This window comes from Astatotilapia calliptera, chromosome 7 (assembly GCF_964374335.1).
Source record: "Astatotilapia calliptera chromosome 7, fAstCal68.1, whole genome shotgun sequence".
NCBI classification, from domain to species: Eukaryota; Metazoa; Chordata; class Actinopteri; order Cichliformes; family Cichlidae; genus Astatotilapia; species Astatotilapia calliptera.
Window position 1 is genome coordinate 20,874,681 of NC_137428.1, and position 72,089 is coordinate 20,946,769.

Here is a 72,089-nt window from a genome sequence, read left to right on the forward strand (position 1 = left end):
CCCTCCAGAATTCCTAGGTAACAACCTAATATACATATGAATGACTAGCCAATTTAGCTTCCACTTCCAGCATTTGACTGCTCTCCGGCTTTTAAAGGTGGAAACGCAAAATGATGGCTCCGCGGGGGTTTAAGTGCTAGGCAAATGCTACTGACTTGTTTGACTATCCATCCATCCATCCATTCACTTCCGCTTATCCTTTTCAGGGTCGTGGAGGGCGCTGGAGCCTATCCCAGCTGTCATAGGGTGAGCGGCGGGGTACACCCTGGACAGGTCGCCAGTCTGTCGCAGGGCCAACACACAGAGACAGACAACCAGTCGCACTCACATTCACTCCCACATTCACACCTATGGGCAATTTAGATTGTTCAATTAACCTATCCCCCCATTGTGGGGATTGTTCGACTACTTAATGCATAATACAAACCTATATACGCTCAGTGGCCACTATATTAGTTACACATCTGTAAAACTGCCTGTTAATGTAAATATTTAATTAGCCAATCACATGGCATCAACTCAAAAGATTTAGACATGTACACATGGCCAGACCATGGATAGATAGGAAAGCATCAGTAACTCAAGAGTTGCAGAAGAGCATCTCTCCACAAAAAACATACTGAAGCTTGAAGCAGATGTGTTACTGTATGGCAGCAGAAGACCACACTGGTTCCCACTTCTGTCATTAAAGGACAGGAAACTGAGGCTACAGTTCACTCAGGCTCACCAAAATGGGAAGTTCAAGACAGGAAAAATGTTACGTGGCCTGGTGAGTTTTCATTTTTGCTGTGACATTCAGATGGTGGGGTCAGGATTTGGCATAAGCAACATAAAAACATTTCTGAAATTCATATTTATAGTGTTTACGACAAAAAGTCAGGGCTTGCATTTGTGGTCCAGGGGGCCCACCGTGATCCCCAAAATAAATAAATAAATACAAATCTTGAAATTCCTATGCATGATACATGCGATGAAAGGGGATTTTTTAAAAATAGCTGTCTGATTTCAGTTATAAGTCACCATCTACATTGTTGCCTACATTGTAGATGGTCACTTTACCTTCACACCTAAGCAATAAAACGAGTACAGTCAGGGGTTACAGTGGGATTCTGTGTAGCGGCTCAGCGTAGGGAAAAGAATCACAGCTCACAATAATTTCTAACATGAGCATCAATAGATTTTCTTAGTGTACAGGCTATGATCAGCTGACCTGCGGCTCTTTCTGGATTTACACAACTGAATTTAGCAAGATGTATACAGTTTCACAGCTATCTTGGCTGAAGTCCATCCTCTACACTGACAGTATACTGTTTATCCTGTCTTATACCTGACAGTATGCAGTTGGTATAAAGTTGGAATTCAGTTAATTAATCTAATCATCATCAGCTTAAATGGAGATTCATCTCTGCAACACTTCCTATAACCTAAACACAGCCACTGTATTATCAGTCCAACACAGTGCTTTACTGTGAATTCACCACAGTACTGTAAGCTAACCTGTTTATCCAGGACAAAGCTACCCAGGATTTTAAAGCAACATTTCAAAAACACAAAGTTAGTGTAGCTTTGTTTGTTTTGCAGCATTTTTCACAAAATGCCATTTCCAACAGGATAACACGGCATGTCACAACGCTCAAATCATCTCAAACTGGTTTCTTGAACGTGACAGCCAATAGTCTCGGTCCAACTCATCTATTTTTGAGATGTGGTGCAATGGGAAATTTGCATCACGGACACGCACTTTTCTTCAGATATTGAAGCTCATCTTCTGATAGACAGGACATTATTTACAGTTGGACCACCTTTTAGGCACACTAGGAGGTTGCTCAGGACAGGCTGCCCTGGGTTTCTTCCTGCTAAAAGGGAGTTTTTCCTTCACAATGTTGCCAATTCTTTCCTCAAAAAGGGTCGTTCAACAGTCGAGGTTTTCTCTGTGTTATTTTAAGGTCTCTACCTTACAATAATGAAGCACCTTGAGGTGATTGTTGTTGTGATTTGGTGCTATATAAATAAAATGTAATTGATTATTCACTAAAAACATCTGCTGCAACTGTATGATGCTATCATTTCAACATGGATTACAATTTCTAGATTCTCAAGTAATTAAGACAAGTCTGAAGGCAAAATGGGGTGAAATAAAAGTTAAAAGAAAAACAATATCACGAAGGTTTACAGTTAAAACTTTATAACATTAGGAGAACAGAGACATACTACATTAGGTGCACCTACCTAAAGTGACTGAACTGATGAACACTAATTAGGTGTTATTTTATTTACAGCCGCGTGGTGGCAGCAAAGCTCAAAACGCTCAGTAGCTCCGGAGCGCGTGTTTGCGCACGTGCATTTGCCTGCGCGCTCTAAAGTGTTGAATGAGTTTAGGGTTTTGCCAGTCAATGTTCAACATTTAACCGAGGAGACACTATTTACAAGAGGTTTACCTCGGTGCACAAACTACTTCTACTTTAATTAAAACACATTTTGGTGAATTAAAAGACTTTAAATTAGTCTTAAAACGTAACTTCTTTAATTATAGAAGCAGCGGAAGTTAAAGTGAGTTCAGGTCCTGCAGTGGCACATCAAGAATGAGCAGCGGTTATACACCGACAAGCGCTGGGTGAGTGGGTGGGTTTCTCTGCGCTCCACTGTGTGTTTGTGTGTTGGTGTGTGTGTGTGTGTGTGGCGTGTGTGTGTGTGTGAAGTTGCGGCAGTGAGGAGATTACCCCTAAAAGTGCGGACTGTCAACAGACGCCAGGTGACCGGACCGAGGAGATGCTGCTAAAACACAACGGGAGTCTTCTTCTGCTCACCGTCACCTGCATGTGCTTCTCAGGAGGTTTGCTTTGGTCCTACCAAGAAGAGGATGCCACTGACGGGTAAAATTGTGTGTGTATGTGAACCCAAAATAACTTGAAAGGTCCTTGCAGTTTATGTGCAATGAAATTATGACTTTACTTTCGAAATGTTTCATCCGCAGTGAGAAATGCTCGGAAAATAATATTTCTACCACAAAGTACCCCTGCGTGAAGTCAACGGGAGAGGTTACGACGTGTTACAGGTACAGCAGAGACTGTCAGCGGAGTGATTTATACTTCTATGCAGTTGTGATTGTGGGAATGTTTGAGTGAAAGGGTTATAATTATAATCTGCGCCAATGCACGTAGCTCAGCATGATGTCAGATTCGGATTTGTTAATGTGACATATAAAAAGGTTTTGATTTGGTAGACAGTGGGTGCAGTTCTCTTTTTATGAAGTACTGAATGGTATGTGTAAATGAAGACTGCGTAAGCTGTCACTGCCTGGGGCTAATAATAATTAAACGTCTTCTTCATTTTATCTACTGTTTATAAAAGTTATCATATCTGCGCTTGTAGGCATGTATTTATGCTCTGAAGAGTTTTCCTGTGACAGATGTGGATTCTCCACCTTATCATCCTTTGTGAATTAAAGGGATCATAGGCATACACAAGCCTTTAGACTGGCCTTGTCTGTGCTCAGAGACTGCCTCTAATTATGACAGTTCACAGGCATAGTGGACACAGCTATGCCCCGCAGCAAAACTTCTGTCAGAGGCTTTGGATTAAGTTAATCTGTCTTCACTGCGAGGGGTGCCTCACAGGCATAATAAAAAAATACTCGTCACTACATACTTTAAAGAGATGGTCATATTAAAAATGTGTAAGAGACAGGGCAGATTTCATGTAAGCAGCCGAGTGTAATAAATGCCGTTAGTGTTCATCATGGGTGTGAGTAAGTTTTCCACAAAGCTGAATCATTTAATTAGCGGCAACTACAGACGTGCTACTGCACCGCCACCCACACAAACCTCCTTAGGGTGTTCCTTTAAGATATATGCTTGAGAATTTATTTAATTTTGGCTTGGACAGATACTAAATGCTCAAACACCACTTTGCTTGGTAATGCTCTATGTTTTGATTCGAGCTCACAATGTGGGTGTGCTGCAGCTTTGGAAGCAAAATCATACGACCTATTTAGGGAAGTAATTTCAAACATTTTGTCAGTGAGCTTGAGTTATAGAAGCCTCTATCGCTGTATGTGCTTTTGGGAAAGAACATTGAGAAGTAAAGAAATGGCAGCCTTTTGGATGTCTCCTCCACATTTCACAGACTTTAGAGAGGTCCATTTTTGCATCACTTGACAAACTGCTGGCCGCGGTTCAAGCACACAGTAACATCCTGTTTGATCTCCAAATCTCAAACACACTCTTAACATAACGATGTTGGTTTACGGTTATTGGCTGCAGCCACAGTTGTTTCCCACAATGTTTACTTAAAGAAGAAAAGTTGTTTTAGCTAAGAGCCAAGATAATGCGTCCTGGGTGCATTTCAGGTCGCATGCACAGTGTGAGCTGATAACTGTCTGTCAGCCAAAAATGGTCAGATAGCAAAGTTCATTGTAGTCATCATAGGAAAGAGGATAGAATAGCTGAATGGGGATGTATAAACACAATCTCATGTTCAGTACATCCACACGAAGGAATTACTAACCACTCGCATCTCATTTGCTGAATAAGATGAGTTGCACTGTCCAAGGTTCTTGTTTAACATCATTAACAGACTACTTAATCCTGCTCAGTCTGCTTTCCCTGTCATGTCTGCTGATGACTGTGAAGAATTTATAAGTTTTCTTAGCTGGCAAGATTAGGGGCATCGGGTTTTAGCTCAAGTCTGGATTCTTTCAACCTGTCCCGTTGCCCAAGTTTAATCTGATTTCCACGACAGCTCACTGATATATTCTCACACATGTACAATTCGTCCTGCCCAGCTGACGTTATCATTTACATATTTATTCAAGAAGTCCAGTCTGCAGTAGCATGGTGGTGTGGTCGTTAGCAAGCAAGAAGGTCCTGGGTTTGAATTTAGCCTTGGGTCTTTCTTTGTGGAGTCTGCATGTTTGACACAGGTCTGTGTGGGTTCCTCTGGGTACTCAAGGTTCCTCTCAAAGACATGCATAGGGTTGGGTTAATTGTTCAATCTAAATTGACTGGAGGCGTGACGGGTTGTCTGTCTTTGCGTGTTAGCCCTGTGACAGATTGATGACCTGTCCAGAGCGTACCCTGCCTCTTGTCAGCTGGGATATGCTCCAGCCCCTTCTGACCTTGAATTCGATAAGCGGAAGGAAATGGATGGATGGTTCTGCCTGTCATTTACTGCTGCCTTCTCTTTATTATAAATCAGACCCTTTCATCTCGCTGCACACCAGATTAGTTTAAAACACTCAGCATCTTCCCTCTGCTTAAAGAAACCTCCCTAGATCTCAGTGTTTTAGATAACATTTTACAGGCCCATTTATTAACTGCTAATCGTTTCTAGAAGGCTTGAGAATACTGTCGCTCATCAGCACCTTCAGCTGGTTAAAGGAAATGGTATCGTTGACAAATTCCAATCAAAACCACACTACTGAAACAGCTTTACTGGAAGTTGCTAATGATATTCTGATGCACTTGGATAAAGGTGGTGTCAGTTTTTGACACCACTGATCATCTCACTCCCAATAACATTACAAAGCTGGGTTGGCATCTCTGGCACTACTCTCAAACGGTTTTTATCATACTTACACAGACACTTCAGAGTTCATATTAATAACTGAAACTGTAGCTGCTGTCATCACTGCTCATAATATTAGGGTTATATGTGTTACCCCTAGATCATCTGCTTAACAGCTTCAGAAACATATCTAGCTATTTCTATGCTGATGATGCACAGCTGTACATTTCTGTTAAACCCAACAGCCTCAACAGATGCTCCTACCTCTGTGAATCACTGTCAGCTGAGGTTGTCAGGTTTGGCCCTGACAGCTTCTCTAAGGAGATCGGCCATTCCTTCTAAGCCCATCTTTAGCTGGTTGTGAATGCAGCAAGCTCGAGTGCTTATGAAAACAAACTGGCACTCACACATCGCCGCTTTTCTTGCTGCCCTTCACTGGTTTTCAGTGAAATTCAGAAATAAATTTAAAAAAAAAGTATTAATAACATATAAAGCCCTACATGGCTTGGCCCCTGTGTGTATATGAGCGCTACTGAGACCTTATTCCAGTAATTGGCCTCTCCAATCGCCTGATCAGTCTCTTAACTGTTCCACACTCTTATTTTAAAACCAGAGGTGGTCATGCTTTTCAGGTTGTAGCTCCTGAACTTTGGAACAGCCTTCCTCAGCCTATCAGGTCGGCTAAATCAGTCGTGTGTTTGAAATGACTGCTGAAAACTAATTTGTATAGGTTAGCCTATCCTTACACTTTCTCCCATTACTTTAAACATGGTATACACCTAAGGAATATGGATGGAAGTATTTATGTTAAATGAATGTGTGACTGTAGCTGGAATATGTATGCTTATCTTTAATGTGTGGTTTTATTCAAACTGTGGAGCACTTTGTCACTGCGTCTTTTAAAAAATGCTAGAATATAATGCTAGAGAGTTATTATTATTAGGAAAAAAGACTAGAGTGATTGGCATTTGATAGCATGAACCTGCATGCTGCATTTTTCTCAAAATACAGTCGCAGAGTGCTATTATGCCTTGGCATGAATGAGACATTCTTCAAAGGGAACCAAGCACCATTTAAGTTGGCAGGATTCAGCTGCCAAAGGAAAATAAAGGCTTATGGCATTCATTACGCACTCTGTAGAGTATCAGTGTGTCTGCACATCTCGGAACATTTTGTTGGTTTGCTAAACACTGTTGAAAGAGCTGTTTATGTAAAAGGTGTTGCTAGATGGGCATCAGTACCACAGAAATTTACAGTCCACAAGGCTGTGAGCAGAGGTGTTGCAGAAGTTACAAAGAAGTAGTGTGTATGACTAGCTTTTAGTCAACGTGATATGCTTTCAATGAAGATTTTTTTCAGGGCAGTCATCACAATATATTTTTTGAAGCTATTGTATTACTTTAATTTGCATTTTACAGTGAATTTTTTACCAGAAAGAAAAATAGACCTATTTTTCCTCATGCAGTGGCACTGTATGCACAACACTGATGCACCACTGATCATACTGAGAAAACAGGACCAGAGGAGAATTGGTACCAGGGCTCATTTGTCTCTGCACATATATCTCTCAGTTTCGCTTCTGGTCTGATCTTCTCTCACTTTCTGTTTGAGTTGTTTCACATTAAGATTTCAATATTATGGGTTGTACTGAATTAGGATTCTGCATTTCTAGTCATAGCGTTTGATATGCTTGGCTCATACTAAAGCTAAGGCAGGAAAAGCTGTGTAGAGTTGCATTTGAATAAAAAATACATAGGATTGCAACATAAAAGCCTTACAAAATAACAGACAAGGGTTTGATTAACATGATACATTGAGCTTTGTGTTTGTTTGGCAGCATCTTCTGCCTGTTGTGTTGTTACATTGTAACACCCAGAATTTATGTCATAATTGTTGCCAGTAGCAGGGTTTATGTTGACAAAGTTTTTTGTTTCTTTTAGCAGTGCTGTTTTCTGTTATACTGTATTTTTTATGAAACCACAGTTGTTGACGCTCAAACATCAATTCTCCTAAATTAGGTCATTTTTCTTTTTGTGGCTTAGCTTGAGCTGAGCTTGATTTCTGATTTATTGGAACACTGCATGGAGTATTATCAAGCAACGTGCTTTATTTGAATCAGTGTTACAAATTTAAAGGCCTTCCAGTTCTTGCTGAGCAGTTGAAAATAATGTCTTGTGAGACATAGTCATTGGAAAAATACACTCGATGGTCACGTTATTGTGTGCATCTGCTCAACTGCTTGTTAATGCATATATCTAATCAGCCAATCACATGGAAGCAACTCAGTGCATTTAGACCTGTAGTCACAGTTAAGACAACGTACTGTTTTCTCTAGAGTTTACAGAGAATGGTCTGAAATTATCCAAGGAGCAGCAGATCTGTGCAAAATACCTTAATGATGCCAGAGGTCAAAGGAGAATAGCCAGACTGCTTCGAGCTAACAGGAAGGCAACAATACCTCCAATAATCATGTCACAACACAGATATGCAGAAAAGCATCTCTGAAGCAGCAGCAGAAGACCACACTCCCATCAGTGTATGTCTTCTCTCAGAAAACTGAGGTCACAGTTCACACAGCCTCTCCAGAATTCAACAACAATTTCTGCAGCAACATTCAGATGGTAAGACCAGAATTTGGTATAAACAACATGAATGGATGGATCAATCCTACCTTGTGTCACCTGTTCAGGAACCTAGTTGTGTTGTTATAGTGCCGGGGATATTTTCTTGAGCATCATTTAAAGACCACAACATACTTGATAATTTCCTGATGACCATGTCCATCGCTTTATGACCACAGCATAACAATCTTCTGATGGCTGCTTGCCAACAGGATAACACACTATGTCACAAAGTGCAGATCATCTCAAACTGGTTTCTTGAACATGGCACTGAGTTTACTGTACTCAAATGCCCTACACAGTCACCAGATCTCAGTTTAACAGAGCAGCTTTGGAATGTTGCAAAATGGGAGAGTTGCATCATGGATGTGCAGCAACTATGAGGCTGGATCAATATTTCTGAGGGATGTTTTCAAAACTTATTGAATATGGACGATGAAGAATTAAAGCAGTTCTGAAGGCAAGTATCGGCAACACGTACTTAATAAGTGCCCAGTAGATGTATACTTTACAGAAGCTCTTAGTGAGTATAACTTTTGAGCTTGCACTATTTTAGGCCAATTCACAAACTACAAAGGCAGGTTGTTTGATTGTTTTTGTACCGTGTATTCATACGTTTATTCAGGTTGTAGATGTTTTTCCATACTGAAGTGTGAGTTCTCTGACAATCCAAGAAGAGAGCCAGGTCCAGTATGTAAAACATCATAGGATTGAGACACATTAATAATCTTTGTTTATAACTTTTCTTAGGGTGACAAGAAGGTACAAGAAACAGTTATAACATTGGCTTGATTTATTGTCTATATGATGTCAACCCTGCCTAGCCTGCAAAGGAAATGCTTCTCTGGAGAAGAAGCAGAACACAGGCAGTGCGATTTTAGTTCCACTATACAGCTGTAACAGTTACATATAATTGATGTGGGGCATGTGTAATTGTTGCTTTGTTATTTTTCCAAACAATTCTGGTGGTACTTAGCAGTTTGTGTTCCCTCTACCTTTTCTTCCTTTTTGTAGTCGTTAACTTTGGAAGTCCGGGGAAACTCTGCCTTACACAGCAATAAAACTGAGTCTAACCCCCCCCCCCCCCCCCCCCACCCCCAAGTGGGACATCATAGTCATGACATATGCACTTGGCTGATCCAAACAGCGCTGTTTGTGTCCTATAAATGTCCAGTCATTTATTTCCAGTTAACTTCTCTGGATTCTTTTGGTTGCATTTCCTGTAAGTATCAATTACTCCTTGTATTTTAGTGAATCACGAAATGCACAAATGTGCCAACAGGAATGAGAAGCATTGTCTACTCACTACACCATAAATCAGTTCCTGATTTATGCTGTAATTCCAAGTCATATTCGGGCACAGCTGGGGGTGCTGCTCAGCTCCAGTGAAGTGATCACTTCAGCCTGATTATTCAGCTTGGCCAAAAGACCTTAAGTCTCCCTTGTTTCCTTTGGTTTTAAATCTGTTTTTCACATCATATTTAAATCTATTCTGCACCTTGGAATAATCTTCTCACTTGGACTTCTGTTCCGTCTCCCAATTCAAATAGCTTTCAACACAAGAAATACATTTTGCAGGGCATTGTTTCCATACTGTTGTCCCTCCAATGATCCATGAAGGATATATTGCAGCACAGTTTAGCAGACCCTAGTAAAATGATGTTTTGTTCTTCTGGGCTACTATGGTTCTTATGATGTTGTAAATGTTTTGGACTGAAAAACAGAATGAACCTAGATTTATAGACAACATATGTGTAGTGTCATTCAGGAAATTTCCATGATGGAAAAAAATGTGACTCAGAAAAGCCCCCGTGTTAGGATATTACTAAATGAAAGTCAACTGAGCCGCAGGCAAACATTCACTATTGTAAACTATTTGATTGGGTAGAGCCCTTTGGATATATGTCTTTACTTCAATTTTCCAACAGTTGAATGTCTTTGCATACCGGTCTTCTATCTGTAACAACACATTGATACAATATAATGAGGCATTAATTGCACAGTGATTATTCTGAGACTAAGGAATGAACATCCGGCGATGGAAAACTGATGAATAAGACAGAAAAAAAGTAGGCTAGCTGAGAATCATTACACCTAGTTTTGGGTTGTCTCTCTATTACCTACAAACCCATCCATCGTATACTATGTGGGACTAATCAAGTCTTCATACTCGTTTATGGATACCAGAAACTAAAGAGAAGTCCAAGTAAAAGGATTTTGGAAGATAAATTCCAGAAACTGGAGAACTGTAGCACACAACCACATCTTGTTTTGTTGTTATTCTATTTTGTTCCAAAAGAGGCGCGTTATAAATTATTAAAGCAGAAACACAAAACAGTTTTAGGTTTGGCGTAAATATTATATATTTAAGCCAAATATTTTTAGGCATGACAACATAATAAGCTATTTGTCTTTGAACAAAAACAAAAATGCATTACAATAAATTGAGTCGTATGAGGAAAGAGCATGAAACACGTCCAAGCTGTTTCTCATCAGCACTGGCAGTGAAACCAGTAGATGCAAAACTATAGATAAGATGGTTCAAAATGATTTCAATAATTTCAGATGCTTGAAATTATTTACCTTAACCAGCTCCATATTGTCATATTTTGATACTAAGGTAAGAGAAAAGAGGAAGTTAGAAGAACAACCTATATTAAGTCAGTGGGTAACACGTGATTTATTTAAGTTAACAAGCCAGATCAACCCAACAGATTTCAGTTTCACACAGTGCACAATCAGTGAAACTTTACTTGCATGTTTTCAATTAAATAATATCAGAAAGTTAGGGGAACAAGTTGTAATTTCAAGTTGATGAAAACTCTAAAAATATACCACCATCAATAAAGTGGAAAGCTGAGAGAGAATCATTTAAAACATTGTATTACCTCAACTACAACTCAAATACCCATTTTACAGTGTAAAATGGGTATTTGACCACAAGCTCTGGTATTAAAATGTCATAAACCCTTGCCCTTAAAAAGTACTGAATATATGATCTCTATGACTGACATAGTCATGAGAGTGTGGTTAGATATATTCCATAATAATAAACCAAATGCCTGAAATGATGCATAATGTCCTGTCAGAGAAAAAGATATCAACATCTGCTTTGTATCAGGAGCCAGAAAGTGGGTATGAAGCCTGTTAAGTGTAGCAGACTGCTTTAATGCACACTATGTTGTGAATTCTTGTTTGCTTTTTTTTGCTCTCCAGTGACAGCTCCCACACTGTTGAACATTAAAAAGATGTTAAGAGGAGGAGGAAGTCAGCTGCCCTGTTAAGCTCCTAGTCTATCTCATTTAAACCCTGCTTTATATTAAGTGAAATCAAATGAATGATTAGTAACTATAACTTTTTATTTATTTTTTTGTTTCTGGGGTCGACTGTTTGAATGCTGGATCTTTGTGAGCCAATAATTTGTTGTCTGATTCAGTGAGGCGGTAGAAATAAATTATCATTTATTTCCTAATTTATTTCAATCAAAGCTCCAAAAACCAACAAACTGTACTCCAGAATTAAGTATAAGCAGCTGAACTGGTACCTTTGCTAGCTATACAATAACTTCAAAAACTGAAACTGAAAATTTTTTATTCCAGCATAAACATGATTTACTTAGTGATGGTTAAGACTTTGTTTTGGTTTGAGTAGATCTGCAAAGGCAGAAGACCTTTATTTGAAATTGTTACACAATAACCACTTGGTTTAAGTCGGGGCTTGTTTGTGATTGTGGTTTGAATTTGTTTCTTGGTGGTTGTAGAGGGCATGGATATAAAAAACGAGTAAAAAATATTTTTGGTTTTTAGGTATGGTCACTTCGGGGGAAAAAATGTAATTGTAAAAATTAAAAAAATCTTAATTAAACTGATGTATTTTCAGATTTACTTAATGCACTTTAAAAACACAGTTGCAACTTTTATTAGATTAACAAGCTTGAAACGGAGCTTGCCAATGATAACAAAAAAAATAGCACAGTCATAACACTACAAGTTGTGGTAAACCCAACGCACTTTTGATTCCTGATACGGAACAGAAAATTAGGTCTTGGCTGGCGAAATAAATTGTGTTGTTGATGTATAAAATAAGTTCTAATTTATACCGGTAATTTGCTGGAAAAGTCTCTCTTTTCCAGCAAATTACCTTCTCACCAAGTCTGACAGCACATTCATGGCCCATGATTTCTTTTCTTGTAGGTTGCATGGAAGTCCTAGAAATGATCCAGAATATCCAATCTGTACATATTCCTTCATAGCCACTCTTATAAGCTGGTTGTCTGTTATTTAGACTCAACAACAGGAATCGTCAAAACGTGATGTTCCCTGTTACAAACACATTCTTTTATGATTTTATAACATTACAGCTTTCAAAGTTTACAATAGTGCCAGTTCTTCTTCTTTTCAGAATAAATAATTTCAATTTTGCCAGATGTTGTACAAAGTTAAAAGTGTACCCGGTAGGTTGTTGTGTGCATGGCTCTGTTGCCTGGTCTTTTTGCTCATCTACAGCTATGATGAATTATCTCCTTGTGTGCATGTCCCACTTTGGTAAATACATTACTCTTGAAAAGGAGGGATTAGGTGCACCTGCATGGACTTTTCTGTGCGTATAGACCTAATTGTAAATCCATCATTGTTTATTCAACTATGCTCATTACTTAGTTCTCTTTTGAACTGAAACAAATCTTTTTTCTGTTGTGGGCCAGAAGAGCCAATGCTGCTAATCTTATTCAGTTTTAACATAATGATTTGAGTAGAGAAATATATCATATAACCTCCTCACACTGCCCCCGCTCACCATTATTTTTATCCAGCTGTGCGACCTGCGTCAGGTATAGAGAAGCGGTGTTAATGCACATTTGTACATCTATATAAGGTCATCACGAAACTACAACATTACATGAGGACAAGTTCATCATTCAGTCCTTCAGATGACAATGTCTGCAAAGTGAATATCCAGAACGCCTCTCTTCTCTTCAATTATAAATCATGGTTTCCACCCCTTGGAGGAACTGAAGCATAATGGTTAAAAAAACATAATGATTTGGGAAATCATAAAAGTAGGTTTTGGTGTAGACATCATCAAACTGACGTCATAAGAAGCTCATTGGTCATTTGTCAGAGATAAATTACCTTGATGTTTGTTGTTTTGAAGAAAGGCTTTTCCCTATTAAGAGTAATTTTCATTGAAATAATCCTCTTTTGGAAAAAGAGTTCTTTAAAATTCTTGGTTTGATATTAAAAATCAAAGCCAAAAAAATACATAAAAAAACCAATATTGTTCAGTTTCCCAGACATGGATTAAGGCTGGTTAGAGACTAAAAATGATTTTCAATCCATGTCTGAGAAACTGGCTAGATGTGTTGCGTGGGACTCTATGCCACTGATTTTAAGACACACTTTCACATGGGATACAGGATGATGTCAGACAAACTATATCCATATAGTTTAAACGAGATTTAAAAAATGTGCAGGCTAAGAAATCCTCTACACTAATAACCCCAACAGAGAATGTTTCTAACAGCAACATTCAGGTAATCGTACACTTTTCTCAGAAAAAATAAAAAATGCAACATATCAACAGCAATTAGTTCTGTGTCTCTAAAATTCAATATGATCTTGCTTTGGAGTTTATTCAAATCCATTTTATCTTTTATTTAGATAGTAAAGCTGAGAGTAAGAGCAGAGAGGATGAAACATGCAGTAAATGGCCTTGAGGCAGATTCAAACCCGGGCCTCTACAATAGCCTTACTGCACATAGTTTGCATGGTCAACCCAGTAACTTATACTTGTGCCCTGTTCACTCTCATTCACTCTGTTCACACATTGCCTGACTGAGCTGAGGCAGGTTTATAGTGGACGGCCGAATATTAAGAGTTTTTCACATATAGACAGTACCTGGGCAGGACACTCACATATATGAATGATCGTCCAAAATGCGTTAACATTTTTATTGGTGTCACCCCTCCAGTCCCAACCACAATCACTTTATTAGTGGAAAATCTCCTTATTGTGAAAGTTCAGTCACTGCTAATCAGCCAGCCCTGGTCTTTCCTGTTTCATGTTTTCGCTGCTGACTAACTTGGTGGCCTTGTTCCTGTGGTGGTCCTTTTCATCATTCAGCAGCTTCCCAAGGAAGAATCTTGCACTGCGATTGTTATTCAATAATAATAATGGATTGGATTTATATAGCGCTTTTCAAGGCACCCAAAGCGCTTTACAATGCCACTATTCATTCACTCACTGGTGGAGGCAAGCTACGGTTGTAGCCACAGCTGCCCTGGGGCAGACTGACAGAAGCAAGGCTGCCATGTCGCGCCATCGGCCCCTCTGGCCAACACCAGTAGGGTAAAGTGTCTTGCCCAAGGACACAACGACCAGGACAGAGAGCCCGGGGATCGAACCGGCAACCTTCCGGTTACAGATACGCTTCCCAACCCCCTGAGCCACGATCGCTCAGGGGGTTTCTTAGCTGCTTTCTTAGCCATATTTTGTTGCAGACACAGACATTGCTGTTATACTTCTTTGAAGTCCTCTTCAAGTCCGTTGCCTGGGTACATACACAGTTGGTTAAATTCTAATGCTTACCATCCAATAACAAAATTTACGTCACTGGGACCCTAGTGGAAACGCGGAGACGTAAAGTATAGAAGTATGTTCAGCAAGTTGGAGGGCCACTCTAACCAGGACCTCCAGGGTACTTTTTTTTATGGAGAAGAAACTCGATTTAGAAGGACATGTAGGTGCGTGTGTCTACCTCAACCACAAAGTGGTAAAAAAGAAAGAAAGAAATCTGTAGCATGTCCTGCTTGCTTTGTGAGGTTTCCTCACTTTAACATTATTGGCGCATGTTTTTAGCATACGAACTAGAGGACAGGTCTTTTCACTCATGTCACCATAGTTATGTGCCTTGACTCGTACTGCTCCCATTGGACCCTGCATAACTTTATTGTTTGTAGATGACTCATGTTTAATCATCTGGTGTTTCAAAGTAGATAATGCTAGTGTGCTGTATCATCATTGCTGGGGATCATTGAATAAATCTGCCGTGGATAACCTGATATTGGTAGGTTGTATCCTGTCCCTCTTGTTGCTGATTCTATCACTGCATTTGCTTTGAACCTACTTCCCTATTCGTAGGGCCCCCTTGTGACCTACACAGCCTATCTGTTCTGTTGGCTTGTCCTCGTCATTCAAGGAATTTTAATACATATTTACTTAAATACAATTGTCTGAATGCTTATTTTCCAAAACCCAGTAAATGTATTTTGTGCATCAATTTTTTCCACCAATGTTATCATTACCTCTACTTTATTTTGTTTCTCTGTCCCATGCAAGTATTATAGATATGTATTTGTATTTAATAGCTCACCCTAGGGTAAGCAGCTTAGTGATGCGCCTTATACGGTAAAGGAAGTGTCCCGGTCCCGTTCCTTAGCGCTTAGGTAGATACAGTCATGTGTAAGTTATCATAGTGATTGCAGGGGAGGACATGTTAGTGTTAAGGAGCATTCTTTAGTGACAGATGTAAAGCACCAGCAATAACAAACATCCTTTCTCCTCTCCTTTGTCTTCAGCACATAACACCAAACTGTTATATCAGTATTATAGATTATGTGTTGATTCAGTTGCTGTTGATATAAAAAATGTCATGTGCTAAAGGTTCAAATCAGCATTCATGACACATGATCTTTAAATACACTTGGAATTAGGAGGCTCCCTTTATTAGTTCATTGCCTTTGTTCTCTTATTTTCTTTCTTTGAATAATTAGAAACATGCTTTCCCGATTCTGATCAGACTTATTTCAACATTTACAGCATTACTGGACAGATTGTAATTTGATTTGGTTCCTTACATGCATTTTACCATCTGTTTCCATTTGAAAGAAAACTGTAACACAAAACATGCCTCACCCGAAAGTTCAAATAATTTAAAATGTGTCCTTAAGCCTGTAGACTTTTTATTTTTATTTTATTTTGCTGAATAGTTCAACAACAGCATGTGGAGCATTTTCACTTCTTTTAAAGACTTAAACACTATAGCAGTTATTGGAGAGCGTGTCAAAGCATATGGAGGACACTTAAATTTGATTGCTCTCATCAGTATTTCTTATGTACTGGCTGATTATCTTTTTGAATATCTCCCTTTTTCTTGCTTGAATAAATCAGGTGTTAAAGAATGCATTTTGCACGGGTTTTTTCTAAATGATAATCCATTCTACATGTAATGACCTGTCAGCTGATCTTTAAGACTTTTGTGTGTGGTCTGTTTTCACATTCAGCCTAATTTTGCAAATCACAGGCACTTTTTTCCTCCTCTAAAACACGTATCAGCCATTTTTTGCTCGACATTTTGGTTTCTTTAAAGCCTGCTCTTGTTTCTCTTGGCTGATGCTCATTCGTGCATCTGGCTCATTCCGCAGAGAACCGAAGTGTGGTCACGCTTTGGTCACACTGTGGTTTTGCTTTGGTTAAGGGATGTGGTGATAAGTACACCTCATGCTGTGGCTTTTCTGCCCCATTTCTTGGCTCGAGTTTTACTCAGTATGTTATTTTAAAATACCCCGATGTTGTTTATAAAAATTACACTGTAGCACACTATACATTAAAACGATGTTTGTATACCTATTACAGTGAAACAGGAACTTCTTGACAAGCTCATCACATAATTAAAGTAGTTTGAATGTTTCACCTTGATGTCCTTTTTGATCATTTGTTATTTGTCGTTAGACCACTTGAAGCTGCAATTTCTTCTGCCATTAGTGGAAATAATATGCAACTAATTTGTCAGTCCTGAAGGACAGCAGCTCGACACCACCTCAGTAAAAACACACATCCATACCAGTCATTTTAAATTGTAAACAGCTGCAACGCGCGATGTTAATAACACATTTTGGAAGAGGGACCTCAGGTTTTGTGGTTTTCGACAGATGTTTCCCCTTCCGTTGAGAATTTTTTTCATTTGTTACTGAATTTCAATATTTGTAAGTCAGATGTCATTTATTTTAACGATAATCATCACTGCCGCCGCCGTCAGTGGCTCAGTCCCTTTCTGCAGACTTTATTACACTAGTTTTGGAGCTACATAATACCAGCCCGCCTAAATTTGCTGTCCTTTATCGTTGTCCTCATCTTACCTTCTTCTCCCCATAAATGTGCATTTTATTTGCACATTTACACGCAGCGCCCAGCAATAATCAGAACATGAGTAAGCCATTGTTGGCTAATTTCTATGTGCAGTCGCTGGAAGGAAAATTCCGTTTCACTGCAACATAAAAATAACACAAACACCAGAAAGCCTCGAGCGGGCTAACCTCACATTCCTCACATCTCCATTTGATTACTCTTTTCTTGTCATGAACATATGCTGAAAGCAGAAAAAAATACAGTAACTACTTAACACCTACACGTAATAGTCAGTAGCTGTTTTCACACTGCAGCGCTGTGGCTGAGGAGCACATGAGAAGAAACATCTGAGGAAGTTGGACCAGGCACGATTTTTAACGTTGATCGCTCCCTAGAACAACGTTTGCGTGATGACTGAGTGTGTTTTCCAGTGATATGAGACTAGCACAGGTACAGTAGTAATTCTTTTCGTGCTTTCTGGCTGCACTATCGAGGCAGCACCCTGGGAGAAAAGACAAGTTTGGATAGTCCCACTTCCCCCTAACTTTTTTCGGGAGTTTTTGAAAACGGGCAATAGTACAAGTTGTTCCAGGGCAAACGCTTGTAGTCCTGTGTTTGTATAAGAGCACGTGGCAAAAAACGCAAGACACCCAAAAAATGGATTACAGTTGTTAAAAAGCAAAACAAATTAAATAAATAATAATTAAATAATTTAGGTATAACAGTTTTTTGAAGTAATTGCTAATGTCATGATGTTTAGTAGTTATGTAGAACCATGTGATATATTGCTCTGGCTTCATATAATCAGTCACAGATCCATTGATTTAGATGTGTATTGTATTCATTTTTGAAGAACGTCATTCTAAAACCGACGCCGGAGTAATTTAATGGTGGCGTCAACACACAGTTTGTTTATCAGAGCAGCTTCTGCACTATGTTTACATGTTTATCAGCCCTATCTGCAGCACACTGTGCAGAGTTAGCATTACAGGGAAGACGATGTTGCTTCAGAGTCAAGTTATGTTTTCACGTTTGATCTTTTTTTCTGGTAATTTTTTACTGGGTTTCGATTTTAGTAAAACATCTAGAGTTTCCTAGCACCACAAACATCTTTCATCATCATTTGCGGACACTGTTGTTTACGTTCACTCAGTCCTACTCACTGAAAACTATCTTTCGAGTGCGGTCCAATTGAATTGACTTCAGCACATTAGCATCATTTGGAAGCGTAACCCGGCAGTGGTACGACATTTCATGGAACTATACAGAGTAATTGTGTTTTTCAGTGTAAACCAAAGTTTATTAGAGCTACACTAGAAGCATGACTGTAAATACATGTAAATATGTGCTGGAATTCAGCATTTATTTATTAGCCAAACTCATACAGCAATTCGGTACTTATCATCTGAATCTATCATCTACCCTTTTGAGTTTAGAGGAATGTATTTGTATTTCTATTAATAGTTTGTTGTTGTTTTTTTGTATGAGGCGAAGGTTCTGCAGTATTACTGAGAGAGACAGAGAAAATCTGCTTTATACATCACCATTTTTATCCAACTATATTAGCATTCAAAAGCAAAAATTCAGACACATTTTGATATCGGTTGACCTTTCAGGAGCTTAGTTCTTTAAAACAGTTTTTTCTTTAGATAAGTTTTTCATCTTGTTATGGCATCATTTACGTAGAATGGCTTTTTTGCAGTGCAGAGTTTGTTTTTCAGCAGATTTTTCCTCACAGTTAAAGTAATGAGCTGTTAAATCTGTGAATAATAGCATAGGAATTAAATGACTATCATTCCCCGCAAGATTCTTTTAGCATTTCCCTGAAGTGAAAGTTGCATGCTTCCACAGAAATATCTGTGTTTGAAGGGGATTCGTAATACCTGGCCTCTGTCCATCAGAATGGTTTGAGTTAGAAACACATGGAGGTGTAATCAGGTTTACTGTAACAGGCCGCAGATAGCCACGCTCGCTATAATTTCCTGAGGTGTCACTTTTACTAGCTCATGTAATTGAAATGTTTCTCAGCTCGATTTCATTGTGTTGTGTTTTGAATTATTTAAACATTTTTAAGATGTGATCACAGTTCAGTTTAATTTGTCTGAGAGAAAGACACCGCTTTGGAAAAGCTACAGAGAGAGTAAAGAGCTTGGGCTGACTCTGTTACAGCCAGCTGGTGGCTTAGCTGAGCTTAGTGTTTTGTTGCGTGAGTCTTGTTCAAAAAAAAAGATGTTGGATTATTTTGCAGATGCCAGCACAGCGGGATGACTGTACGTAGTCGCTATAACTGTTGACAGCAGATAGATCCACAGAGAGAAGTTCTTATTTCAAGTGAACCTTTACAGCCAAACAAAAGCAGTCAATGAACAGCTGTATCTTACTCCTAGTATGGCTGCATGACAGGCAGAGCACTTGTTTATTGTTTGTCAATTCAGGATGTTATGCAGTTACTAAAAGAGACTCTTACAGAGGAGAAGAATACAATGAGTTGTTTTAATGTTATTCTAATGTTTAAGAAACATGCGTGTTTGCTTTGTAGCAGACAGTGAGATAAGAAGATCAGTACTACTCTAACAGATGCACTAAATGAAGTTGGAGCCAGGGGGCCGTTAGCTTACTCGGTTTAAAATCTGTTTGGAAATAGGGGAGAACAGCCTGGCTGTGTGTGACTGGGGGCTTTTTCTCTCTTGTATTTTTGCTAATTAAACATGCCAAACAAGTTTTTTTTACATGTTTCCAGTCAGTGAAAACTAAGAGGCTGCTGGCTATAGCTTCATGTTCGTACAGACTTCAAAGATGTCTCACTCTTCATTTATTCGCACATAGATAAATAAGTGCACTTGTCAAAATGTTGAAAGTTTCCTCTAACCACAATGAAACACTTTCATGTAATTAAAAGCAACATATTCTGCTGCTACACAGAGCTCTGGAAGCAGATTTTCGCATTTTTCCTTCATTTACTAAGCCTCTCTGTTACCAGCGTGTCACAAGAGAGCATATGAAAACAAAAGGGCAAAAATTAAGCTGTTTGAAATAAGTGCCATGAAATTGAGCAATACATTTGCACAAATCCAATCCAGAGAGACCTTAGCTGTGTACCAGATCTGTGCGACTGTAACAGGCTGTGAGCAACGAGTTCAGACAGTTAACATACCATGCTAGTGATCAAATGAGGCATCATTTTTATTTGAGCAGATATACAGTATGTGCGAATACACTCAGTGGACACTTAATTCGTTAAACCTAGCAAGTACTGGGTTGAATTGGCTGGTGAGTCTAATCTAAACAGTTTTTATTTTCCCGGTTGAATTGATGTTCAGACCTGCTCTTACTTATCCTCCAAGTTTCAGCCTTCACAGTCTCTGTATGCGGCTTGCTCCCTTCTTTTCTGTAGCATTAGGATTTAGCTTCCCATAAAACAAGTGAAATTATTATTTCTGAGTCTTGGATATGCGTGAGGTTTTAATACCATTCTCTTTCAAGCTCTGGATTAGGCCGTTCCCAGTAAGCGCAGGACATCGCACTCAAGCTTACTTAATGCAGTGTTTTTATATGACATCATGCAATTTGCAGTGAAGATCCAAACATAGCGCTTCTTGTATAATACATAACACAGCTCTTTTGTGATACTTAAGCTCATATTTAGAGTTTTGCAGATTCCAGAGGGTTGATTGTGTGCCACATTGTTATAAAAAAGGTTTTAGCCAAAACACATAATTTGATGAAAAGCCAAGGCTGAGTGTCTGGGCGTCTGTTCGGATGCTCTTTTGCATTGCCCTGATACCTGCTCTTCCAGGTGAATCTTTAAACCCGAATTGTTAGGGAAATTTTAAAGTGAACTCTTTTGTTAGGCTATAGGTGTGTCAGCAGAAAACAGTGCAGTGGCCAATAATTTTCTGCACATCTGTCACCCTAGTATAGTCCAGACATGGTTAATTTATTTTTCTTGTAACCTTGAACAGCTGAGTTGTTCTTGGATGCCACAGTCTATGCAATGTCAACTTAGACTACACAGTGGGTTTAGAGGTTATCATGCTCCAACTGCTGTTGGTAATAACCTCCTTCTACCAGACATATATCAGCTAGTGGAAAAACACATTTTCCAAGCTCAGTTACCTTTTATGGTGTTTCCAAACAGTTGCCTTTAATTACATTATAATAAGTGATAATAATTGGAGATAGCTGAAGCTGAAGTAAGAGCAACAGACGCAAAGAAAGAATGTTAAGATCCCCTGCTCGCTGCTACAGAGAAAATTATGGTCTGCAACCATCTGATTATTTCATTCTGAGTGTATTATTTTTAGCAGAAAGAATGACCTTTCCAAGAGTCTTTTGTTTTCTCAGTGGGAGGTTTGGAAAACACAAAGGTATCCAGGCATTTGGAAGATGCACTCCGTAGTTTGTTTTTTATGTGTTCCTGTGAAATCATTTTCATCAGGGAGAATTTTCCCCCCTTTTTTGGATACAGCACTGGCAGACGGAACTGTCTCTCTTAATGTTCTTTAGTTTTGTCTGGCTGTAACGCGTTGGCTGAACCTTAGCCACTGTTTGTCTTGACAACTATTGCATGTTTGCAGAAATAAGACACATTGTGACATGCCGGAGTTTTATTTCTAAATGACATAATCTAAATGAAGCTCAGAAACACACGTCCAAACCAGGAGGCCTTAAAAAACTGGTTTATATTACACCGTGATGTCCCTGAAGCTGCAGAGAGAGTCTTATGTCTTTATCTGTGCGCCTGTGTCTGCGTGGCTGAATTTGTCTGCATTTGTAACTATAATCTGTGATGACTGCATGAAGGGAGCAGGCCTCGGTTGACCTGAGGTTTCACTTCATTTTGAGGCAATATCTGGTATTACTGTTGTTTTTTTCCTTGTTTCTTCATCAATGGGAGGGAATTTTTTTGGAATATTTTGAAGGGAGTGGCTGTTTTCGTTAAAATATTTGGAGAAAGCTAGATACACAGAGATTCCAGAGAATCCTAGACATAATAAAATGCTCCAACCTTCCCAGCAATATACAAATATGGAAAACATCCGCAAGAGTTTTTCAGGACCTACGTATATGCCATCTCTCTTTCTTCTAACTGTTCTGCGAAACTTAAATGAAAAACACACTGAATCGTGATATAACATCCAGGAAGTGTCTGCAGCACACAAGAGCCCAAACAGCTGCTAAGCTAAACCTTTGCCATAAAAATGAAGCTCGAGTGTAAAGGTCGAACATCTGAGCACACACATTCAATGTTTCTGGCTTAAAGAGGACTTTATCCCCTTGTCCTCTGTTTCCTTCCTCGAAGGACAGATATTTATACCAAGAGTTTGCTCATAAATGCACATAACAAAGCTCAAGTACTGTCAGCTTGATCCAAAGAAATGTGACCCATTACTGCTCCAGTTCTGACCCTCACACATTTCTTAGAGTTTACCTCAGTAACATTAATATTAACAAAAGATGTCATTCATAACATTCATGTCACTCTGACTGCTAATTTGTGAGAATTATTACTCTTGTCATGTCACAATCATTCACTCAAGTCTGGTTTTCTTCAAGATAAGGGTTAAACACTTGGACAAGTTCCTCAGTTTGGTGTCTTTGCAGAACACTTCAACAACCCCTACACTTACTGTTAAATTAGTGCTCACTGGAAACTTCTTATTATAGCTTATTTTTAAAGCATCTGATAGCTGAGTGAGGGAGTGATGATATCGGCTAGAGCTTGAAAATTCTGCTAAACAGCAGAGGATCCTGCAGTAAAGGTGAAAGTGAGCTGTTAATGAACGGCATGGAATACTAAGCATGTAATATGTCTGCAGAACAGTTGCTTTGTGAACATTTCAGAGGTCTGTGTTTGGGATCTAGATTAGAAACTGGCGGCTGCAGGAGAATATTTCTGAAAGAACTGCAAGAGGAAGCTCTTGCGGTCCAAACATGAGACTGAAAGACTGAAAAAGAATTTGGGCAGAGGTACTGTTGATGAGGAAACGTCTGATTTAACAGATGGTTTTGTGCAACCACGCAAAGTCCTGTGTTGCAGGTTTTCCACAACAATCAGTTGACTAAAGCTCACACCAGATTAATTGCAGTATAAACAGGAGGTCCTGTTGTATTTACACTAGCATCTCACGACACATAGCACGTTCATGCAGACTGTGAGGCGAATAGACGGTGCTGATGGCGGTGATGTTGTGCAATGAAACAAGTAAAAAGTGAAGAGAATTCAAAGAAACTAGAAATTGAAAGGACTGTGCCAAAGTGCCAAAGAGTGAGGTAAAAGGAGAAAAAATGTAAAAATGTCTGCGATCCAGAGAGAATAAATAGTCTGAAGGTTCAGTTAGCGTGGCAAATTATCAGAGGCCTTTGAGACTGATCATCAGATACGGACTCAGCGGGCTGGGGAAAGTTATTGTCAGAATAACCAGCATATCAGCTATTCTTTGGCAGCCACTCACGTTCACTCCATTTAATTTTCCCTCTTTAGTTGTCAGGGACCATATACAAAAAACATTAATCTCCTAAGGAAAACGATGCATTGTACCAGATTTAACTTAATTTAACAGTCCCTGGGCAGGTCAAATAACAAATAGAAATACATGAAAACACAACATCGATGAACAAATTACACTAACCTATGTAGTTTACCTTACCTATGTACACTACCTTCACAGATGTCAAATTACACGTGTAAATAATATATACATATTCAACTGGTCAATGTGTGAATGATCTGAAAAGAGTGGAAATATAAACAATCAATAAAGTCTGTTTTGTTTTGTGTTTCGTGTTGAGTTCAGACCTGAAATTCTGCCTTTTTTTAGATCATTTTAGTTTCTAATGTAGAAACTGTAGATCGGTGTTTTATCACCAAATGTTTTCAAAGTACAGAGAGTCTCTGGAAGGTCAGGGTGTAAGGTAACCTTACTCACAATCAGACTCACAACCCACATCCACAGTCATAATATTTTTATTCTACTCTGAAGCTTTGCCTAAAAATCTAAACTAATTAGGAAGAACCTCATAGAACAAACCATAGCTGCATCAGAAGTCCGTCAAATGGGGTAGATGATGAAATAAGTTTTGTTGTGGATGGTTATATGCATTTGTATATTAATGATATGTTTCTGTTAGCGTGTTCTTTTGTTTTTATGATTGTAGCCATCCTTTTATTTATTTATGAGTCATTTGTAAAAGCTCCACTATTGAAAATGTCATCAGTGTCTTCAGTTTGTTTGTTTTGTCTCTTCAAGCTACCGAGACTTTAATTAATATAAACACAAGTCCAAGAAAAACAGAAAATCCTGGTAGTCATTATATGGTCATAACGGTGGTTTCGTTTATGTCCCACTCTTTTTAGCACGATCAGGCTAATCTGAGTACAGAAGCTGCATCCTCTTCACTTTAAGAAACCTCTTCTCTTGTGAGGAATGCAGAATCACTGGCAGCAATGTTAGACAAATAAGCCTCCATGGAGCAGAGTGCATGTGTTGTCTCACAGCTGTGTGTTTGTGTGTGAGTGTGTTACCATTCAGTTTGCTATTTTTCCTTTTTTGTAAAGCGATGATCGATTTATTTTTCGAACTTCTTGCTGTATCCAAATGTTGACGTTGATGCTTCTGTGTGCTGTGGTGAATTAGTGTGTCACAAGGCACTGCCAGGCCAAGCTGGGTGCACCGTGTTGGTTCAGGGAAGGGCTTCTGTTTATAAGGTAATTAGAGTGCTTATGGTTCACCTCGGGTAACTGAGGTCAGACTAGTTTATGTCTAGATTTCAGGGGCCCCCCTGTAAGAAGATATGCATTACTAGCACATTTAAATAACCTTGTGGTGAAGAAAAAGGCACAGGTGACAAAACAAACAGGCTGTGTGTTGTCCTGATCACTCTGAATAAGTGCAGGTTTTCACAGTCTAGTGTGTGTGAAATCAAGTGTCAGTCACAACATGCGGGCATTGTGCGTGTGCAGGCCTGTGACTCCCTGATATTCTTGTAGAAAAGTGGCATGAATGCACCTGGGAAATCTTTCTCCCTTGTTCTTTCACTCATGAATATGAATGAAATCCACATGTGTTTCAAATTTGTTTGCCGATTTGCATGAAGCACATGAGCGAACGGCAGGCTTGCAGGGGAGAGAAGCTGTTGTTGCGAAAAGTTCCAAGGCTCTGTGCGTCAAAACTCGGCGGGGTTTTGTTTTGTGTGCTGAATCATAAAGTGCTTTGTGGTTAAGTGGCCGTGCACAAACTCCTTAATAGTTGTTGTTGGTAAGAGAGCAAAGAAGCATTCATGTCGTGATCCCTGACTCTCCCCAAGTGTGGAGCGTGATTAGGATAAGAGCATTTTCTGCTATTAAACAGTGTTAGAGGAGCAGAGGTAAATTGCTAAATAGTTTTTGGTGAATCAGGAGTTGTCTTGGTACATGCTGCATTTATAACAGTTAAGGTATCCGTCATCACACTTAATCCCAGCACTTCAGCGCTTCAGTGTTACACTTGTGTAGACTACAAACACTAGCTACAACCCTAACCACTACACAATGTAGGAATTTGACAGAAATGAGCAGTAATATCAACACAGTGCATTCGTTTTTGAGCATGTACTTCACTATATGGCATGTACATTTTTTGTTGTCATGTATTATCCATTTATCTCTGAGGACTTCCATTAAGGAGTTGTGGCAGATTTTTCACAATCAGGAAATAAATCATGTGGATAGTTTGAGGGTATTTTATAGCCTTAGTGCACCAACCTTAAACCCAAGCATCTATCATCCCATGTCTTTACAAAGCATGTTGTTTTAACTTTTAGACAGGTCATGTCTTTACCATCACCCTTTATCTCTTAGTTTTTGTGTCCACACATGTCAAAATACAAATGTTTAACCAAGTGGTGTCATAATAAATCAGTAATTTACATTTAGCCAATTTGTAAAAATGGAAAATGTCAGATAATACTTAGTTGTGTTTAAAGTGCTTTTTTATCAGCAAGGAAACCAAATACCAGTGCAATTACACATGTTTATTTAATAATATAATGAGAGACAGTACGGCGAGGTATAAAATGATAGAGATAATCAGCATTTCCCTGGATGCTAATTTAATAAAACAAAAGATGCAGCTCAGTAAAAATGAACTTGAACACAGCTTGGGATCCAGTTTCCATGGGATGCTGTTGCCTCTTTCGTGATCCTTTGGAGACGGACATAGATGTTTGTTTTCTCATGATTGTTCAGCTAACCCTGGTTATTTTGCTAAGCTGGTTATTTGCTATAAGTGCCTTCTGCCCTCAGGGGGATGTTATTACGACATGCGATATTGGGTCACGCAGGAAGCCATCCTCAGATCTACTCTCTCGGGGTGTCTAAATCCAAGCTTCTCCCAACATTCAGTATGCTGGGATGCAATCAACATAAATTGAAAGACAGATGTGCACAGATCTGCTGTATATGTTTTCTGTACAATAATTTCATACCTGCTTTACAAACTGATTTACAGTACAAATATGACAAGGAAAGATTAATAAGAGTAGCAGCTCTTGAAGTTGCCAGTTGTCTTAATCAGCGCTTCTGTGACAGCGTCCAGTGTGTGTGTGTGTGTGTGTGTGTGTGTGTGTGTGTGTGTGTGTGTGTGTGTGTGTGTGTGTGTGTGTGGTACATGCATAGATCTGTTCCTCAGTCAGTATGTTTCATACTATGCAGATCAACAATGGTGGTCATCTTGACTGATTTCAGGAACTGACCAGTACCTCATTTATGTGCTAAAACCCCTCTCTCTGATGTTCAGAATCACTGCACTCAATTCAACAACCCAGCAAATCATATGTACTCAGTGAAAAATACATCAGTGCACCATATTTGAATTTATACATAGATGCGTTACACATGGCCTGCTCTTTCCCCATTAAGAATCTCTTGAGTGGTGAGTGTTCCTTTTGTATGATAATCACTTGTGCATGAGTTAAAGTGTTAAGTTTGAGGTAAGGGTTCAAATCTGGTTTTTGCAGGTTAATTTCCTCCTGTGGAAACCTGAAGAGTCACAAATGTTTTTTTAAAATAAAAAACTACCATAGTCAACTTACAGTCCTCTGAATTATGTTGAAATTCAAAGAAGTGTAATTAGACCTGAGCAAACATGCAGAAACAGACACAGCAACGAGATCTGCCTACAGCTGTTTGTGTGTGTGTGTGTGTGTGTGTGTGTGTGTGTGTGTGTGTGTGTGTGTGTGTGTGTGTGTGTGTGTGTGTGTGTGGTTATGTGTGTGTGGTTATGTGTGTGTGGTTATGTGTGCATGTGCGTGCATAACAAAATTAGTTTTAGATTTCTTCAAACACGTTCATATAAACAGCCTGAAATATTGGAACAGTTTAGTTTTTACTTTTCTTAAAAGCTTGAAAGTCAGTGTTTGGTATGACCACCTTCATTCTTCAACACAGCCTGAAGTCTCTTAGCGAGCTTTCTTCTAATTTCTTTAAGCAGTCTTCAGGAATAGTTCTCCCAGCTTCTTAAAGGACATTCAAATGTCTCCTTTGGATGTTGGCTGCCTTTTTGTTTCATTCTCTGTCAAGATGATCCCACATTGCTGTAATAAGTCTGAGGCCTGTGCTCTGAGGAGGCTAATCAATGACTGACAGTGCTCCTTGTGTGTGTTTTTTTCCAGGTATGCTTTTACTGCACTGGCAGTGTGTTTGGGATAATTTTGCTGAAAAATGAAGGTGTCGCCAATCAGATGCTTTTAAATAGTGTTGTCAACACGTTCCATCAGCATTCACAAGATCGCTGTTGCAGTCCTAAACATGACAGAGTGCCAAGCAGATGGCTATAGAAAATGACTGTTTTACCTCTTTCCTGATGTCTTCCATATATTTATGACCCAGAAATGTTACACTTGGATCCATCTTTCCATCAGACCTGTTACCGATGATTTTCAGTCTAGTTCTTGGGTAATTTGGCATACCTCAGCCTTTTCTCCCCATCTCCCTGGGGGAATGGGTTCTCAACAGCCACCCTTACACTGAGACCATTTCTAATGAGGCTTTAGTCAACAGTAGATGGATCAACTGAAGGACCTGACGTGTCTCTCAGGACCTGTGTCATGTGTTTTCTGGATTTTTTCCTATTTCTTAAGGACATGACTTTTAGATACTGTTCATCTGCTGTAGATCATTTTTAAGGCCTGCCACATCTTCCTTTGTTCTCCAGTTGTCCACTTTTTTAAGTCCACACTGTACATTATGCTACAATATGGCAGCGTTTCAGCTAATAGCTCTTTGGGAATCAACTTGATTGTGCAAAAAATACTATTGTATGTCTGTCAAACTGTGTTATCTTTGGGAGTTTCATGGATTCAATCAGCTAAAGAAATGGAAACAAATTATGTGTTCTTACAACAGACTAGTAACAAAGATACAATTTGAAATTGGCTCTTTGCTAAGTTCTCTGTTATGTGTAAAAACAACACTGGTTCATCCTGTAAGTTAAGAGCCTTTTTTATGTTTCAGTGATTCATAGGTCAGTGTTAAAGGGTCAATAAGCATTCCATTTAAGTAATTGTTTTATTGGTGCTGAAGTACTACAGTATTTTATACCCGTCAGACTGTGCTATCTTTGGCATTTGTTGTCGATTCAGCTAAGGAAAGGGACAAATTATATCTTTTGGGACAGGTTGCTAAAGTGCCCAAAGGTACAGTTTAAATGTTGTTCTTTGTTAATATTTTTGTTATCTGTAGAGAAAACATTGGTTCATCCCTGTATGTTAGGGGCCTTTTGTAATACTTTAATTATTCATAGGTCAGTGTTAGGCTTAACACACCGAAAACATTCCTCTGAAAATGTTCGGGTACAAGGAGTGGACTGAACATGAGCGGAAAAGCATTTTTCGACCTGAAGAAGTGTTGCTCAAGATCACTTAAAAGAATTGTAAGTCTGGTTCCTTGGAAGCAAAATACAAAGAGAAAAAGAGGAGCTCATTTCTGTATATTCTCACAGTACTGTATATTTTATGTAAATACACCTTTGGTATTAAAGTAGTGAATTTGTCTTCTTATGCACATGTTCCTTTGATATTTTACAGAAAGAAGTGTTGCAAGGGCTTTAAGTTTGTTCTGGGCCAGTGCATTCCTGAAGGTATGAAACTGGATATCTCTCCTGTGCTTCTCTGATTATTTTGGGAATTCTTCCCAAACCCATCCAGTCTTTAGTCTTATAATATGTAATAATAAAAAACTTAATGGTAGATGGATCTGAGATGCTCAGTTTCTGTTTTCTTGCTCATACTGACAAAGCGCTTCATTTATGTCCAGACTATGACGTATGCGCCGGCGCCCCCTGTGAGCAGCAGTGTACCGATCATTTCGGCAGAGTGGTGTGTACCTGTTACCCCGGCTATCGCTATGACCGTGAGCGTCACAGAAGGCGAGAGAAGCCCTATTGTCTGGGTGGGTACACCACATACATATTAATCAGTGTCATCTTTTAAAATAATGTTTGATTATTTGATCTTAACGGTCATTTAAAAGAAGCCTGTGCTCCTTTTGTACAAAGACAAAATACCTTACGATGAATATTTTTTATATATATTTCTTTAAATTATCATGAGGTTGTGCTTGTCAGTAAAACCTAAGTGACCCGAAGTGACACTTTGTCTTTCTTTTATCTCCCTCTTGTCACCGCATGATGCAGACATCAATGAATGCGCAGACAAAAACATGACTGCATGCTCTCAGATCTGCATTAACTCTGTGGGGAGCTACAGGTGTGAGTGTGAGAAAGGCTACTTCCTGGAAGAAGATGGGAAAACATGCACCAAGGGGGAGAGAGGTGAGATTGACATTTTCTCTTCAGCCAAGGTCACCTCACAGTCAGACGTGCCCTTGAATAAAGAGACTGACATTTTGTCTTTATTCAAGGGCACCTCTGACTGTGACGTGAAGCTGACAGCTTGTTATTGGTGTATGTGAGCGAGAGAGGGAGGCGGAGGAAGAGGAGGGGTACTGCAAAACACAGACACCTGGGAGTCATTAGACATCTTCGACCCTTGTGCATGTCAGAATGGTTCTGTCTCCTCAACGTGCTGCTGCCCCTTTGACTCCTGATCTTTCCTGATTTGCTGGGTGTATTTGAAGAAAGCTCAAATGTTCTAGGCGATAAAAAAACATTTTTTTCTTATTTTGCCTCAGATTCAGTTGCAATGAAGCAGTAAAGTGCTAAAGATTTGTTACTTCCTCCCTTGTGTTCATCTTCCATTGCATACTATAGTTCAGCAAAAAGCTGGAGAATGAGAAACTGCGGTACACATCATGCTGCCACTTTATGTCCCGCTGTTTTGTAATATAGTGGGGGAAAATAATATCCAGACAGTTTCACCATTCAACCACAGGCTCGAGACCAAACTAGAAGAGCTACAGTGTGCTTTTTATGGGCTTTGTTTCCATAGGAATGTGAGGTATGTGCAAGTTTATTGATTAGATGTTATCGTTTTATGTATTGCATATGAGAGCATGAGGGTGGGAATGGATGTCTGTATCTGTGTGTGCCTGTATGTCTGTGTCTATATGTCAGGTTGGGTATCAGACGCCACCTCTCTAGGGACATCCCAGGTCCTCCAAGGTATGGAGGCCTATCTCTCCCCACCACTCCCCCTGCCAGTGGCAGACGCCCTCAAACATCGGTGCGTTGGTGGTTCTTTGTGTCCGGGGGTGGGCGTCCAGGTACACACCGGCTCACTCCTGGTGGCTGCTTGTCGGGGCTTGGAGCCTGGGGCTCACTCGGGCCACTTCGGGGGTGGGGTGCCCCCGGCCTCTTGGCACTGCAACCCCCCCTGGCTTCTGCTCCGCGGCTGCTGAGTGACCCCTCATCTGGGGTTCTCCTCAGCTCTTTCTGGGATATCGTGCAGCTGCCCCTCTGTTGGTCTTCCTTGGTCTCTTGTGCTCTGAGGGCCTCTGGATGTCTGGAGTCTTGATCTCCTCCATACCTGCTTCATGCCCTGGAGGACGGGGCTGTGGCCCCCCCACACCCTCTAACAGATCTTTACATGAAGGAACCTTTTTATACAAGCGCGTCCATGCTCACAGGTGTACACACGGGAGCTCACACACACAAACTACACCCTTTTTGGCTCCTACCTCAAAGCACACTGTGCACTGTCGATCTTACGTGCTGCACAATAATGTTTAATATTTAGTATTTACTGTTATATTCACATACACTCAACAAAAATATAAACGCAACACCTTTGTTACTGCTCCCATTCCCCATGGGATGGACGTAGAGACCTAAAATTCATTCCAGATACACAATATAACCATCCCTCCCAAACAGTGGTCACAAATCAGTCCAAATGTGTGGTAGTGGGCACATCTGCTATATTGAGATAATCCATCCCACCTCACAGGTGTGCCACATCAGGATGCTGATCTGACATCATGAGTAGTGCACAGGTGTACCTCAGACTGCCCACAACAAAAGGCCACCCTGGAATGTGCAGTTTTGTCTCACAGCAAAATGCCACAGATGCCACAAGCAATGAGGGAGCGTGCAATTGGCATGCTGACAGCAGGAATGTCAACCAGATCTGTCGCCCGTGCATTGAATGTTCATTTCTCAACCATAAGCCGTCTCCACAGGCGTTTCAGAGAATATGGCAGCACATCCAACCGGCCTCACAACCGCAGACCTCGTGTAACCACACCAGCCCAGGACCTCCACATCCAGCAGGTTCACCTCCAAGATCGTCTGAGACCAGCCACCCAGACAGCTGCTGGAACAATTGGTTTGCACAACCAAACAATTTCTGCACAAACTGTCAGAAACCATCTCAGGGACGCTCAACTGCATGCCCGTCGTCCTCATCGGGGTCTTGACCTGACTCCAGCTCGTCGCCGTAACAGACTTGTGTGGGCAAATGCTCACATTCGATGGCGTCTGGCACGTTGGAGAGGTGTGCGCTTCACGGATGAATCATGGTTCACATTGTTCAGGGCAGATGGCAGCTGAGAATGTCCCAGTTCTTGCATGGCCAGCATACTCACCAGACATGTCACCCATTGAGCATGTTTGGGATGTGCTTGACCGGCGTATACGACAGCGTGTACCAGTTCCCACGAATATCCAACAACCTCGCACAGCCATTGAAGTGGAGTGGACCAACATTCCACAGGCCACAATTGACAATCTGATAGACTCCATGCGACGATGTGTTGCACTGCATGAGGCAAATGGTGGTCACACCAGATACTGACCGGTTCTGGGTCCCCAGACCCCCAATAGCGCAAAAAACTGCACATTCCAGGGTGGCCTTTTGTTGTGGGCAGTCTGAGGTACACCTGTGCACTACTCATGATGTCAGATCAGCATCCTGATGTGGCACACCTGTGAGGTGGGATGGATTATCTCAATATAGCAGATGTGCCCACTACCACACATTTGGACTGATTTGTGACCACTGTTTGGGAGGGATGGTTATATTGTGTATCTGGAATGAATTTTAGGTCTCTACGTCCATCCCATGGGGAATGGGAGCAGTAACAAAGGTGTTGCGTTTATATTTTTGTTGAGTGTAGATCATCATGATGTTGTTTATTATGTTGCTCTTTTTTTTCTTCTGCTTGTTTTCTTTTTTCTTTCTCAACAGGTGATCCAGGGGTCCGTTCTTCGTACCTCGCTTACTACATCCAAGATCAAATCATCGCGCTAACTTTGAGCTCGCTATTCCGGTTCTTCGAACACACCTGTTGTTGACGATTAGTATAGCTGGATGAAGTAATGTGAGATCACTGGGTGGCTTAACAGGGGCTATGCATCGATAGTAGAAACATTGATCGGCAACCCTCTGATTGGTCGGCGAAAATGTCGAAGGAGCGCGCTCAGTATTTTTCGGCAGCAGAGCAAGAACTCTTGAGTGAGGGATTTCAGGAGTTTCAGAGTTTAATTAAAACGCAAGGGAACACTGCAAAGGCTGCAAAAGCAAGGAGAGAGGGCTGGCAGAAAGTTGCTGACAAATTAAACTCGTAAGTAATTTAATAATAATAACAATAATAATGGAGTGGATTGATATAGCGCTTTTCAAGGCACCCAAAGTGCTTTACAATGCCACTATTCATTCACTCTCACATTCACACACTGGTGGAGGCAGCTACGGCTGTAGCCACAGCTGCCCTGGGGCAGACTGACAGAAGCCAGGCTGCCATATCGCGCCATCGGCCCCTCTGGCCAACACCAGTAGGCGGTAGGGTAAATTTATTATATTATATTATATTATATTATATTATATCATATTATATTATATTACATTATATCCTCTTTCACATTAGAGCCACAACAGGACCCACTAGAACATGGGAACAAGTAAAAGTGAAATATAAGAATATTCTACAGAATGGTAATATTTATCACTTATATTGCTTTTAGTCTCTTGAAAAGAGACCCTGAAATAATCTGTTTGTTTATAACAGCAACCAAGAAAAGGGCAGAGCATAAAAAGACAGGTGGTGGTCCTGCACCCCCTCGTCAACAAGTTGGTTAAGTAAATAATACCCTCACGGGAAAATCGATATCTCTCTATGAGCACACTGTCGCGCTGAGCTAAAGGATCCTGTCTGTCCCGCAATATACGCTGAATTCTGAAAACTCTCCTTATCAATCTTGCACCTTCCGCAATGGGCTGCTCGCGTAAACGGACAGGATATGACTGCGACAGACTTCCCAAATCCACCTTCGCTTTTATAGCCGTGGTCTCTCATCTTGATTACACGAAGTAATTTCCAATTACTACTCTGAAATATGAATTACATCTGTAATAATCAAATACATGAAATAGGATGATTAATAGTACATTTCCCTTTTTTAGGAAATGACCTGTATGTATCTGTGTGAAATCAATAAAAGGATCAAGTGCTGCATTATCTTTGGTTACATTGATAATATTTATTTATGGTAAAACAGTGGTGAAATATCGCTGTTGCTTTCATATAAATGAAGCGGACATACCTGAGTGGTCGCGATCTAATCCTGTTTACATAAAGTAAGCCTGCTCCCGAGCAGGTTTACGCTTACGGATCTGTTGCTATGACAGCAAGTCCCGGATGAGCTTTGGAGAACTGAACGATCCAAGATCACGCGAAATCGTCAACAATCAAATCCAGCTAACTTACTTAGCGAGGTACGAAGAACGGACCCGAGGTGATTGATATATGTATTTTTTGTCTGCTTATTTTGTTGGTTTTTGTTGTTTGCCCTTTATCACATTTCCTTTTCCCCACTGTTTTTCTTTCCCTCTTTCTTTCTCCCCTTTCTTTTCCCCAGTCAAATCTGTCCCGTATTCAGCAAGTGAAAATAAAATAAAATAAACAATAAAAAAAAAGGTGAATCAAATAGACCATTACGGCAAGGCTGGGATGGTCCATTTGGTAAAGTAAATCCGTTGGGCCTTTAGACAATAATTCTGATGGCAAAAGAGCCAAACGGGACAGGCAAAAAAAAGAAAAAGATATTATCGTTTTAATCTGGACGAACGAGCAAAAAGCTGAAAAAGTGGAAAGGAAAGTAAGAAAAAAAGACATGTAGTTATTTTCAGTTGTAACAATATGTTATTAAATCACATTGTTAACTCTGAACTCATTTTAATTCTGCACTTTCCAGCGACTGACTCATTTTTTACAGCCCCCTGCCAACTTTAGTTCAGTAAATCACCCACAATGGTTAATGTACCTTTTCGCTAGTGGATTTGCTTTTCCCCAGTTATTAAAAAAGAGAGTGTTTGCGAGAACAAAACTGCTCAATCTTATATTCATCACACAAAGAAAGCAGTCACTATCCGGTTGTACAAATCAGATCAGAATAAAGTCAGAACTGGTTCATGAATAGTTTCCTCATTTCAGGTTTTAATACCTGTTTCTGAAAAGACTAAAGCACAAACAGAACTATAAGACTAAATAACTGTTTTGCTGCTTTTGCCTTCAGAACATAAGCCACTCATCCCTCACTCTGCTCACACAGCTTATCAGAAACCCATCGAACAGTTACGAAGGCAGCACTGCTGAACATAACAACACTATTTAAATTATTAGACTGTTTTGGCGACAGATTTAATGTAACCTGACAGTAATAACAATTGTGGTTTCCCTTTATGTGGTCAATTTAACACAGCTCTGAATCATACGCTTTAGGTTAACTTTCCCAAAGCATAGCTTTTGGTTTACACTTTATGACAAGCAAGTGAAAGATACGTGGTTCGGTCCCAGGAAGAGACACAATTCCCTTTGGGGGCTACGTCAAGAAGAGAATCCAACATAAATATCTGCCAAATCAAAAATGTGGAGCTTCCCACTGTGGTGATCCTTGTTGAATAAGGGAGCAGCCAGATGTAGCTTCTTCAGTAAAGTCTGTTTTCCGGACAGTTTTCTAAGAAAAGCATTATGTTAACATAAACATTTTCCCATTTCCCAGCAGTACATCTCTTTGAGAAGTCTGATAATGTCATGAATACTGGAACCTGCTCAGCCACGTGTGATGATTTCTACCAAATTAAGATGTCTGTCCTACAGCTTAAACAGAAGGTAAAAAAGTGTGCATTGGATTGGTCCATTTCACCCACAAACTCAACAGAAATATCACAAATCTTGCAAACTGAGCTACACATGTGCATGACAGCAGTATGTTAGTTTTCATTGTGGAACTCAAAAAACTGTTTTTGTTTAATAAAATAAACATAAAAATGTAGATGTTCTTTAAAGTTTCAGAAAAAAGTAAGTAAAGATTTCATTTATTCATATCATGGAAAGGTTAGGAACCCTCAGTTTGAACACCTGTACCCAAGGTCACAGGCTAAAGTCTTGTATAATTTTTACTGATCAGCAGGTGAACCACAACCTTTCAGTGTGTGTGTGTGTGTGTGTGTGTGTGTGTGTGTGTGTGTGTGTGTGTGTGTGTGTGTGTGTGTGTGTGTGTGTGTGTGTGTGTGTGTGCGCGCGCGCGCGCGCCAGCATGGACAGATGCTTCTGCGTCTTGCATGAATTCTGATTTGTCAGCCCTGGCAGCATGGTGAGGTCTTTAAGGTATTACCCCCAGGGGTCACCAGCTCCACATGATGTTCTACTCAGATCAAAGATAACTTTTTCCTCAAGGATGCTACTTAGTATACAGGAGCAGGAAAGCTCCTGGTCATGCTGAATAATGCAGAGGGGTTGCCTGGCCTTCCATCTGGCTGGGTTACTGCTTATACTGTGGTGCAGATAGATGATCAACTTTAATCTTTGGCAGAGAATAAAATTTTAGCTTAATTTTAGTTTATGTTGGCCCTCCAGGGTGAAAGTTTCATTTCCTGTTTGACATTGCAGGCTTTTATGAGTCATTGTATGTAAAACTGTTTTTAAAACTAAATGCATAATTGTACAGTCAGATATTTGTATGTTTTATATACACTGTCCACTTCCTGCTGTGACAAAACAAATTTCCCACGTGTGGGACTAATAAAGGTTATCTTATCCTATCTTATCTTATCTTATAACTTCCAAATCAGCTTAAAAAAGGGCTTAATTAATTCAGCAATTTTTAGTTAACTTTCCATGGCATTTACAGTGTTATTCAACCATTTCTTCTTTTTCTTTCGTAACTCCTCTAAGATGGCTTTGCTGTCAAACAGTGCTGGCATCCCTGAGCAGATGACGAGTGAAAAACTCCTATCACCTATGTCTTTACCAGGGCCTCCAGGTTCCCCTGGACTCCCAGGTAAGACACAGCCTCAGTTTCTACGGGAGAACACCAGCCTCTATGAAGAAGTCATGACGTTAAGCAAAATGTTGGAAGTACTGATAGGCTAGATGCATTTAGGCACACCTTACATGAAAATATTACTGACAGCACTTATGCTATTAGTAGGTTTAAGCCCACACTGGGGTAATGCACTTTTTACAGCATGGTAAAAATGCATTAATCAATAATAATCAATAAAATACAAGAGTATTTAGTTTTCACAATTCAAAGCATTGGACAACTTTTAATTTTGACCTGTTAATAGAGAATTAATATTTGTACCATATTTAACTGCAAACTATAGGTAACCTCAAATTGTAAACCTCTGAAAAGCTAAAATCCAAACTTCAGGGTGTTTTTGTGGTCATCCCTCTTTTAAACAATGTTAGCACACAGTGCAGGTTTTCCCTCATATAATATAGGCATTGTTGGCATCATCTTAACATTGAAATCTCTCTAGTACAGCTAAGAAGCATCTATTATGCAGAGTCTGTGTGTGTAATCTCTTCAGTTGTTTCCTACCCACTCATATCAGTGTGTAATACTTCAGGAGATCCAGGACCAGAAGGCCCTCCAGGAATTTCAGGACAGACGGGGCCCCCTGGACCACCTGGCCCCAGAGGCTTAATGGGACCCATTGGACCAACACCCGACCTGTACCACATCAAACGAGGCCCTCGGGGACCTGTGGTCAGTTATTAAATCCCTGTTTTACAATTAAAAATTTACGCAGAATTTAACAAGAAAAACTAACGTTCGTCTTGGATGAAACAAACAGCCTCGCAGCATTTTATATCCAATTTGTCTTTGTTACGTCCCCCCCCCCCCCCACCACGGCGTAGGGTATAATTCTGAATAATCAGTGACCAATGCATAAGCCGCTGGTTGTGATTATACATCTTGGAGAGGAAAACTAAAGGGTTGTGATCTGTGAATACTTGGACTGACCTCTGACCTGACTCTGTATAGACTTCAGAATGTTGCAAGGCCCACAACAAAGCAAGGGTCTCCTTTTCAATGGTAGAATACCTGAGCTGGTGTTTGTCAAACTTCCGAGAGAAGTAACTTACAGGATGGTCAATGCCCTGGGTATCCTCCTGGAGAAGCACCGCTCCCGCCCCAACTGCGCTGGCATCTATTTCCAGTTTGAATGGTAAAGAGAAGTTAGGAGCAGACAAAACAGGGGTGCAACAAAGTAAGCCCTTAAGGCTTTCGAAAGCCTGCTGGCAACTCTCAGACCAAATAAACGGCTTTGAGGGGCTGGTTAAGTCAGTGAGGGGGGCAGCAACAGAAGAGAAATTCTTACAAAATCGTCGGTAATATCCTGTCATCCCAAGGAACCGCCGCAGTTCTCTCCTGGTGGTTGGTTGGGGGAACTCTCTAATCGCAGTGACTTTGGCATCTGCAGGGCGCACTTTTCCTAGACCAACTTGCTGGCCAAGGTAGAGGACACTGCCTCTGGCAAAATCACATTTGGCAAGGTTCAAAGTGAGAGATGCACTGCTATACACAACGATGTCATCCAAGTAGGCTCTGCAGTTGGGGATGTTTCCCAACACTTTATTAACCAGTCTCTGAAATGTTGCAGGGGCATTGCACATGCCAAAAGGCATAACCGTATACTGCAGAAAGTGGTCAGGAGTGACAAAAGCTGAAATGTCAGATGCTTGCTGTGTCAAAGGCACTTGCCAATACCCTTTTAACATATCGAGTTTAGTGATGTATTTTGCAGGCCCGATTTCATCAATGCAGTCATCGATAAGAGGTAAGGGATGTGCATCCGGTACAGTGACAGAGTTCACCTTTCGGAAGTCGGTACAGAATCTTGGGCTTCCATCTTTTTTTGTGTCTAAGAGACATGGTGAACTCCAAGAGCTGGAGCTTGGCACTGCAAATCCATTCTGAAGAAGATACTCAACTTCCTGTTTTATGATCTCCCTCTTTGCAGGACTAACCCGATAAGCGCGCTGTTTGATTGGTGTAGGGTTAGTCAGCACCACATCATGTTTTATGACAGAGGTTTGAGACGGGATATCACTGAACAGAGATGGGAATCCCGATATGAGTGTTATAATATCATTACTCTGTTCAGCAGGAAGGTGGGACAGGTATTGTGTTAGGGTCGACAATATCACAGAATTACCTAGTCGAGCACTTTGAGGCTCAGCACCCCGTAACACCAACCCATCTTCATCTGGAGTAATCTCCACCTTGGTCACCGAAGCCATCGGAAACGTAGCCACAGATGGCACAGCTGAAGGTTCACGAGAGTTGTACAGCTTCATCATGTTGACATGACACACCCGAGTGGGACGTCTGCGATCTGGGGTCTGAATAATGTAGTTAGTCTTGCTGAGTTTTCTCTCTACAACATAAGGACCAGAGAACCTAACGGAGAGAGAGGAGCCGGGCACCGGAAGGAGAAGGAGCACTCTGTCACCTGGCAGAAATGAACGGTCAACAGCCCGCTGATCAAAGGGTCTCTTCATTTTCGCTTGTGACGTGGCTAATACCTTCCTGGTTAAGGAATAAGCCCTCTTCAACCTGTCATTCAGTGTCTTGACGTACTCTGGAAGGCTTTTGGCGTTGTCAACCGGTGTAGCTAGCCTTTCTTTAAAAACCTTCAAAGGACCCCTCATCTCACGCCCAAACACAAGTTCACTGGGACTAAATCCCAGAGATTCTTGGGTTGCTTCCCGACAGGCAAATAAAACAAGTGGAACACTTTCATCCCAGTCCCGTTGGGAACTATAACAGTGTTTCCTTAACATAGACTTCAAAGTCTGATGAAACCTCTCTAGTGCCCCCTGACTTTCAGGATGGTAAGAACTCGAGGTTATGTGTTCAATGCCTAATGTTTTCAGGGCTTGGGCAAACACTCTAGACTTAAAGTTAGTGCCTTGGTCTGTTTGCACAACCTTAGGCAGACCAAAGGTTGAAAAGAATCTCAACAGTGCTTTGACAACAATCTGAGCTGTTATTCTCCGTAGTGGGATTGCCTCGGGAAACCTGGTTGAAACGCACATGACAGTCAAAAGAAACTGGTTTCCAGTTTTAGCTTTAGGTAGAGGCCCCACACAGTCAACAATCACTTTTCGAAATGGCTCCTCTACTACTGGGATAGGACAGAGAGGAGCTGGGGGGATTACTTGGTTTGGCTTGCCGGTCATTTGGCATACATGGCAAGTACGGCAGTATTGAACAACATCAGATTTCAGTCCGGGCCAGAAAAAATGTTTCAGAATTCTGGTGTATGTTTTATTAACCCCCAAATGTCCTGACCATGGATGGTCATGTGCTAAGGACAGTACCTGGGTACAATAAGCAGTAGGTACAACCACTTGATAAACTGCAGACCAGTCTGCGTCTTCCGAGACCTCACTTGTCCATCTGCGCATCAGAAGACCTTCGTCAGAGAAGTAAGCCAGCTTTTTCCTTTTGGCATCCTGTTGACTGAGAGTGGCGGAATGACACTTTGACAGGGTTACATCATTTTTCTGTGCAATAATGAACTCCTCTCGGGAGACTGGCAAATCCAGAACTGGTTGTGTTTTGTCAGCAGGTGGAAGTGTGGCCTGAACCTTAGATCCAGAGGTAAAGTTAATCACGTCACCAACGGGATCTGACCTCATGAAGGAATCGGCCAAGTCAGGACCATACTTTTTTGTCTGGGCCCTCGTAACTACACAAGCTGGAAAAATGGCAGGCTGGTCTTGGGCTGGGTCAGAATCCCGGCTCAGCTCGGGTCTGTCTAACACCTCAGGAATGGGTGTGACCTTACCTCCAGCAAGGTCATTACCTAGGATGAAGTCAATGCCTAGTATGGGCAACGCAGAACGAATAGCCACTTTAACAACTCCGCTGACTAATGTTGACTGAATGTGAATAGTGTGCAAAGGGGCAGATACAAATCCGAGTTCTACTCCCTGGACAATAACACTGGACTGGCAAAACGACGACTCAGAAAACGGTAAGACGTTTTCTCTAATGATGAACTGAGAGGCCCCTGTATCTCTCAGTATTTTTACTGGTTGTTGATCTTTTGGATTCCCAGTCAGCGAAACCACTCCCTCTAGAATGAATGGTTTGAAACAGGGGTCAGGGTGGTTAGTGTTCGGTTGAAATGCCCTCCCATTCTCTGTGGCTTTAATCAGTCCCACCCCTTTTGGTTGTGAGGATAGTTGCTGTTTACGCTTTAATGCCTGACATTCTGCAATGAGATGACCCCTCTTGTGGCAATAAAAGCATTCACGCTCACCGTGGGGAGGCGAGGGCACCCTCACTGGCCTCGCAGCAGAGCAACTAGACTCAAGCCGTGCTGAGCGCAAGGTTGTGGGCCTATCTGGATGGGAAACAGGGGTAAAAACATTCTTATGAGTTAACACAAACTCATCGGCCAACACAGCTGCTTTGGACATTGACATCACCTTCTGTTCATTTAAGAACATTATGAGCCTCTCAGGTAATGAATTTTTAAAATCCTCCAGTAACATTAACTCACGCAGCGACTCATACTCATCCCCAACTCCGTTAGCAGCGCACCATTTATCAAAAAGAGCCCCTTTTTCATGTGCAAACTCCACATATGTTTGACTGCTGGACTTCTTATGGTTCCTAAATTTCTGCCTGTAGGCTTCAGGTACCAGTTCGTAGGCACGTACAATTGTTTCCTTCAACACGTCGTATTTCATGCTTTGCTCTAGCGAAAGTGAAGCTACTACCTCCTGAGCTTTGCCCACTAATTTACACTGAAGTAATATGGGCCACATGTCTCTTGGCCATTTCAGAGCAGTAGCCACCTTTTCAAAAGCGTTGAAGTACGAATCTACCTCAGTCTCACGAAAGGTAGGTACTAGGGCAATATGTTTGCTAACGTTAAAACTTTCCGGGGAGACTTTCGGGATTTCTTTAGTGGCATCTGTTTTCTGTCCTGATGACACCCACTGTCACGGTCCGGGGCAGCGGCCGTGTGAAGAGTGGAAAGGAGGACTCAGATGCAGCACTTACTCAGATGTGAAGGTGATTTATTGACAAACCTGAACATGAAGGGAGAACAGCAGGGAGAGCACGCAGGGGATTCACCGGGTATGAACACAGACGACGCGACGAGGAGCAGAGGAAATCACACACTATAAGTACACGAAGAGACACTGGGAAATCACACACAGGTGGGGGAAACAGCTGGACCTGATTAACCTGACGAGACAGGGGAACACTAACACCAGGGACCAACAGAGGGAGCACAAACCCAGAACCCAGTGTCTAAAATCCCAAACACAAACCATCCCAAAACAGCCATGAATAATAATGAAAGTAATAACAATAAAGAACATAAACATAAAGTCACTGAGTCATGGTCGCAGGACCATGACACCCTCAGTGCTTCTACTTCAAGCTGCTTTAACCTGACTTCTTTTTCAGCTTCTATCTCCAGCCTACGGACCTCCAGCCGGAGATCATAATCTGCTTTATGCACCTTATCCTTCTCTTGTGCCTCTAGCTGTAAACGCAGTAAGCGAACCTTAAGCTTTGCATCACTGCTAGACGTTTGGGATTCTGGAGTGAAAGGCTTAAAGCGAGGCAGAGTTTGGGGAGCCGCATCCGAGTTAACTTGGGCACCCGGAGGTGTAGCAGGCAGCGCTTGCTCATCAGTTCTCTCTGGAGAAGCTGGATCAGCAGAGGCTCCAGGGGGAGCTAAAGGGTCCTGAGAAGGCACCCCAGCTGTAACAGGGCTGATTAAAATACCCAACTCGATTAATCCCTCCAACAAAGCCTGCTTAATCTCCTTCTTCACTCCATACTTTGGTACAGAAAGGTTATACTGGGCAGCAATACTCAACAGGTCGTCTTTGCGACATAAGTCAATCTTATCAACGCTAGGCTGACTAACAAAATCAAGCAGGTCAAAACTCATCTCCGGCTGATACTATGAAACGTAGACACCCTAAAATCACGGCACCCTCCTCATTAATATAGGTTGTCCACCGCATACAACGATCCCGGACGAGCCCCCATTTGTGTTACGTCCCCCCCCCACCACGGCGGGGGCAAAGGCAGGCAGGGGACAGCAACACTGGACAACCACAATCAATGAAGGAGGAAGACCACAGAGCAGTTAGGTATCAGGCAGAATTTAATGGTTGGACAGTCAATCTTAACAACAGAGAAGAGGTGGGGGGGAGGAGGACTGGGCGGTTGATCCAAATCAAAGAAAGTAATAAAACAAAAAGAGGTCAGTAGCTTCCAGGGCCTAGCCTAACTGAAAGAAAAGTGCAAAACAAAAGGCCTACCTAGCTACTCGATAAAAGTCAGTGAAAACCTACAAGGGTGGCATCAACCGCATAACCTAGTGTGACTAACAGAGTAAAATCTACAACCAATGTATAGGGTACCCCAGCTTACCTGTCCAGCCTCCCACCACACACAACATAAAGAAGCCTGTTCACAAATGTTTGTCAAAGCAGAAGCCAGCAGCCCCAGCTGGCCAGGGAGCGGCTCATTTGTAGTGTTCCTTGGAGTGTGATTGGCCAACTGAGCCCAGACCAGCCAATAGACACCTGCCAATCAACTTCGAACTGGCCAATCAGAGGAGGCCTGACGCCTGAAAGATAAACAGAACACAAAACAGAGCACAAAAGCAAAGCCACACCCCTTGGCACGTAACAGTCTTATTCTTCATGTCAAATGGAGAATATAAAAATCAGAAAGTTTGTGTCCTGATTGTGACCTATGAATAAGTTGATGTCTTACACCAGTTACCTCTATTTATTATTATTTTTATCTTATAATTTTACTTTGTGACACATAGAAGAATGGCTGTTTTAATATGAAAAGCAATACAATCTTGAAAATCTCTTTTTTCATTTTAATGATTCACTAAATTATTATATTATCAGATAATTTAGTGTAACTGCATTGACAGGAAACCCCCCTGAGAAAGACACAAAATACATCCCGTCATGCACCCTTTTAAAGACCCTCATTCTTGCGAGGTGGATAAGGCTAACACGTGGAAATGGCAGGACAACAGCTTCGGTTGCTTTCTTTGGCTTGCTGTTTTTGTGCCGTGCCAAGTCTTTCCTGCAAGTGTCAACCCTACATGTTAAAGTGTGGGACTGGAATCAAGAATGTGCAGGATGTGGCTATCAAGACATATTTTCTACTTTTTTAAAGCTCTTGTATTTATGCAATCTTCTCACTGATAAATCAGACTATCATCACCTACCATCAATCACATCACAAGCTGCTTAAAGCCAAAACAAGAGCTGTAGAGCAGTGTTTTTTAGAAGATGACCTGTTGCTTTGTGTTTGAGCGTGGATGCGTTTTTTTTAATCTTATTTATACATTTCATCAGTACACATGCTGATGATCTCCTACTGAAAGGATGTTGTCCTCTCATCGCATAACAACCTGGTTAAACTCTAGGTGCAGTTAGGTTTGGTTTGGTCACCAGGCCATGTGTGTTTGACTTCATGTCTGGATTTCAGAGGTGATGAATGCGTGACTCAGAAGGTTTTTAGTGATCTGAATATTGGCGCTACTCCCTATACAAAGATTATTATCCCATGAAAGAGATCAAAGCACTCTGTGTTGTCAGTTTGAAGTTACTCAGAAATGGCCTGGAGGCAGGAACAGAGTTAATCGTGGGTACTCTCACTTGATGTAGCATAATAAAGTAGTTTTGTATTTTGAGGGGCTTTGGGTAAACTGTTTCTGGGAATATACTGAATTCAACAAGCCGCCACAGAACAATACTTTAAAGCAGTAAATATAATTTCATACCTTTGGAGTTTGAAACAAAAGTGACTAAAATATGTTTAAAAATCAAATATATCTGAACTACTTTTTGTATTGAACAGGGGCCTCCAGGAGCACCAGGAAAAGACGGTCTAAAGGTGAGTTCAGATGCTATTTAGTCAACCAGAAATCTTCATTTTGGGGAATTTTAAAGTATAAATTTCCTCTACAAGGCAATTACTATAGACAAGAGTAGAATTGCCCATCACATTGATCCCTTAGGGAGCAGGAGGAGTCATCACCATTGACATATTGCATCCTATTTTAAAAAAGAAGTCGGTGCGGTGAGTGCAGAAAGCACCGGCTGTATAGATTTGCCAAAATCATATCAATCAAAGTAAATTTCTCAATAGCTAAATTGTTCCCCCCCTCTCCAGATTTGTTCAGGATGAAAAGCACAAGGCAGGTGCCAGAATACTTGTTAATCCTCACCTGGGTGCTGCGCGGGCACATGAGGGGATTACTTAACTGCAAGTTGCTACAAGTTTATAGGCAGTTTTCACAGTTTTGTGTACAACATGAACACAAGCTTTGGTCGATGCTTGAAACATGCGTTACATATTCTTACAGAGAGGGTCAGGATTTTGCTCACTTGGAAAGAAATTTCTCAAGTCAGACTTGAGCCCGTGACTTCAGCACAGAAATGTCATTGACCACCAATGTGAACACTATAGATACCTCTGGGCTGTTTTGGTTGTTTGGAATCACCTGGATTTATTCAGATTGGCCAGCTGGAGATGTTATTTTAAAGGGCTAACAGGAATGCTTTTCTCTGCTTTGCGTTCTTGTGAAGCCTAAGACAAAGGGTTAAAAAAAGAAGGCTCTGACAGATGGTTAAGTCTGAGATTAAGTGGGCACAATGCAGATTTCATCCTAGTTACTGTGAGATTTATTTTGTGCATTTTTCACATCTTTGCATTAAACAATATGCCTCTTGCTCTTTTTTACAATATCTATAACCAGAAGCTCTTGCTCTGCCACTTTGCTGCACCGTGTTGTAGTTGAGTTTGACAGTGGTTCGCTCTCATTTAGATGATGATGGTTTTTATATGGCAAAATAATGTATGAACATCACTTGTGACTGTGGCAGTTGTTACTAAGATTAGCCTCAAAGAAAAAGCTTTTTAAAAATAGAACAGAGCTCTCTCTCTATCTTTGATTTGGCCCTAGCCTGTGATAAGTACAGCAGGTCGGTGGTGCAGTGAGTGAGTGAGGTAAGATTTTCTTTTTTAGTTTCACTGGGGACTTGATCCTGAACCTTCAGGATGTCAGAATGAATTTAGACTGAGAGCAGCCAGGTGAAGTAGTTAAAGGAGCTAATATGCAGAAACCTTGAAACATTATGAGACTTAACAGTGCCCGTGATTGGACACCAGGGTGGTTGTGTTTATTTAAAAGAAAAATAAATCACTTACAAGAGCAAGGTATGAAAGCTTCAGAGATTCTCATGTTAAATTGGACCTTGTAACTCTGTTTGCTTGGCTTGTAGATTGAACGCATGGAAAGACTTAGGTGCATCTGCCTTATTGACACAGTACCTTGGTGTTCTTTTCAGTGCAGCTGGGATGTTTGTGCGGATAGATTGGAGGGTTATGGTAATATGTCTCTCAGAGTAACAAATCCAAACCATCTGCCAAAACACTCCCAGCCCCCTTGTGACCCTGAGCATGGCTAACAGGGTAGTCAGCTTAATGTGTATGTGCTACTGTAAATCACCAGGCTGCCATGATAATTCACAGTCAAGCTGTAAAGGATCCAGCTTACTAAAGGGGCTAATTTTACTTTTTTGCTTAGAAATGTATTTGTTATCTAAAGCTAGAAAAGAAGATTTTACACTAAACTCTATGGAGAGCCACACTTTGTATTCTCACATTTTGAGCATGAGCTTTAGGGTGACATTTAGATAGTTTATGTTTCAAACTTTACACAGAGTTGATGAAAGCTGCATTGCTCTTTTAGCAAATATATACAGTATAACAACACAGTACATGCTTCTTTGATATAATGTGCTCCCATTTATTCCTTTTTTAATCCATGAAGCAATCGTGTTTACTTTCATCCTGAACTCAGTTTTCCAGTTTGTGAAAGTTCCCGTAGCAGAATATCATGAATTCCTCTCATGCATTTTCCTTCAGTGTAATTCATCTTAGCTAAATATTTGTTTTGTTTCCTCAGGGGGACAGAGGAGCTCCTGGGCCTGTTGGACCACCAGTAAGACTAAGGCTATCTATACCAAGGCCACATTACTGTAACTCGTTACTATCAAATAGAAAAGTGTAGTTAAACTACAGCATGGCTGGGAAATTAAATGGTATCTCATGGAAAGTATTCATTATCATCATGTCCAAGCATCCAGTGGCCTTGATGCAATAAACTCTTGTGTAATAATTATATTTATATCCACAAATAAGCTAAAAATCTAAATTTCTAAATCAGTTTTTCTGTATCTCTTTGGTCAAACCCAGGGCCCTCCAGGATCCTTTGATTTCCTGCTTCTGCTGATGGCAGACATCCGAAATGACATCGCAGACCTGCAGAGCAAGGTGTACGGTCGACCTATGCACTCTCTAGAGGAGGACTTTCCCACAGTCCCTGACAGCGGGAGACAAAACCAGGACCCTTTAGATATGGGCTCGGGTGAGGACTCTAAGGAAGCGCCGCCTCGAACAGGCGCAGGGCCGAAGAGGAACAGGAAGAGGAAACCAACACGAGAGAGAACAGAGTGAACAAAATGGAACGAATGAAAAAGTACAAAAATACATTGTCTTTGGTGTGAATATTGAAATGATCTGCCTTCTTATTTAACTTCTTAAAAAAAGAACATATTTTATGCTGTTTGATTACAGATTGTCTATTTTTGTATGATATACAAAATTTCATCTATTTTTTAACAAAAATGAGTAGACTGTGCCAACGCATGCTTTTTTATTGCATATTTTCAGAAACCTACTGTTGCTTTATAGCACATTAAAGAAGTCTCTCATAAAAACAGGGTTTTTTTTCTCTTTAACTGTAAACAATCGGCATGTGTTGCATCATTTTTGTGCTTGCAGGAAGAATTAAAGCAGCAAAATATAGAATTTTACTTTTTAACCTTAGTGCATTGAGTCTCATCTATTGCATGACCCATTGTCATTTTTAAAACTTTGTTTTACCAAAAGTAATGATTCAAAGAAAGTTTGGAAATACTGCTGTAGTACCAGCTGTGATCAGAGCTGCAACTGTGGATTATCGGTAAGTTTCAAATGTCGCTGAAATGACACCGCACCTTATCTAATACAGCGTTCCTACAGTTTTTGACTTCTGTCAAGGAGGTGCCATTTTTTCTGTGTAGTTTTGAATGAATTCTCATAAAACTTTGTTCTGATGAAGACGAAATGAATACATACCAAATATTCCCTTAAAAGTGAATACTGCCCAGAGAGTGAGCTGTCTTGGTGGAGGTTTGCGCTGTCACAGTGGTTCTTGTTTTGTAATGTTTTGCTACCTGTAAGAGCTCCAAGGTGAGAACAGTTTTGTTTTTTCATAATTTATTTCTAGTTTTTACAAAAACAAAAAACAGATGCATATTTGTTATCAGAGCTTCCTTTGATATACGCAGTGACGCTGCGCGCTGAGGTGTTAGTTGGAGGGCTGCGTTAGGCACCAGAGCTGCCTTCTGGTGCCTAACCATAGCCTGTAACTTGATAATTTTAAAGTAAACTTCTTAAAACTGAATTATATCTCCTGCCATGGACACCAGACTAGAGATGGCACGATACCACTTTTTTATGTCCGATACCGATATCATAAATTTGGATATCTGCCGATACCGATATGAATCCGATATAGTGTTTTTTAATCAACAAAACTGTTTTTTAAATATCTTGCTGCATTTTGTATAAGTTCATACTCAAGTTTAAAACAACAACTACACTAAAGCTATTCTGTTATACCTGTATGCAAAAAAAAATATTTCATAGTTCAGCAATACTGATCAATCTAATAAACTTAAACCTACACCATCCTCCCTATTCTGGTATTTTAAAGAGTACTTAGCATAAATATTAAGCAACCTAACTAATAGGGTTCCAACTCCCAGCAACAACAAAAATAAATAAATAAAAAATAGGGAACCACCCCTCACGCTCCACCTCATGATGCTTAATCGACGTAATCAACCTTAATTTGATGCAGTGTGAAAAAAAAATGCACAGAAATCAATTATTTTTCAAGAAATATTAAATAGATTCAACATCTTTCTTCAACAAAATTGCAGACTGCACAGATGGTACCTTCCCAAAGGAAAAAGTACTATAGCTTACTAGGGTATATTAGACTTAATAGTTACTATATACAGTAATTGACTTCTATTCATTTTACATCAAATTAAAACTTTGGGTGTCAGATAATTATTTATTAAAAGCTAGACATTTTAAATGAGAATAAGAAAGAAAATTATGTCTTTGTGCCCCCTTTTCTCTGTTAATGCCCTATCGGCCCCCCTGGCTAAACTTTGCTAGATCCGCCCCTGCACAGTTACCAGCGTCAGCTAGAAAAAGATCCTGGAGTAGAAAGTAATATTAAATACATTCTAACAACAGCTGATCAAGCTTAAACGTGCTGCTGTTGTTCAGCCACTGGTTTCCTCTTTCTGGTGCAAAGTGGGCCAAAAGCAAACTAGAGACACGGACTCGCAACAGAAAAGCCGATCAGCTGATCGTTAAGCAGTTTCATGATTGAAGTAGCAGCAAGAAGAGGCAGTCGCTTGTTAAGCTTAACGCAGGAATGCTTTACAAACATTCAGAGATGGACTTACACACTTGCTTTACTTCTCTCGGGATAACTTTGTCGGAGATGAAATGCCGGGTTGCTAGCGAAGCTCCACATGCTATCCAGAGGTCCCGAGACAGGTCCCGCATGCCACAGCCGCTCTATCACGTGAGGCATACTGCGACGTTCTGAGGTGAGTTACAGCGTGTTGCAAGTTTTGTGAGGTGCTTTCGTGATATTTAATGGATCGGATTACATTTTTTATTTTTCTCCGATATCCGATCCAGTAATTTAGGTCAGTATCAGACCGATACCGATACGTAATATCGGATCGGTCCATCTCTACACCAGACTAAAGTTTCTGTGCCTACAGCTCATTTGTGGCTTGTTTAAAACTCGGAATAAAAACCACTGCGCTTGTATATCTGATCTAATAATAAACCAACCAAAGTAAAGCCTTCTCTGCAAGCAGGCAACTTTCAGAGGGCAGTGTGAATGTCAGCTGACTGAATTTCTAAAATGTTTTAATTTTTTTCTCCACCAGAGGGAGACCTTCTCAAAGCAAGAGATCCAAAGCAGTCTGATGTTTAAAAAGAAATCCTATTTTTAACCGACCTGTTGATTTGTTGGCAGAAAATTTATAAAAAACTGTTCATCCTTGATGAACATCATGAGACTAATAATCACCAAAACGAGAATTTTATTTCCTGATCTTTGTGGATTTCAATATCAATTCTGTCTGATGATCAGGCATATAGGAAACAAAAAAAGAGAAAAGAAACGTCTGACTTGACTCATCTGTGCATGTTTGTTTGTTTGTTTTATTTATTTTATGGTATTTGGTGTTTGTTTGTTTTTTTTTCCATTATCCACAATAATCCCAGCCACATCCACACACTATGAACGATTTTGATAGCATACTCTTACATATTACCACCTAATATTACCATTATGTGGTGCCACTCACTCCCTGGTTGAGTTAACCTGATTTTATATGACATTATTATCCATTCCTTATTTAATAAAGAATAACCAGAAAAAAGGACAATACACTACTTAGTTGTGTTTTTACATCAAGCATTCCCTTATGAATCCACTAGATGGCAGTAATTTCTCAGTCCTGTACTGCGTGTACTGTTTGAGTTCAGCCCATTAAATGATGCACAGCACAGAGTGCTGACTGAACTCATTAGACTTTGGCGTGTAGTTCACAGGGATCCACACAGACGCAATCAAAACACCGTGATGAATAAAGCTGTGTGGGAATGCTCACTCAGCATGGGTAATGTGTACATGCTTGTTTATTTTGGGACTCTGTGACATTACCTTTTCTTCTCTCTCAAAGATTGACCTGCAGGCGTCAGAGTGATCATTTTGTTCCTGGAAGAACTTTTTTCCCCTCATTTAAATCATATTCACATTCGTTATCTTTTCTATTAGAAACATTTATGTCGTTCCCAAAAGACAAACGCAGATTTGTTCATTCTTTGACAACATCAAAACCGAAATCCATTCAGATAGTTGGAAGTTTTGGATTTTGGATGCCAGCCTCATTAGACACTACATCATTGTTAACACGTTGTGTATTTGTTTCACAATGAGCCCATTTTCCCACAACGCTGTATGTTATGATTTGCATTTGATTAAAGAGGGACCGATATTGAAGTGCTGGGCGATTCTTTTTAACAAGCTGGGCTCCTCTCGTATAGAAAGAGACAAAAACACGGGGAAATCTTGGCAATAAATTTCTCAAATATCTCTTCTGGAAGTAATTAATCACCACTGTACAAGGACAGGCCTTTAAAAGGATTTCAAATATTTGCTGAAGTGGCCCCTTGTTCCCAATTATATCTCTCTGCTTGCCCCCTTCATTATTTAGAACTGTCCACAAAAAATATGCAGCACTAAATGGGAACATGCACACACACACACACACAAACCCCAAAGAAAATGTTTAGTAGCAAAAAGGATGAGTGAGTTACTGTGTTGCTAAAAAGCCCTAATGAGGTAATTTTATTAGTAGCGGCTGCCCAGGACTGTTGGAAACAGATGGAGGAAACAAACAGAGAGGAGCAGCATAAAGAAAATTAGTGCTACCCAATTCATTAATTAATGCATTAGTGTGGGCAGCAAATTAACTGCCCCAAAAAATCTTCCATTCAGCAAAGATTATGATGGAAGAAAAAAATACATTGTTGCCCTTCAGCGTAATTACAAGACAGTGCAAATTCAATTCTAATGAGGCGAAAGGCACCCCCTTAACATACATCCCCTATTCCCCCCTCTATAAAAGGGCTTGCTCTTGTTGAGGCCTAAGTTTAAGGAAGTATTGAGAGTGAAGGAGACAATGATGAGAGATCGGCCAGGGTCTAAGTGCTTTATGTGCTGCAAACAGGTAGAGAGGATTGAATGGCTCTCTTTCTGGGACTCCTGGGGGGCCTGTCTTCCCAGCACAACAACACTTGGCCCTGAGAAAAGGGCCCGTTGAGGGGCCTGGAGAGTGAATGGACCTGTGCCGTGGTGGGTCAGACTGAATGGCCACAAGTTCTCCACTGATTAAAAACGATGTTGTGCCGGTCCGGGCTTCAACACATGTACGCAAACACACACTTATGCGTGTAGACACAAAAAAACACACACAATCACACATGCACATACTGAGAGCCCTCACCCTTCCACCTCTCCCTCTCATTGAGTTATCTTTACTCGGGCTTTGTCTCCTCTAATTGGAGCTGATGAGTGACTAATTGGTAGCTTTTTTACAACACCCGGTACTTAAGCAATGGCAAACCGAGTGAGGCAGCATGAGCGGAGTTAATGAGAGGCTTTGCACAAATAAAGGCTTTAAAATGGGCCTGTTTCACAGAATGGGAGAAAAAGGAAAGTTGAGGATATCTTTTGTGTCCTCCACATCTTTCACTCATGTGCAGGTATCTAAAAAGGGAGCGGGAGTGGTGGAGGGCACACAGTGGCTGCTGAAACGTTGAGCACTTGTCTGCATAAAGGGATCTGTTCTGTATTGTTTGGGCCCCATCGTTTAGTGTGTCTGTTAATAATGAGAAAGGGCTGCTCCTCAAATGAATGTGGCAAAGTCCTTAGTGGACAATAAGTGCCCTCTCTTCTGCCCAGACCACACTGGACTGTGTCAAAGCAATCTGAAATGAAGGTTTAGCCCCTTTCTGCATTGTCCGGGGTGAGTGTGTGGCCTGTATGCACAGAGCCAAGCCTGCGAATAATACAGCGGCAGATCAAATCTATGCATTATTGGCTTAAATGATCATAAAACATTCAAAGCTTCTAGGCGTGATAAGCAAAGCTTCTGTGTCTCTTGTGCATCGGGTCAGCATCAGGCTCACTGGATCGTAATTAAAATCATAAGAACAGTGAGTGCCCTGGTCCTCAAAGGAGAGAAGCGATTTGCATCATGGTGGTAAAAGTAAGAGCCCGGTGGGACGTTTCCTTAGCATGCTGTCACCTCAGCGGATATTTAGTCTACGTGATAATGGATTGCTTTGTGCTTTTCCGGTATGAATAAACGCCATGAAGCAACAGGCTTCATTTAACTAAGCCATCGTTCACACCAGGCGTTGACAAGCCACTCTCCCTTTCCTCTTAATGCTTTAGATGCCCGGATCCCCCAAGAACAAATGGCCCCATGCACAACACAACAGGTATTTGTTTTGTCTGTTAAGGCCACTGGTTCCACAACACACAGAATGATAGGAGGACATCCAGCGGTCAAAACAAGGATAGAACATGCCCCTCAAAAAAGTGCCACCTCAAACCTCATGTGGCTCAACGGCAGAGGCTCGCTGTCATTTCCAGGATTATATTTAGTACAGTATTGTATAATTCGCTGGCCAAATATTTGTTCTGACTCATGCAATAGGCTATTCACAGTTTCACTGACCCATTAACAATCCACGGTTTCCTATTGTCCACTTCTAAATGGATCTATTAGCACCGCCTTTGTTATTCAAATCCTGCATTTCCCCACAAAGAGTGTGGTTTAACTCTCTAATGAGGACTTCCTCAGACAAAGGACAGATGTCTCTATTTTCTCTGCCCTTACAAATCCACTGGAAAGATGTCACGAGTGGTAAGAGCCTGCACCAGACATTTTCACAATCTCATATATTCTCCTTCGTGTGTGTTTTGTTTGGGAGAGCATTTTACAGATGTATTTTAATAGTATATTTTATAGTAGATAATAGATCAATCTAATAGAGTTTTCTTTCCACAGCCTCATGCCACATGACAGTTTTCTGCTATTTAAAGACATGCAAAACAGATCTGGTTTGGCAACACTTGTGCATACCTGTCATATAATGGATTTTATTGTTGTGTTGACACAGAGTTGAAAAACAATATTCACGTCTTTCACCTGCTCGAGGAGCTGATCTCCTATTAACCTTGTTTCCAAAAACACGATTAAAGCTTTAGCTCATCTGAATTTTTTTCATCTGCTTCACCAACTTTTCACATGTTGCTTGCAAAGGTAGCCAAATAATTCAGTGGCTCACTCACAGGAAGAAAAAGGCTCCAAACGGGCCCTTGTAGTGGTGCAGCACCCATAGAGGCAACTGGGGGAAAGTGGGGAAAATTTTGAAGTAAATCAAGGCCTCGGTATATGTTTTAATAGTTTATATCATGTTCATCCTCTTCATATAATCACCTGCAAGACCTAATGGAGTGACAACTGCACATATTAAGGTCACATTGACCCAGTATGCTGCCCTGGGGTAAATATGTGCTATTATGCCCCAAAGTCTTAGTGGATTGTGTCAAGTTCCTAAGCATCGGTCAGACAGTGCAACATGATTTTATTATTTGCCCGCAATCAGCAGCAGTTACACACAGCAGGACTCTGCCTCTCTATGTGTGTACCTGTGTGTTTGTGAGTAGAGGTTTATTTAGTGAAATATCCAAACATGTAAGAAGAATAAAGTTTTCTAGTCTTACAGTTAGTATTAATAATAAATAAGCTGATCCGATTTAGTTAACATTACTACTAAAGTACAACGTTATCAGTTATATTGAAATACCCCTCTTTTTTGACAAGAAAGGCGGAGTCTTGAGATTCGGAGAGTCTTCTGCAAGAGTGTCCTGGGCTGTCATTAGTAGAATTAATCTATAAAAAAAAATAATAATAAAAAATAAATAAAAATGAAAAAATAAAAAGCCTGTGCATTCCCAAAGTGGCACCTGGGCAGTTTGTGGTTTCTTCCATGCAAACTATTTGCAACAGATGCAACTGGTACTTGCTACCAGCTCTGACCACTCCCTAGACCTTCAGAATAAGATTGTAGCAATGAATTTCAAAGCAACTGCCAACAACAACTTACCAAACAGCCAGTGAACGCACATTTTTGTCTAACGGTTGCTGGTCGGTTTATAGGCCTCTGTGACTTGAATCAGTGTTTTGTTTATTTATTTATTTATTACAAATATACTGCATGGTAAAATGTCAAAATATCTCACATGAAAAGGCATTCTAATCAAAAGCATGTTGGCGGAGTGAATCCACCCTTGACATGTAAATGCTATTTCACCATTTTTGTCAAATTTAAATTGAATTTGCATTACAGCTCTTTTTAAAAAAATTGCCAATTCCAGCCTATCACTAGCAAGGATGTGGCCATTTGAATTTCTGCTGTGGTATACTGCCTCTGTTCCTGGAAGCTTTATTGTAACTTTTTTCCGTTTATTTATTTGTTGTCTGATTATTTGGCTTTTTTTATTATTATTATTATTATATTCGCCGTTGATTATTCATGTTGTCGTTTACTTTTGTTGGTTGTGTTGAGATAGCGCAGAGAGGAAGGGGCGGGAGGAAATAGGACCCAAACATCGTCCAATGAGAAAACGCCCTGTTGGCCCAACAGGCATCCCGTCATGCTCGCGGACTCAGCGCTACGTCAGCAGTGATACAGAAACATGGCGGTGCCCATAACGGAGAGCCCGGCTGTCGGCGCTCGTTTGTTGATAACAACTTTTGTCACGACGCTAATATTTCACAGCAGTGTGGCCGACATCGCCGTGGGAGCTTCGACGACAGAGGAGGCTCCACACCGCCGGTTTGAGTACAAATACAGCTTCAAAGGGCCGCACCTGTCTCAGAGTGACGGCGGTATCCCTTTCTGGATCCACACTGGAAGTAAGTTTGTGTCCAGCTGTCAGCATCACTGAACCGCTGCTCGTCAAATCTCTTCGACAGCCGTTTGTCCAGCTGGCACGAGCACGGCTGAGGCCATGTCCTGTTTGTGGTTTGTTTCGGCTCTGGGGTGTTCAGAGGCGACAGCGGCTTGTTTTGTTCATTCACAAGTGCACTAGGAAATGCTTTGATTTTAGCACTCGACTCCCAGTCTCATTTTCATTCAAATCAGTGCAGAGCTGAATAAGTCAGAGTTAAGTTCGAAGTCCTGACTGGCGCTGGGGAGTGTGCAGACACAGGCCTCCTCATTGTTGAACTTTCCTCTTGCAAAAATAGGCCTTTGGAGTCTTGCATCACACTGTGAGTATTCCTGCTGATACAAGAAAGCTGCACCAGCTTACACTGCATTCTCTCTAAATAACACTGCATGAAGACCACCTTCATTAGCATTCTGCAGGTTATTTCCTCAGTGAACTGTTTATTGGTGGCTTCATTAAGTGTGTGAGTAGAGGTTGACAGGAAGCAAAGAGAGAGAAAACAGAGCACCCAACATATTGTGAATAAACTTTTTTTCTGTTGTCCCCCAACAGCTGCAAAGATTACTGTCACATTTGAATGCATATTAAATATGACCTTTTACACATTCCCAGAGCACAAGCTGATGCTCTTCTTTGCTCATTTTGTCTTACAAGAGCTCCAAAGCCATACTTCCTGTGATATAAAACTGCTAAAAATATTTATTCATTTATTTATTTATTTATTTATTGACCTGGTACAAAGTAGAAGCAGTGTAGCATTTGGAGAGGGGAAAAAAGCGTACAAACAAATCAGGTGCTAGGCAGTAAAGAGCTTATCAAGTAGGTACAACTTGATAATGCTGACGTGTAATAACAGTAATACACCTCTGCAGCAGTAGTGGGGGAAAAAACAACATTTATTGTGTCACTGAGTTCTTTTCCACAGATTTGTGATAGTAGAAAGTTTGTGATAAATTAGTAAGTAAACTCACTTTGCGTCCTCTCTCTGTTCTAGATGCCATTCCTAGCGCAGACCAGGTGCGCATTACGCCATCCCTCAGGAGTCAGAGGGGTTCTGTTTGGACGAAAAACAAAGTCAACTTTGAGCACTGGGAGGCCGAGGTGACATTCAGGGTATCTGGAAGAGGAAGAATGGGAGCTGACGGTTTGGTAAGAAGGGGAAAAACCTCAGTGTGGGCTGATTGTGCAGCTGCGAGGGTCTAGCTTAATTTTCCACCGTCTACTCCAGCATACTCCAAGCTAGCCTGTGCCAGTCTCTTCCTCATGATGAGCATAAACATAAAGAGAAATCTTTCTAAAGCCAATAGGAAACAATTTTTTTCAAAGATGATAAGAAAATGTGTGTTTGTTAGCTGACCTTAACCAGTCACATGAATGGCTGAGGAAAAACACTCTCAGTGATCCCACACTGATTATCACTGCTTCTGGCTCAGCTCAGCTTAAACCCCCTCCTCTATATTGGACATTTAACAACCACGTATGGTGGTAACTCCTTGAGGTGGATGGCTGTTGCTCGGGAAACTGGCTGCAGATCTTCTGCACCAAAATAGTAGTTTTTCACGTTTGTCTGCAGTTACTTGCTAACTTCTAGCTGAGTGATAGTAAAATGTCAAAAGGTCCAATGCAAATTAGAAATGAAAAAGGTTCACCTTCAAAATAAAGTTTTGGCTCAGTGCTGCAGCCAGCATTTTTCAAAAGGCACATCTTTTACTTTGAAGGCAAACCTTCTCCATTTCCACTTTTCACAGTTTCACTACTGCTCAGAGAGCAGCTGGGCAGTGTTTGTAGACAAGACCGCAACTTCCATTGAAACAAAGACTGTAGCAATATGGTAGCAACCAAAGCAGTCACAATGAGGGTTTATCTTACTGCTTGTGCAATACACATTTTCACTTAGCAACAAGGGTTGCCAGGGGGTCACTGACCAGTCCATAGGTCTGTGTGACTGGGACTTTAGCAATCATTTTCCCTGTAACTACCATCAACATCCAATAACTAGTTGAGGAATAATAATTTTTCCCTCATAGCCAGTATTGACTGTGTGGATGGAAGAAATCTCCCCGTTGCTGTACAACAGGCCAATATTTCTTTTGTGGATAATCTAATAGTAGATATTAAGAAACTTGCTTCAAAACCTGTTTCACCTACACACCCTGTTTCAGGTGTGTCATACCCATAGGGTTGTATGACAAACACTGCCTAACAAGTGTAATGTGAAGCATAAAGATATTGATTTTACTTGTAAAATAAAAGTAAAATTTTATTTGTATAGCACCTTTCAAGACAAAAATCACAAAGTGCTTCACAGAAAAACTAAAACATAAAAACAAGTTTAACCTTGTAAGAGGTTAAACTTCTCTGGGGAGCCTAAATGAAGCACTTCACCCAAATACACAATTGCATGCTACAAATATGTAAAATTGCAGATTTTTATATTGTCAATGATGTAGCAGTATTTCATGCAGTTTAGTTAGGTGCTGTTTCATGTATATAGCACCAAATCACAAATAATCTCAAGATGTTTTATATTGAAAGATTGAAAGAAAACCCCAACAATCAGAGATTAATAGTGACTAATGAGTAAATACAGAGTTGTGTGTAAACACGTCAAGAGTGAAAAGAGGTGAATAAAGAAGAAACACACAATGCATCACAATAGACCCAGTAACCTTGGCCTGTTACACCATATCGTCATCTGACACAAACTTTAAGCTTTATCAGAGGTTTTAAGGCTAATCTTAAATAAGTGCGCTTCCTTCTATTTTTAAATACTCTAGGAACCGCAAGTAAACCAGCACTCCGAGAACAAAGTGTTCTGACAAGGACACTATAGCTTATGAAATGAACTTACACTGTATCCGTTTAGGTCAGTTGTTAACAAGAAACTGGAGTAGAGAAATGGTGCACTGTGTAGTCAGTAAGTGGCATTTTAATCTTTATTAGATAGTGACAGTGCAGAGATAGAAAAAGGAGAGAGGAAATCAAAAAGAGAACAGATAAATGTATGACACTCAACTCAGCTGGGCACGCAGAAAAGGCTCTGATCTGATCTGATCACACTGTCTTAAAATAATATTGCCAAACCATCAAAATAAAAATTGCTTTCCAATAGAAAACAAATATATGTGTATGTTTGTATATATGTAATCACCCATATATCAAATTTCCTTTAAATATTAAATCAGATATTCTTTATTCAGCTCTAATCCCATGGATTCCAAACAAGTTCTTTTACATAAATGAGCTATTTATTGTTTTTTTATTTTTATTTACTGACTTATTTTTATGGCTGACAGGCCGTGTGGTTCACCAGCACACAAGGCCTTGAGGGTCCAGTGTACGGAGCTGCTGATCAGTGGAACGGAATTGGAGTCTTCTTTGATTCTTTTGACAATGACGGAAAGGTTGGTGTCAGCTATAGTTTTTAATAATGGTAAAACCTTAATGAGTAATAAGCGTAAAGTGTAAAGCACTATAGCTTTATTCACATTTGTTTCTGTTATTGTGTGGTGGGAGCAGTCGGTTGAGAGACTTTCTGCCTATATTATAACAAACAGCTTGATTTCTCAGTCAGGAATCATGTTAGCAATTAAGAACCCAGAGCTTTTTGTTTATGTGAAATTTAAATTTTACTTAGTTAAATAAGATTACCTAAACATCAAATCTATTTCTGTGCTTTAGATGACAAAAAGGATTAATTTTTTTCTTTGTTTTCTGGGAATCTTTCCAGAAAAATAACCCAGCTATTCTCGTCGTGGGAAACAATGGCAACCTTGTTTATGATCATCAAAAGTAAGTAAACATTTCTTGCGCTTTCCTCTGATGTCATCACCAACTCGAATTTTACCAACTTAAAGAAGATTAGGAAATATGATTATATTTGCTTGGAAAGTAAATAATCCTCTCTCCTTCCTAATCTCCCTTGGGCGAGTGAAAGCTTTAAATCATTTTTTTAAATCTTAAATTCTGTGCCTACTGTACCATAAAGTATATACGCAGGCATGAATGTTATTATCTAATAAACGTGAGTGTGTTTTCCTCAAAGTTTAACCATAATTATGAGGTGCAAGTAATAGTTTTTTGTTTGTTTTCACGCAGCGATGGCTCCACGCAGGCCCTCGGTACATGTTTACGAGACTTCCGCAATAAACCCTACCCTGTCAGAGCCAAAATAACATACTACAAAAGGACACTGACGGTAGGAGAAAACATGAACCTTTTAGCATTAAGTGTGTATATATTCACAATGTGAAGTAAGAGAAAAACAATGGCACTTTTGAGACAGTAAAAATGTAGCTGTGTTTTTGTTTTTGCTGTTTTTCCTCTTCAGGTCTTGATCAACAACGGTTTCACTCCGGACAAAGAGGACTACGAGTTCTGCACAAAGGTGGACAACATGGTCATTCCATCTGACGGTTTCTTTGGCATTTCAGCTGCTACCGGTGGTTTAGCAGGTATTATTCTATTTGCTGTTAAAAGTCTTTACTGTCTACAAAATCAAAATTTCGTAAGCAACGGATTTCTCTGTAATAACTCATATTCGACCCAGCAGTCGCTCTTAGCTCACTTTCTAAACTGAGCCACGCTCACAGACATTTTATCAGCCGCATATTTTTCCTCTTATTGACTTAGCTCCTCCTTTTACCTTCAAAACCATCCATATGAGGTGATAGCTTCACACCACAGCTGCAGATTTGTTGGCTGCACAGAAACGGTTTGAATCTTTTGTTCCACTATTTCCCAAACAGTGACTGTGGAGGTCATTTGAGTACAGTCCTTTTCTTAGCAGTGTGGTCTTCTGCTGCTGTAGCCCATCTGCTTCAAGGTTTGATGTCTTGTGCATTCTGAGATGCTTTTCTGCATTTCTTGGTTGTAAAAATGGTTAACTGTCATCTTCCTATCAACTTGAAGCAGTCTGGCTATTCACCTCAGACATTAACAAGGCATTTCACCAGTTTTTGGAACTGGAACTCACTAGATGTTCTCTCTTGTTCGGACCATTAAAACATAGAGATGTTTTTTTTGGAAAATTCCAGCAGATCAGCAGATTCTGAAATACTCAGATTAGACTGCGTGGGACCGACAACCATGCCAAAAATCACATTTTTTTCCTCATTCTGATGCTCTGTTTGAACTTAAACGGGCCCTCTTGACCATGTCTACACATCTAAATTCTTGCTGCGATTTAACTGGCTAATTAGATGTTTGTATTAATGAGCAGTGGCAGTAGTAGCACTAGAAATATTTCAGGTCTGCCTTCTATTAAAGACTTAATTTCATTTGTACTGTCTAGTAATTTTCTGTAGTTAAAACATTATTGAAACATTACCTCAGTCTTATGATGACATCACTAGTTTTGCTGGTCTGGTCTTGACTAGTTAAATTGTTTCCATCTTAACATTATTGCCTATTAGTGCTACCTTTAGTCCTTGTTCCTAGTATCACTATTTGACTTACTGCTTATTGGTAATTGCTAATTACTAATATAGCATGATAGTATTACCTTATTGCAGTTGTTTCTGAGATATTATATTATAGTCTTAAAGTGTGGTAATTCAATAATTTTATTTCTGATGTTTGTGATTTTTCTCATTGAAATTTTCTTTTGTCCGTCAGATGACCACGATGTTTTATCCTTCTTGCTATTCAGACTCACAGAGCCTGGCCAGCAACCGGTAACTACATTTTTTTTTTTTTTTTTTTTGTCTAGAACTCCTAATACGTTTCCAATCCGTTGTGTCTTTTACTCACTCTGTAGTTGTGTGTGTGTGCGTGTCTGTCTGTGTGTGTGGACGTGCATGTGTGCGTGCATATGCACTATACACCCAAGCAGAGCCTCTATTGAGTTCACAGAGGGGTTTTTTGTCTTTCCCATTGAAGCCCCCAGTTGAATCTGAGATTCCTAAAGAAGAGAAGGACAAGTACCAGGAGGAATTTCAGAACTTCCAGCAAGAGCTCGATAAAAAGAAAGAGGAATTTCAGAAGGAGCACCCGGACGTCCAAGGAGAACCAAGTTAGTTTTCTGAAGCATGATGGTCCAAACAGTTGTGTAAAATTACACAATGAATGAAAAATACACATTTGTTTTTATTTATATTCTATATTAATCTGTTACGTGTTACCTAAAAAAAAAAGTTAAATTATTTGAAAAATATGAATCAGAATACATTCAAGACAAATATGTCCAAATATTACTTTTGTAAATCTACATGAAAAGTTTACAAATTTCTTTTCTATAATTAGGTTTTAATCTGCAGTCTCTTTTTTCAGTCGATGATTTGTATGAGAGTGTGAATGACCGGGAGATTCGTCAGGTGTTTGAAGGCCAGAACCGGATCCATCTGGAAATCAAACAGCTCAACCGGCAGCTCGCTATGATCCTGGACGAACAGCGTCGATACGTCTCCGTCATCACGGATGAGGTCGCCAAAAAGGGGGCAAACACTGAGTCAGGACAGGTGGGCATGTCATCAAGAAGCAAACTTACGCAAGCTAAAGGTGTTCGCTGTAAAGCTGCAAGATAGATTTTTAGATTTTGTTACGAATGGAGAAGCATGTTTCTTTCGTCTTCTGTTTTTTTGTTTCTTTTTACATTTTAAAAATGTGTGTCGGGACTTTGGACTGTCTTTCTATGAACTCCTACCTTATTAAACTTTTCATCTGAGCACTTATCAAAACATAGGAAACCCTTTATATGACAGCTGTAACAGTATGAACTTTGAGACCATTGTGCTTCATTTCTCTCTTAGCTGGATTCTGCTGGTCAGCAGCTGGGCTCCATCGTAGCCACACAGCAGGAGGTTCTCAAAAGCCTGAACGAGTTGAAGTAAGTAACAACAGTGTTTGTTGTTGACAATCAGTTATTCTTAAAAAATAGCTGTTTTTTCAAAAAAACAACATAAAGACACATCCGTGATACTCCAGAAAAACAAGGGAAATCCTGCCGCTTAAATCCATCACATCACATTTAATCTTAGGAGAGGCTGGCTGCGACATCACAGGTGTCTGCTGTCCTGATAATCCAGCGGCTGTAACGGCTTCCTCCACAGTTGGTAACGCTCGATTTCTAGGCCCAGATTTACTGATGTATTGCGCCAGTGTAAACTGGGTTTTGGCACAGAGACAAGAGTGCCCAAATACCTAATACCAATTACCTAATAAAAAAAACTCATTTGCAATGAATCCGTTGCATGATAGAGAAATACCGCATGAGCGGGATAGTGTTGCAGTCGTTTGGACAGACTTTTTGACAGCTGATCAGGAAGCAGAGAAACCCAAAAGGTGGCTGATTAGGAATTCTGTCATACCACAATTACAGCTCAAAGTGCACACTGATATCCAGCTCTAATGTGCTTCTTTTAAAACCATAAAAATAGTCACCTGTGCTCAGATTTCATTTTTCGCAGAGAATGATTGATTCTGCTACTTAGAATAAGTGAGTCTGATTTGGTGTGTAGGTTCAATGTTATATTAGGTCAATAACATATCTTTGCTTATGTATTGTTTACCATAAGCTCTTTATGGACTATGTCATTGTGGGCATGCCAGCATTTTTAAATACACTCAACAAAAATATAAACGCAACACCTTTGTTACTGCTCCCATTCCCCATGGGATGGACGTAGAGACCTAAAATTCATTCCAGATACACAATATAACCATCCCTCCCAAACAGTGGTCACAAATCAGTCCAAATGTGTGGTAGTGGGCACATCTGCTATATTGAGATAATCCATCCCACCTCACAGGTGTGCCACATCAGGATGCTGATCTGACATCATGAGTAGTGCACAGGTGTACCTCAGACTGCCCACAACAAAAGGCCACCCTGGATTGTGCAGTTTTGTCTCACAGCAAAATGCCACAGATGCCACAAGCAATGAGGGAGCGTGCAATTGGCATGCTGACAGCAGGAATGTCAACCAGATCTGTCGCCCGTGCATTGAATGTTCATTTCTCAACCATAAGCCGTCTCCACAGGCGTTTCAGAGAATATGGCAGCACATCCAACCGGCCTCACAACCGCAGACCTCGTGTAACCACACCAGCCCAGGACCTCCACATCCAGCAGGTTCACCTCCAAGATCGTCTGAGACCAGCCACCCAGACAGCTGCTGGAACAATTGGTTTGCACAACCAAACAATTTCTGCACAAACTGTCAGAAACCGTCTCAGGGACGCTCAACTGCATGCCCGTCGTCCTCATCGGGGTCTTGACCTGACTCCAGCTCGTCGCCGTAACAGACTTGTGTGGGCAAATGCTCACATTCGATGGCGTCTGGCACGTTGGAGAGGTGTGCGCTTCACGGATGAATCATGGTTCACATTGTTCAGGGCAGATGGCAGCTGAGAATGTCCCAGTTCTTGCATGGCCAGCATACTCACCGGACATGTCACCCATTGAGCATGTTCGGGATGTGCTTGACCGGCGTATACGACAGCGTGTACCAGTTCCCACGAATATCCAACAACCTCGCACAGCCATTGAAGTGGAGTGGACCAACATTCCACAGGCCACAATTGACAATCTGATAGACTCCATGCGACGATGTGTTGCACTGCATGAGGCAAATGGTGGTCACACCAGATACTGACCGGTTCTGGGTCCCCAGACCCCCAATAGCGCAAAAAACTGCACATTCCAGGGTGGCCTTTTGTTGTGGGCAGTCTGAGGTACACCTGTGCACTACTCATGATGTCAGATCAGCATCCTGATGTGGCACACCTGTGAGGTGGGATGGATTATCTCAATATAGCAGATGTGCCCACTACCACACATTTGGACTGATTTGTGACCACTGTTTGGGAGGGATGGTTATATTGTGTATCTGGAATGAATTTTAGGTCTCTACGTCCATCCCATGGGGAATGGGAGCAAAAACAAAAGTGTTGCGTTTATATTTTTGTTGAGTGTATGTCTGCTGCTTGATGAGTGAGTCGTTATGACTGACTTATGAAACAGCTACGTAGTCTTACTCACTCTTTTGTCAGCCATTTAGCACAAATATTTATTTTCCTTTCAGGAAAACTTGATTGACAAGTTTGATTCAATCTGGGCGTTTTTAAAATCGAGCTGCACGAACAAAGAAACTGGATTTATTTATTTTTATTAATGCATATTTGTCTTGTGTTAATTTTAACACACCATCTGCATAAAGATTTAATCAGAATGACAAGATATTAAAGATTGTAGTTTATGTAACATTAATCTCTCATGTATCACAAAAAAGCAAGCTGTTTATATGCCCTAAATCCAACAGGACATTCATTCTCAGATGACTGCATACATGATTTTCTTTATCATATTGTTGACCCATAATTCCCGTGGCACTCGACTCTTGGTTACTCGTTTGCTAAATCTACCCAAGCACTCTCAGTTTTTGTTTTTTGCTTCTTCTTTTTTTTAATCCTGCAGTGAGTGGGAAGATGTAATAATTGAATATTAAGGGTGCTACACAGGAGTAAGCTGATTGGCACAGTAAATAAGTTTGCTGGCAAAAGGCTTCAGCAGCTTCTGCTAATGTGCTAATGTGAGCAACTGATCTGTATTACTTTATAGATTAAGTGCTCAGTTTATCCTGACCCGTCTTAAACACAGAGTTTATGATAGGACTTAGTCTCGCTCCAAAACTACATAGAGGGCTCTTTGCTCATAAATGGGTCACTTGGAGTAGACGAAGATTAGACGTAGGGTTTAATAAATGCTCACTTACTTCCTCAAGGGAGATTCCCCCCCCCCACATGTCCGTGAAACAAATTAGATTTTGTTTGTATGTCGTCCTTGTTTCAGACCTCGACCATGTGGCCGAGCAAGAAAAGGCCCCTTCTTAGCACCGTTCTGCCCTTATCAGCTTAGTAGTCTTTAAATACATCTGTCATATACAAGCAAAATACAGTGTCCCATCCTTTTGATTTCTTGTCACAATCTCCCTCAGGGCTGTCTTGCTTACACTAGTGGAATTCTGCTCATTTGTCTTTTTTCCCCTTCATAATCGCCTTAAACGTGTTTAAGATGATAGAGGGGAAACTAGTTGCTTCCTCCCTGTAAGTAATCAACTTTTAGAAATTACATTTTGTTGAGAAATGTGATCCTGGCTTAAAGTCTTTCTTCTCTTCTGGGAATGCTTTGCATTCAATGTAGTCTTCCTTTAGTGATTAATCTGAAAGTGAAGATGCAGATTTACAGATTTCACATTCAGTCCTTGGTGGGCCTCAGCACTAGCACCTCAGACTGGTTTATTCTGCTATCTGACGGGGTGAATGTGAGAAATGATTTGTACTAATTTCCATTGATAAATCAAGGGTGAATGGCAGCTTGACACAAATCTTCCAGACAGATGATGAAGTGACCAGGATAAACCAGTCTGAACTGGTCAGCATATGTTCTTTTGACCCTGACTGTTCAGTTAGTGGTGCACAGGAGTTATAGAAGAGTGTTTCTACCAGATATAAATGAGCAATTTAAAGATTGAGACGGTAAAATGCTTCCACGGGTGATCAATTACAGTTAGAAAGGCTCTCAATTTCACGCACATCCACATTAATGGGGACCAGCTATCAGATGCTTTGTTACATTTTCAGACAATTTTTAAATTTTGTCTTCAGCATGTTAGCCATCCCTCTCATAGATGCATAATCCACATGGTGTCCCCCTGTTTCTGAGCCATTTCTTATCCCTCTGTACTTGTAATCTGTTGTAAGAACATGTTTTTATAAGGGATTAATTTAGCAATCATGACCTCTTTTATCAGATGGCAATTTTCTGTTTTTTCAAAGTTTGAGAATATGTAGCCTCCAGTGAATAGGGATTAAAAGATTAATTTTTAGACAATTTATATGACTTTAAATAAGCAGCACCTCACAGCATGTTTACTGTTCAGCATGTTTCCCCACATGAATTCAATCAGCAGTGATTTATTTCAGTCCTTTTGAGGCTTCTTTAATGTTAATGTCCAGTCAGTAAGCATGATGTCTCTGTCCTTCTGCAGAAGCTCCTTTCACGAGTCGCTGAGACAGATTGGCTCTGTCCAGAATCAGGGTAATCAAGCCGCTATGGGGACATACGAGACCATGCAACATTTCAGCGACATCAAGGAACATCTGCACACCGTCAAAAGGGACGTGGACCACCTGGTTCAGCGTAATGCTCAGGTATGGATTGGAGTCTGAACTCTTCTGATCTGTTTTACAACAAAAAAAGTGTTGACTGAACTCGCTGATCTGCATTGTGTTGTTTAGAATCCAGCTGACAAGGTCCTGAAGTGTCCCGAGTTGCCTCCCATGCCTTCCTGCTTATCCACTGTTCATTTTGCAATCTTTGTCGTGGTCCAGTCAGTCCTATTCTTCTGCTACGTCATGTACAAGTAAGATATCAGGTTGTAATTTGGGTTGCATCTGCCTGGAAATCTAACCACTCCTCTAATTTTTTTGCATCCTTTTCTTTATTTCTTTTGCAGAAGTCAACAAGAAGCAGCAGCTAAGAAGTTCTTTTGATGTCCTACTTTCATAAAGCCAAAGTGTATACATGAGGGAATGTCCATTTCCTTTTTTTTTTTTTTTTTTTTGATGGGGTTTGATTATTTTCAGTGTAAGTTATTTTACTTAAAAAATTGGTTTTGCTGTAGATGTTTTTTTAATTCATTGCAGATTTGTAATTTGATCAGTGTAACACTTCTGGATTTCCAACATGATGCAACATGTTACTTACAGTATTCCTGGTTGGTCAGATCCTTAGATTCTTTTTTTTTAAAAAGAGAGAAATCTGCCACAGTCCCATTCCCTGAAACAGAACCTGTGTTTTGAAATGTGCAATTTTGTATAAAATACGGCAGAACTATTGATAATGTAAACCCAGACATTGGATTTCTGGGACTGTTTATCTGTTTCAGTTGAGTCAAACAAGTCAGAATCTGACATATCCTCTACCTGAACAATTTACATAAACGACTGTAAACAAATAACTGCACCATGCCTGGTTATTGTTCCACACTTCATACATGGTGCATCTATGCTCAATAATTTGTTTTCTGTTAATTTCTCATTATCACAATTTTCCCACCTATTGCAAAAGACTTCCTGGACGCTTTATTAGGTTAACCATGCTAATACTGGGTTGAATCCTCATTTGCCTTCAGAACTTCCTTAATTCTAAATGTCAGATTTAACAAGATGCTTAAAATATTCAACAGACATCTGCACATCCACGACTGGACTCGATTGGACTGTGATCGGGGGTCTAGAGGCCATTTTAGTAGAGTGAACTCACATTCATGTTTAATAAACTAATGTAAGATGATCTGTACTTTGTGACATGGTATCATGTGCTCGTGGAAGTATTCATCAGGGGATAGGTACACTGTGGTCATAAAAGGATGGACATGGTCTGCAACAATACAGTACTCAGATTATAGTGTTTAAATGACATTGACTAAGGGGCCCAAAGTGTGCGAAGAAAACATCTTTGACACCAGCAGCCGGAACCCTTCATAGGTATGCAGAAGGGCATCTCTTAATGCACAACACGTTGAAGCAGATCCGCTATAGCAGCAAGAGACCACATCAGGTGCAACCCCTATCAACTAAGAAAATGAAACAGGTGTGACAAATCCATGCTTTTGTTGTTCACACCAAATTCTGACCCTACCATCCAAATGTTGCAGCACAACTTGAGACTCATCAGATTTTCTCCTTTCCAGACCATTCTTTGTAAACTCTAGATATAGTTGTGCAAAATGTATTGACACAAAATGTAGTTGTTGTGGGCCTCGGATCAATTTCATGGCCATCCATAAATTGGATATTTATTTGACTAGTTTCAATACAGAGACTAGAATGGCAGCTGACCAGATGACTTTGTTAACTAGAGCAAAACTGGAAAACAAGCAAAACATTGTGTAAAAACAAACCAAAACAAATTGTATTAATTTTTATATTTTGGTATAAAAAGTGAAAGATTCAATTCTTTCGGAGGCAAGAAAGAGCAGATTTACCTCTCTGGGTTTTAAAAAAATGTAAAAACCGAGAAGAAAAAAACCTCATATTTGCCATCAACTTCTGAAAACAACTGTGAATAGTTACAGAAACCCCCCCATCTCTGGGCAGGTCATGCAGGATGAAATAAAGGTGAAGAAGGAAACTGTTCTCTGGTCCAACAAATTAAAAGCACTTTCAAAAATGATGGACACCATGAGGGGGAACATCCAGCTCATTACCAGAACACTCTTTATAAACATGGGATGGTGGTTGCTTCCTGAGCAGGTAAAGTGATTACAAGTGGGGTAATTATGACCCCATTATTTTTTAAATAGCAATAATTTCTCTTTATTTGTTTATCATACTGTTTCTTTCCTTTATGGTGTTCAATATATTTTGAAAAAATATATCAGCAGGATTGTACATCCCGTCACCGGTACTGGTACTTATAAAGCACTTCTCTGCTGCAACTGAGTAGAAAAGCATTCCATTCAAAGAACAAGTCTCATTCACCCAATCATACACGCATTCACACAAGTGGTTTTATTTTCCATATTCAGACTCTGATGAATGCAGGTTCATCTCCAGGTGCAGCATCTTGCCCAAGGATACCTCGATACGCAGACTGGAGGAGTACTCAAGGCTCAAAACTACAACTCAAAGAACTGTACGGATCCTCTGGTGCCAGACATCACAGGCCACCATGACAGGTCTCATATCCATCCTCCTATGGCTGAGAGCTGCTTTGAATCCAACATGAATGAGGCCTCCACAATCAGGCAGGTGGTTTAAATGTTGTGCAGGAGTTCTCTATGATGTTGTTTGATTGTATTAATGAAATTAAAAACAAAAAAATAAACTCTTACAATCTGCACTGTACTCTCTTTGGTAGTATGAGCACCACCGAGTTATTAAATCAGCAGAGCAGCTTTCCTAAAATGTTCAGCGTGCAGTCATTCGTGTACAGGTTCCTCGCCAAACTTGAATTTTGATTGCGTGATAGTGAAATGAAATGAAAGGTCCCCACCCTTCCTGTCAATCATCCTCCCACGGAACAATAGCACTGCTTGAGGGATGGCTTCACAGGGATAAACAAGACTCTAATCCTGCTCCTCTCTCTCCACCCTGCTACTCTGCTCTTGGCAGTATGAGCTGCACACGGGCCAACCCGTACTTTACTAATATGATTAAGCAGCAGTGGGTGGAAGCCACATATGTGTGGTGATAAACTGAAGACGCCCCACTCCAAAATGATTTTTGACACGAGCGCGTCTCCAACTGTTGCCAAAGAATCCCCGCAGTGTCAGAGTTATTCGAAAAACATCCAGAAAGTCCCGCATGATTTAAAAATAGAGAGAAAACAGGCCATCTGCCTCTTAGTATAGTGAAGCAGGAAGGATTAAATCCAGATTATGGACGAGGCAAAACGTGTGTGCGTTTAAGTGTGTGCATGAGTGTGTGTGTGTGTTGTGTATGTTTCTGTTGCTTGTTGCCAGTGTGTCCTTGGGTCCATAGACAAGCAGCAGGTTAGCTAGAGAGCTACCACTGGATTTGACAGCTATAGGAAGCTGAAGCGAAGGGGAGCAGGATCATATTCATCAGCTCAAAATTCCTCGTAGCCGTAAAGGGTAAAGAGTCCCAGAACTGAAGATGGCTTTCTTGATCAAGAGCATGATTGGGAACCCCCTGTCAGGAATGGGTCTTGGCGGTGGAGGTGACAAAGAAGAGGAGGCCACCCCCTCAGATCCTGCCAAAGCCGCAGGGATGACACGCGAGGAGTATGAAGAGTACCAAAAACAGTTGGTGGAGGAAAAGTAAGTAGCAACATGGAGGGTACCCCCTGTTTTTTTCTTAACGGCTGTCACGGGCCCACCAAAAACAGTATGGCTGCTGACTGTGCAATCTGACCTTGACGAGCTGTGTTCTGTTTCATCTCATTCATTTCTTTCACAGTTTTCCCTTTTTAATCTTAATATATGACTTTAATCTTCACACGTTAGCCTCACTAAATCTTAATGCCAATGTGGATATTATTTCTTTTGAATTTACAATAAGCAAGGTGTGTTTCTGAGCAGTGGATCTGTCATTGAAGGTCACAGAAATCATACCACCACAGTAAAAATGCTGTAACATTTAATCTTTTTTTTTTTTAAATTCATATTGTTCTACAATATAATCCGTCAGGGCTATATGTCATAATGGACCCAGCTCAGTGATCTTCTATAATCTGTCATCTGATTCTGCATCGAGAACAGTTATTGCTGACATTTTGAGTGACTTATTCAAATTTTGAATTTAAACAAATAATCAAGCAAAACCTACCGCGTGAAGAGCATTTTCTCACTTTTTTTCTTTTCACTTTCTTACTTGTCTTTAAAAATAAAGTAACATTAATAATTTTGCTACATTAAATATTGAAATAATGGCATAATGTGAGTTTACAAATAATTAAATTCAATTAGTTTTTTTTTTTTTAAATGCACAGATTCTGCAGCATGAAGCAGATCCATGCAGCCTGTATTATATAACAAGTTTAATCCTGCCTCTCTACTCCCATGTTTGGGTACTTAAATCCGTTTAATTTTGAAAGGCATCAGAAAATGTCTACATCTGTATTAACTGCACAATCCTACCATTGATCAAATTCTCCAAAATGATGATTCACACACAAACAGAATTTGTTAAAGAAAGAAAACGAAAGATAAAAAGCACCTCTTCAAAGCAAAAATAGGCCATCTGTAACTTGTACTGCTGTGAATAAAATTTCAATAAATGGGAGTTTGTTGGAAATCTTAACCTTAACCACCTTGGTTTTTTTCACTATAGTTTATATTGTGGTGTCTTGGCTGGATTTCAAACCTGCTTGACTCAGTCTAGCCCAATAATCCCATCTTTAATTGGCTGAGGGAAAGTACACAAGCTTTGTCTCAAAAATGCAGGAATATGCAGAGTCTGGCAATCACGATCATCACGTTTTTAACTTTTTTTAACTTATCACTGATAATCTGAAAATCATGATTCAAAGATCAAAGTATCATCATTCAGAAAAAAGTTTAAATGTTGTTTATAATGTTACAGTGTAATAATTTATATATTAAATATGCAAATGTTCTTGCTGAGCAGCAGTCTCAGCATGTACTTCATCTTTTAAAGTTATAAGTGTTAAACTTGGGCAGCATACATTAAGAAATATTGTATAATTTTTATTATAAGAAATATTAATTTTACACATTTTACATATTTTTTAAAAGCTGCAAAATAAGAAAAAAAATTACATGTTAAATATTAAAAAAGAACAGCTATACCACATATGTCTACTAAACGTAACTTTATTAAAGCTGCTATTACATACAGCATGAGCGTTCCAAAAACAGCTAATAGGTAAAC

General features: G+C 40.3%; 3 protein-coding genes across 10 annotated transcripts in view; all 3 read left to right on the top strand.

The window, feature by feature from the left end:
- The first annotated feature begins 223 nt into the window (after positions 1 to 223).
- Positions 224 to 47,879, top strand: ccbe1 (collagen and calcium binding EGF domains 1). Of its 7 annotated transcripts, none has more exons than XM_080304180.1 (13): positions 229 to 246; positions 2,534 to 2,614; positions 2,746 to 2,873; positions 2,975 to 3,055; positions 29,313 to 29,365; positions 29,542 to 29,676; positions 29,921 to 30,058; positions 35,684 to 35,793; positions 36,859 to 36,964; positions 37,539 to 37,678; positions 44,849 to 44,884; positions 46,962 to 46,997; positions 47,252 to 47,879. In XM_080304180.1, the coding sequence occupies exons 3-13, from the start codon at positions 2,770 to 2,772 to the stop codon at positions 47,510 to 47,512; spliced, it is 1,200 nt and encodes a 399-aa protein (XP_080160306.1). In that variant the 5' UTR covers positions 229 to 246; positions 2,534 to 2,614; positions 2,746 to 2,769; the 3' UTR covers positions 47,513 to 47,879. The 7 variants fall into 7 exon arrangements, with proteins under 7 accessions (XP_080160307.1, XP_080160306.1, XP_080160304.1 ...); XM_026173563.2 differs by lacking the exon at positions 229 to 246 and adding an exon at positions 2,378 to 2,442; XM_080304181.1 differs by lacking the exon at positions 2,534 to 2,614 and having other exon boundaries at positions 224 to 246.
- Positions 47,880 to 55,132: 7,253 nt separating this feature from the next.
- lman1 (lectin, mannose-binding, 1) lies at positions 55,133 to 67,687 on the top strand. 2 transcript variants are annotated; one of them, XM_026173567.2, is made up of 13 exons: positions 55,133 to 55,695; positions 56,725 to 56,879; positions 59,027 to 59,134; positions 59,461 to 59,522; positions 59,829 to 59,928; positions 60,061 to 60,184; positions 61,347 to 61,405; positions 61,611 to 61,743; positions 62,001 to 62,188; positions 62,480 to 62,556; positions 66,719 to 66,881; positions 66,969 to 67,093; positions 67,187 to 67,687. In XM_026173567.2, exons 1-13 carry the CDS (start codon positions 55,476 to 55,478, stop codon positions 67,221 to 67,223), a joined length of 1,551 nt encoding a protein of 516 aa, XP_026029352.1. In that variant the 5' UTR covers positions 55,133 to 55,475; the 3' UTR covers positions 67,224 to 67,687. The 2 variants fall into 2 exon arrangements, with proteins under 2 accessions (XP_026029352.1, XP_080160303.1); XM_080304177.1 differs by lacking the exons at positions 66,969 to 67,093; positions 67,187 to 67,687 and having other exon boundaries at positions 63,711 to 66,764.
- Positions 67,688 to 70,069: 2,382 nt separating this feature from the next.
- The window catches only part of cplx4a (complexin 4a), a 5,538-nt gene continuing 3,518 nt past the window's right edge, over positions 70,070 to 72,089 (top strand). Inside the window, exon 1 of the mRNA XM_026173568.2 lies at positions 70,070 to 70,516. Coding sequence (XP_026029353.1) covers positions 70,353 to 70,516 — 164 coding nt within the window. The 5' untranslated portion in view covers positions 70,070 to 70,352. The remainder of the gene's footprint in view (positions 70,517 to 72,089) is intronic.

What these genes read in the sequence shown, in the direction of transcription:
- lman1 (XM_080304177.1), top strand. Translation starts at nt 55,476, where the DNA reads ATGGCGGTGCCCATAACGGAGAGCCCGGCTGTCGGCGCTCGTTTGTTG. An exon ending in GAATGGGAGCTGACGGTTTG is followed by an intron (nt 56,880 to 59,026) that starts GTAAGAAGGGGA and finishes TATGGCTGACAG; the next exon opens with GCCGTGTGGTTCACCAGCAC. An exon ending in TGCTACCGGTGGTTTAGCAG is followed by an intron (nt 60,185 to 61,346) that starts GTATTATTCTAT and finishes TTTGTCCGTCAG; the next exon opens with ATGACCACGATGTTTTATCC.
- ccbe1 (XM_080304178.1), top strand. An exon ending in GGGCCAGTGCATTCCTGAAG is followed by an intron (nt 29,366 to 29,541) that starts GTATGAAACTGG and finishes ATTTATGTCCAG; the next exon opens with ACTATGACGTATGCGCCGGC. An exon ending in ATGCACCAAGGGGGAGAGAG is followed by an intron (nt 30,059 to 35,683) that starts GTGAGATTGACA and finishes CCCATTTCCCAG; the next exon opens with CAGTACATCTCTTTGAGAAG.